Raw genomic sequence first — 72,089 nt, forward strand, 5'->3', positions numbered from 1 at the left:
ATGTAGGAGCCAATCAATTTGAAATAAAGGCCAGTATCATTCAAATGCTACCATCCTTTCATGGCCTTAGCAACGAAGACCCATATAGTCATATTGATGATTTTTTGGAAATCTGCTCGACAGTGCGGATCAACAATTTTGGAGATGACGCATTGAGGTTGACGTTGTTTCCATTCTCTCTCAAAGATAAAGCTAAACATTGGCTAAAGGCTCTCGATACGGTTCAAATTACCACTTGGGAAGGAATGCAGCGCGAGTTCCTTAAAAAATACTTTCCAATTGGTAAGACGAAGCAGTTTCGTAAAGCCATAATCAGTTTCTCGCAGATTGAGGGAGAACAATTTCACGAGTCTTGGGAGAGATTGAAAGATCTTCTCCACAAGTGTCCCCATCACCAGGTGCCTCGTTGGCAGTTGGTGCAGTATTTTTATGACGGGCTTACTGAAAAGCACCGTCAAATGGTTGATTTGTCTTGTGGGGGCACTTTTATGCTCAAGAGTGAGGATGAGGCGTGGTCTCTATTCGAGACCTTGAGTGAAAACACGATGCATCATGCTTTGTCTTCACGACTCGATAGGACTACATCTCTGTCTAGTGGTCCTAAGAAAGTTGGGATTTTCGAAGTTGGGTCTGAGTTAGATTTGCATAACAAGATTGACCAGTTGACTAGGAAGTTAGATCAATTCCTAGCAAATTATTCGAGAAGTCAAATAGGAAGAGTGTGCGAGCTATGTGCTAGCCCTGCACACTGTGTTTCAGATTGTCCGGCAGCGCCATTATATCTTGAATTCGTTCAGGAGCAGGTGAATGCTGCCCAAGGTTTCGCTAGACCCATGCCTGATTCATTTACACCATCATATAACCCAGGCTGGCGAAACTATTCCATTTCTCCATCCCATCAGCCCTCTCAGACACAGTATAGACCCAGTAACCCTTCACAAGGTTACTCGCATCCCATTTTTCCACAGGTTCATCCCCAGTCTAGTCTACCTTCTCTTCAGCAGCCCATTCCAAGTTCATCATTTCAGGAGAAGATGTTAGAGGCCTTTTCTGATATCAAGGCCACTTTTTGCTCCCATACGCAGTCGATAGCCAAGCTAGAGACTCAAATGGGACAGTTAGCTCAGACGTTGAGTAGACAAAGCCAGGGGAACCTTCATAGTGAGTCTGTTGTCACATCCAAGGGAGAGGAGTCCATGTCATTTGACTTGCAACCCACTGCTTCATATCCTGTGCAAGTCGAATCTGTTACATCCCTTCAGAGGGGGAAGGTGTGTCTCCCCACTCGAGAATCGACTCATGAACCCCATATCATTTCTACTGACGAGTCGATCTCTATGATACCTCAACAGAAGAGGCCTTACTCACAGCATACATTTTCATCATATAAAGCCCCATTTTCTCAGCCTTTAGGATCACCAATCGTTTTGAGTAAGCAAGAGGTGCAGATGCAGAAGGTGCTTGACCAAGTCAAGTCTGATCATATTCATCACTTGTCTGAAGTAGCATTCATTGATACTCGGTCGGTCCTAGACTCTCGATTCTTGACCAGTCTCTCAGATGAGACTAATCTTTGTTCTTCATGTCGAGAGAGTTATGATCCTACAGTTAGAGGTAGACGGGATGAAAACACAGTGCGTAGTGTCACAGATGACACTCTTTTCTATATAGAGCCTGGTTGAGTCTGACTTCATGTCCATTGATCTCATGGACGATGAAGGATTTTTCCAGGGATCCGTCTGGCTGGGGACGTGAAACTTAGCGCTTTATGGGAGGCAACCCATATCTTGTATATTATTAGATTTGCTTAGAATTTATAGGTTTTATTTTGTTTTTACTTTTTCATGAGTTTTTCATGTTCTTTTTGTTTCATTCTTGAGTTTTGTGTTTTGTCATGTATACATTGCATGTATTACATTCATAGAACGTGTATTTTTTTCATGTCAGGTCATTCTACTCTTTTCCCTCATTTATTTCCTCTCATGTGCATTCACTTAGTTTCATATAAGCATGGGGGAGTGTCACTGGGACAGTGTCATTCAAGCATGGGGGAGGGTGTAGTTTGCACACCTGAATATTTTTGTCTACGTTCTTGCACATGTTTACACATTTCTCATGAAAAGTAGATTTTTAAAGAAAGAGTTTGAACTTATATGAATGTTATTTCAAATCTGATGTTTTTAGAGGATTTTTAAGCCCCACGAAAACGAAAAATTTTTCTGACATAGATCTAAAAATTATGGTTGTTTATGTGGATTTCGAGGAAATGATGATAGATACATGTTAGAGTTTATTTTGAATCATAAATATGAATATGCACAGTTTTATTTTTAAAAAACTAAGCAAATGAACAAAAGCATAAAAATGAGCTCAAAAGAAAAAATAGCATGCGTTAGGTTGTTTGGATAATTTCACAATCCTTAGTAGATGGAACTTAGATGTAAGTTGAAACTTTTAATTCCATTTTCAAAAAGGAGAGTGGAAAACTTTGTGATCCTAAGTAACTGAGAACAGATACAAGTTGAAATATTTGACTCTCATGTTATAAAGGTGAATGAAGGAAGTCACTTTTATGTCTTAGTTGATATCTTTTGGTATGTATTGAAAAAGTATAGAAGATATTGACATTGCACAAGGCATAAAAGCAGACCACACGCAAGCTATAGGAAAAAAAAGCGTGAAAAAAATGAAAAAAAGAAAGAGAAAAGAGCTTAAAAAGAAAGAAAAGTTCAGTGCTTAGAAGTGATTGAGAAAACCTGTGCAGAAAACATATGAGTGAGGATAAGTAAATGATAACTTGTTTTTATTGGATTTTCTAAGAATAAAACATAAATAATTGTGATATTTAGAAAAGTGAAAGAAATTCTTTTCCTGTGGTGGTATATAAAAGACTCTAATTATGTCTTGATTTTTTTTGTAACATGAAATATTTGTGAAAACAAAGTCTTTAATTACCTACTGCTTATGAGGATTTGTAATATTATGCATACATGACAGAGATGTTTGTGGGTAGCATCACTGCAAACCCTCACGAGACCTTACTCGTCCACTGGGGTAACCCAGGGGTTGAAAGGGCTTGTTGCATGAGCTAAATGCAACCGTGATTCCTACGAAAGTGAGTTAGGTGATAGTTTGATTTCTTGCAGTTTTCTAATTTGCTCGAGGACTAGCAAAACATAAGCATGGGGGTATTTGATCATGCATATATTTTAGGGATTTTTCATATAAAAATATGCATGATTTCATGAGAAAATGATTTAAAAACCCAATTTTATGTTAGTTTCGAGTAAATGTGCTAAAATGATTTAAAAATAGAAAATGCATGAAAAATAGTTTTATTTTACATTTTAATGCCTATTTTAGTGTTTGACATAATTGTAGTAGTTTAGTTTTTGAAAATCATAAAAAAATTAGAGTTAAAATAGACTTAGTTTTGTATTTTCTAAAACATAGTCATTTTGAGTTGTTTTGTAAATAACTTTTTGAAGAGAGGTTTTTGAAATGCAATTTTACAAAGAAGAGGGACTTATGGAGAAAAGTTCAAAATTATAAATATCATACGTAGGGGGAAGAGAGGCTTGTCTTCTCTCTTTTGCCCAAGCCCTCTCTTCTTCCCCTTCCTCTCCACCTCTTCTTACCTCTTCTTCTTCTTCTCCCTATTTTCCCTTCTTTTTCTCATCTTCTTTCCGGTGGAGAATTCCAACAAAGGCTGAAGCAAGAGAGAGAATTCCACCTCTCTTCTAACCCTTCCAGGTTACGTATTAATATCTTCTTCTTATCCTCTTCTTCTTCTTCTTCTTCTTCTTCTTCTTCTTCTTCTTCTTCTTTTCTTCTTCTTTCAATCTTTTCTCTGATTGTTTGATTTACATCTAATTTCTTTAATCTGCTTATAGATAGGCATTTTGATTTCATGTGATTAATTTTTGTTAAAACATCAATGCATTGTTTGAATAAGTATTCGATCAGATGCTGATTTCTAACTCAAATTTTGATCGGATTGTGTTTTGTCCTCTGTTTGTTTCATTACATTAACAAATTTTTCTGTAGCATTAGCGGTTTAATTTTTTTAGTTTTTGTTGTTCATCATAATATCAGTACTCTGCATAGCATCTATCCGATCCAATCTAAACAGGAATTCAGATCATGCTCAAATCCACTGGTGTTCTCCTGCCGTAAATCAATTGCACTTGCTGGCATCAATACAGTCGCCGGAATCACCTTCAGCTGAAAAAAAAATCGCACTTCAATCCCTTTTCATCTGAAGGATCTTGAAAATCACCGTGAAGATGTTCATAAGACTAGTATTTGGGCCAACATCATAGCATCTATTGGAATAGAGTGGATCAGATCTGAATCAATAGAGATCAGATCTATTCAATCATTCTCTTCTTCTTGCCGGAATCCACTCTGCTTTGCCGGAAATTTTTCTTCTTCACTGTGGAAATCTGTTTCACAGTGGAATGGTTTAATTGTTTAGATTTCTGGATTGAATATTTGAGTTCAATCGATCGATTATCATTAATAACATCTGGCTATTCATTTCTGTGAAAGCCAATGTCTGAGTTGGTTCACGGAAGATACATTTTCATCCGCCGGAATTTTTGTGCTTAAGGTCGGAATCTGCTCCAATTTGCCGGATTAGTACATCAAAGTGGATCAGTACCTCATAGTCACCGTGAAATGGCATTCTGGTGTGTTCTACAACAGAAGTTGGTTGTGTGAAGGATTATCATTGCATTCGATTGATTTTCATCAGTTTTTGGAAAGAATTTGATCATTCGGTTATCGGTTATGTTGTGGATCAGTTAAACCGGATACATGGATCCAGTTAAGTGCTGAGCTAATATTTCTATCAATGTTACTATTTTCTGGAATAAATTGGATTTCTGGTGTGATTTTCAGTTGATTGAGTCAATGAACTTCATTGATTGTTGATCTTTAACTACTGCGGTTACTGATTTTTACTGATTTGTATTGTTTTAAGTAGTAATTTTAGATGTTAGTTAGGTAACTAGTTAAGCTGTTAGTTAATTGAAATAATTACCATCAACTTAGTGAGTTGTAAATAGTTAGCATATAGTTACTTAGGTGTTTAGTATTAGATCATTATATTAGTTTTGGCAATTTAGTTGAGTAGCATTTGATTTGTTAGCATGTGCTTGATTTAACATCTTGCAAATAGACTACTTAATTGACTTGAAATAATTCAAAATTAATAGAGCTTTACTTGTCATTTAGAATTCTTTCATAATTTTTAGCATTTAATCAGTATGTTCTGTTTAGTATATTTTGCATTTCCTTCTCTTGTACTGCTCGTGTCTTTTTGACTTGTGCAGGATCGCATAGGAGTGGAGCGGAAGCGATTACGTGACACGAAGTACGAAGAATAAAGTCTTTTTACTTTTTAGTTTAGATTTAGGAATTTAATTGGGTTTGTAAATATTGCACTTTACGCCCTCTGCGAAGGGTATTCATTTGTTGTAATAGTTAGTTGTTTTTACCTTTTCTGAACATTTTTACATTTCAATAATTTGGCAATAAAGAATAGTTTAGAATTGTGTACTTGAATACGATATATTCCCGTTCCCTGAGTTCGACCCGGTCTCATCCACTAGTGAGAACCGGTTTTTATTATTTGATGTCTGGTTTTCACATGTTTTACATTTAAAAATCTTTTCAAAATTACAACGATTTAAAAGAAGACATCAACCACGCAAACCACAAAGCAAGTAAGCAAAAGCAAATACTAAAAACTAGAAATAAACATGCACCACGCAGTTTCACACAATAGGGATTATGCAGAAAAATAAAATCTATGTGCACAGTACCAATTCATACACAGTCACCTCTAAGGGTATCCTAATGGGTGGGCTATGCAGAAAAAGTAAATTGTTTTCTACGTTATGTAATCACATGGTTCTAATCCTAAATGCGAAAAATAAACTAAACAATCCTAAGTAATCAACTGAAATATAAACTAAGCAACCTAAAATACGTAAACAAACACTAGGCAATAAAGTGATTACTCGTATTTCGCCGTTCCCTGGCAACAACACCAAAATTTGATGTTTGTTTTATGAGAAAATGATTTTTGAAAAGATATTTATGTAAAAGTACGTGAAAACTAGACACCAAATATAAAAACTGGTTCTCACTAGTGGTAGAGACTGGGTCGAACTCAAGGAATGGGGAATACTTTATATTCAAACAAGCAATTAACTATTCCTTATTGCCAAAATTAGAAAAATATATGAAAAGAACTACTTATTACAACAAATGATAACCCTACACAGAGGGTTTAAAATCGTTTTATTACAACCCGATATTTAATTGAAATTCAAATCCTAATCTAAAGAAAAGTAAACTAGTCTTCTATGCTTGTGCCTTGCGTAGTGTATTTGAAATTGTGCAACAAGATATCAATCATTTGCTCCCGCTCTACGCTTTCCTACAAAATACAAATACACGAGCAACACAAGAGATGAAATGCACTATACTATGAAAATGAATGCGAAAATGATGCTAAGCATAAGGTACAAAGTACATGCAAGAATAGAACATAAGATACAAAGTTATGAATGTGAATTCACGAAAAAAAATAACTAAAAGCAATATGTGTGAAATGGAAAATGTAAAACTAGAATGTGAAATGAAAGGCACAATGCAATTATCAAATGCATGAACTAATGAAATGCCAGAGTGGAAATATGCTGAAGTGAAAAAGTAAAAAAAATTGCAAAATATGAAGGCTTAAATGCAAACCTAAAAATATTGCAAATGAATGCAAAATATGAAGGAAAGTGAGAAAGAAGCATGTGTCTGTAATGAAAATGAATTTAAGACCAATAACATGCAGGAAATGCAGATGAGCTAAAACAATACACAAGAGCTAAAAAGCTTTCATTTGAATCTGCTGATGACACTAAATGCTAGAACGATGAGGAACAAGATAAAAAAAAAACTAAATGAACAGGATTATGAGAATCTAAATGAACAAAATTATGGGAATCTAAATGAATAGGATTGCATCTAAATGAACAGGATTGCAGGTGATACCACTTGCAGATATTAGATAAAAAAAATAGTGCACAGAATATCAGTAAGCTACATTTTGGATGCATCAATTGTGAAAGGCCTTGCGCTGGAACAATGTGCAAAAACAGGGCACAAACATTCAAGGTTGCAAAGATCATGCAGATGCAAGAGAGTCGAAAAGTGCATAAAATGAGATGCTGATGCACACATGAAAATTGTAATTATTGCAGTGGATACAGATGGAGTTGTGAGCCCGCATTAACAAATGAATTAGATGACCTTAGATAATCCAGATACACGTATGCACAGACTGTTGATTCTAGATTGAATCTAGTGGATTTGCAAAGGGAATGGGGTGCATATGCTGTGCAGCAGATCAGATCCAATACTGGACCGAATCTAAATCCATTGCATATACAACGCTAAGGATTAGTGCCTTGCAAATGCAATGTTATGCAATGTTTAGGAAAATCCGATGCTCATGTATGCAATACACACTACTACAACAATCAATGATGAAGATGATGAACCGATGATACTAACATGAAGCTGTGAAACAAAGCAATACAAACAGATAGAAAATCACATACACGATGCAATACATGATGCAAAGTGTATGATATGTAGAACAGGATTGACATTGCTCTGATGCAATTGATGCAGTCAATCATGTGTATCGAATACACAAATTGATGTTTGTTGATGATAAAGACATATGCACGATGCTGAATTCAAATGTTAACAACACACAGTGAAATGAAATTAAACACACACAATGTATAGATGCAATCACAATGCTGAAGAGATATGTAGTATAAAGCTAGAAATCGCAGTAAAGGAAAAAAAACACAAACAGAGGCTGAATCAAACTTTGACAGAAAAGAAACATAACAACAATTCATCTATCTAATTTTTTTCATTTTTTCATTTTAGAACAATCCAACTACCCTATAATACAAAACGAAGAGGAGAGAGAAATAAAGGAAGGGAAGGAAAATAAGTAGAGAAGAGGGAAGAAGATGAGGAATAGAGAAGGAGAAGAAAGACTCACTGTTACAGTCTGGGTTAGGAAAATAGGGTGGACTCCACCGTTTGCGCCACCGTCGGATTGCAACATTCCATCGGAGAAGAAGGAAAAGGGGAAAGGAAAGAAGAGAGGAAGAGAAAAGAGAGGGAAGGAAGAGGAAGGAGAGAGAGAGCCGGTTAGAGAGGAAGGGGAAGGAAAGAGAGGCATTGCAAGGGGGAAGACAACCCCTCTCAACCCATACGTGGGTTATTTAAAGAGAGGGGATTTTCAAAAATGCTCTACTTATTTTCTAAACTTCCTAAAAAGAGGTTAAAAACAAAATGTTTTCTAAAAACTCTAAAAAATTATGCTAACTCCTAAAAACTTCATAAAAACTAATTTGCCGGTTTATTTTTTGAATTAAAAATCTAAATCCTAAAGAAAATATGACTAACTAATTCTTAAACGACCTGAATTGCCAAATTAACTCGCAATTCATGCTTTTTTGTGTTCTCGAGGATCAGAAGGTGGACTTTGCCACCTATCGATTGAAGAAACAAGTCTTGCAGTGGTGGGAGATAGTCCACCAAGTTCGAGAGTGGACCGGTCACTTGGGTGCAGTTCATAGATGTATTTTTCGAGGCCTACTTCCCAAAGCACAAGAAGGCCAAAAAGATGTAGGAATTTTTGGAGCTCCAGTAGGGAGCTATGTCCTTGCCAAATTACGTCTCCAAATTCAGGGAGTTAGAGCACTTTTGCCTTCACGTGTACGTCATTGACAAGGAGAGAGCAACAAAGTTTACGAGAGGTTTGAAGTCTGCACTTCGAAACAAGGTACTTATCAGAGAACCTGAGACCCTCGCTAAGGCCATTGAGGTGGCTACTATGCTTAAGGAGGATTTGGTAGCCAATTTGAAGGTCTAGAACAGAGAAGTGGGGCAACAATTTGGAGGTGGACAGTTCCATGAGAAGAGGGAATTCGATGGTAAGCCGAGATTCACACAACCTGCAAAGAAGCCATTTGAGAGAGCTAGAGGACAACATCAACAGACTCAGAGGCAGCCTATTAGTGACGAGAGTTGTGGTAGGTGCTCTCGTATTCATGTGGGCAAGTCGTGCCCCGCAACTTTAGCTACTTGCCATTATTGTGGCAAGGGTGGATATTTTATTCAAAACTGTTTTAAGAAGCATAACGATGAGAAGAGAGCAGTTGAGCAGGTAGTGAAAGGTAAGCAACCTCAACATCATGGTACCGAGGAGTGCACTTGGAAACCCAAAGCGAGAATGAGAGAGAAGTACCTTCAGTTATTTGTATCCGAGTGAAAAAATTTGAGGACGAAATTTCTTTTAAGGGGGTAGGATGTAAAACCAGAAATTTTTTAAGAGTAAATAAATAAAAGAATTGGGTTATATCGAGTTAAAAATATATTTTATCTTTTATTATAATTTTGTGTTTTATAAGTTTAATTTTATCTTTCTGACAAAGAAGGCTAAAATGGTCAATTCAGTAATTTACATAAATAAAATTCTATTAAGATATGCAATTTAATCATTTTAATAAATCACAAACCCGCTTAAGCATTTTTTTTGAGGTATTTCGAACTTAACATGACATATTTTAATGGTTCTCGAAATGATTTCATAAAAAGGGTATTTTAGTCATAACATAATTTTTGGGAAATATTTTAAGTGAATAGAGTATTATTTTTAAAACCAAAAATTTTGTCTAAAATGGGATATTTAGCCACTAAATAGTTTAATTCTAGTGTTATTTTATATATTTTTTTTATTCATTTCATCATAGAGATTCTTTTGTTTTATTTTACAAATGATTTTTTTTGTTTCTTTTTTTTTCTTTTTATTTTCTTTCCTCGGGTCGAGCCGAACCGGGCCCAAACTGGGTCCGATTCGGACCCGATGTGTAAGACCCACAATTTTTCAGTATCTTTCTGAAGAAATTCGCGAGGCATTTTCAAGTAAAAATAGCATCTGAATCTGAAATACGAATCGACTCGATTTGTACGAACCACTTATACTTATGATATTCATCGCTTCATAAATATATGCTCAAACACTCTGAAAGTCATAACTTCCTACCAGGACAAAATCAAGAGATTTCTACAAGCCAACTTTCTTAGTTACGTCAAGACGAATAGAATGGCGTACTCAAAATTTTTAGGAAAAAAAATTGCCGAAAACCCAAAATTTTTGCGGGATCCACAAAAATGTTGGTGGGACCCACAGAAATATTCCTCAGAAAATATCCGGTGGGATCCACAAAATATTTGATGGGCCCCATAGGATAAAATTAAATATCTCATCTGGATAAGATCAGTGAGTCATCTGGATAAGATCAGTGACTCGTCTAGATAAGATCAAATGAAATTTTTGAAAAAGCTATGGACTAAAAAGAAAATTCTGAAACTTGGGGCTCAAGTTTGAGAATCTATAAATAGAGAAGCCCCCCCTCCTTTAAAAATCGTCTAGCCCTCTCTCTCTGTCCTCCTTTTCCAAACCTCCCCTACCTAGCCTAGCCTACCTGAGCCTGCCTGACCTGGTCCTAGCTCACCTGACCTGGTCTGAACCCACTTGACCTCGTCCAAACCCAGTTGACTTGACTTGAACCTAGTTCAGTTTGAAGTCAAAGTCAAGGTCCTATTTGGTCCTTGATTCTGGTTTGATTTTCTGAACCAGACCCAACCTACTTAGGCTAAGTCTGAACCTACTGAACCCAGATGACTTGGACTGAACTCAGTTTGGTTCAAACCACTTAGGTTGAGCAGTTTGACCTGCTTTACCTCTTTCTCAACTAGGTCGACCTCATCTGACCTCTCGACGAAAGGATCAAACCTCGTTAAAAGTGTTGGAGCATTCAGGAGTCGTTTCTTCCACTATTTGAAGTAAGTTTGCTTTGTTGATCCATCTCTCACAAGTATTTACTTGTTTGTATATAGCATATAGTTTTTGATGTAGTATATGATCCTAGTTCTTGGTTGAGATCTCTAGGACACTTCGGTGTTCACGCGCTCGCCTCGTAACTATCGTTAAATATATATATGTTTGAATACGCAGTATATGAATTCTTAAAATGGTATATCGCCTTAGTTTTTGGTTGATCCCTCTAGGACACTTCGATGTTCACTTGATCGCCTCATAACTATCGTTGAATACGAATTTTGGTGTATATCATCTGGAAATGGGCCATCGCATCTTATATTGCCAAGGCTGTGTAATTTACCATTCGCCATCGCGTTGTATGATGCCAAGGTTCCCTGCTTTATGCAACTTTCGATTAATGCACTTCCGATTATGCATTTACTTATGTCGTTGCATTGAATGACGCAAAGGCTCTTGCTTTCTATATATAGAGAGAGAATAATTCATTCAGTTACACACTCTGAACACTAATTATATGCATTTTCTTTACACCGCCGTTGTATAAAGCACAATTTTCTGCTTATACTAAATATATGACGCGTAAGTGAGCATTCAAATGGAGATCAACTCCAAATCGCCAATGTGATTCTCTTACCGCTCCTCATTTAAGATTCTGCTTGACGAATGAAGCCCCTATTGGAAAAGCTTTCCTTTTTTGGCAAAACTACTCTTTACATAAAGGCTAAGTCATTTATGTATGGCCTGGCTATGACCCAGAGTTTCAAATAACCTTGATAGATGCAAGGTACGCATAACGTTGCGCATCCATTTCCTGAGTTAAGCATAGTGATTTTCTGCCAAAGAGGGGGGATGCCGCTGAAATGGATAAAAGAAACACACACTTTCTCCGTCAAAAAGAGGAAGTGCTGCAGAAATTTCTGAAGAAGCTAAAATAGCTCAGAAAAGAACATAGCAGGATACTCTGTCATATAGCGGAGTGCTACCCAATTCATGAAATGCTTTCTACAACGTAGAAAGGATCGTCGCACAACTGTCGATAGAGCAGAGGAGGTGCTGACGAAATGGTTGGCGGAAGAGCTGTCGAAACTGGTTGAACAACATAATGATGTCCGTTGTTGAAATGATGCCAGACTGGCTTGTCTCCCAGATACCTGTAAGGGCACCTTACTCGTAAGGGTCGTTGCGTCAGAGTAGAGGTTGTGCCTTGATAAGGTTTGGACTTGTTGCATAAAAATATGCCGAGCAGTCGATCTATTGAGATCGAGTCATATGCATGCTCATTAAGAACGGTTATACAACCAGACTCGTATGGATCGCAGAGCGAGACTGTGTTGTTTCCACCTGAAAGAGGTGAGATACTCGTGATGGCCGCAGTGTCGGGAGCAGAGTTAAGCATGCATATGAATAAGACTTAAGGTCGCATATACCCTGCGGTTGATGATCGTGTTAGGGTATCCCCCTCGGTTGATGACCGTGCTTGGGGCATATTGAATGGGGTCGGGTATATACTCCTGTAGTGCTGAGGCACGGGCTGCCTAAATGGCATGCAATATCTGATCAAGTAATCGTAAGACTGATAGACCTCTTTAGGAATTATGCTCACTGTGGAATGACAGTGATGGTACAACCTTCAGTGACATGTATTAACTTTGGACCTGATAGAGTCCACGATGGCTTCAGTTACTCAGGTTTTTGGGTCGTGGTTATCCTTAAGATCTAAGGATTGAACTCAACTACTACAAGTAGAGGATGCATCTGAATATGGGCCTAGTAGGGTTCTCCCAGTTGAAACACACTGCCCTACTATGGATAGAGTCAACAGGCCTCTGAGGTATCTAAAATACATGGAATAATCAACCCCCAAAACGTCGAGTTGATGTCTGGACAATTGCTTCACCTGCGTACCAAGGGTGAAAGAGGTTAAATATCGAAACAATGCATTAGCTCTAGGTTCAGCGATGCTTGAATATATGAGTAGATGGACGTTGTTGAGTCAGTCCTGCATAACCTTTGTGAATGTGTCATGATAGGTATACGATTGGGCAAAGGCCCGTGTTGTATCTGCATGACTAAGCGAAGCTCGAGGAGCTGCCCTTAGATATGTGGGATACAGATGCGCCAAGTATAAAGACTTGAGCTAGACATCCTTTTGAGACCCAAAAGAGGTCAAGGCTAAGTCATTGAGACTTGAGCAGATATTCAACTCATAGCCTTAAGGAGGCTCTTTCGATATACGCTAGGTCGTGGAGGCTTGAAAGTCGTTATTGCGAACGGCGACCCTGAGTGGTCAACATATTTACTTGAGTTGAATGGATGCATGATTGCTTGCTTACCAGACCATCAGTGGTTATGACCCCGTTTAATGGGGATTTCAGGTGTTGGACCTGCATTGCGATATGCGAAGCAAGGCAGCATCGAGTTTCAGGGTTTCTCTAGAAAGAGTTGTACTGCTTCCTTGTATTGAACCAGTTCGCGCTAATCTTTGAAGTTGCCGCCACAACATCTTGGAATGTCTGAGTGTTATCGTCGCGAAATTTTTCCCCTGTCATCCCTTCCTTGCGGAAGAGAGAAAGAGGAAACGCTTTCGCGCTTCAAACTTGACCGGATTTTGGAAATGTTTTGAAATACTCGCCTCCGTTTTGAAAATTGCGGGAAAATCCATGGGATGGGGCTCGACCTGTCGGTACGAGGTTCGACCGTTCCTGCCGCCTTTAACAGGGGTAATCGAACCAAGGACCAAAATCGTGCTTGACTTAGTTAAATTATCAAAGTTATGTTCTATCCTAAATGCACAGAGAATTCAGGCATGTGCTATGAGATTTTGGAAAATGCAGCTTGGGAAAAACATGATGTATGCTTGGAAAATATTTGGAGTTGAAAGATATTTCTCAGGAAAAAGAGGAAAGTCAATTTCTCAGGAAACTCAGATGAAAAAGGGTTTTTGAAATCACGGGAAAGTTCATAAAGGTGCGGGAAAATCAGGAATAGTTGAAAATCCTGGGAAAATAGAAGTGATTCTTGAGAAAAGGATGAACCTTTAAAAAGGGAAACACTTCTTAGGAAAACCTGGACTTTGAGAGTTTTCTTAGGAAAATGATGGAAATTCGTTGGAAAGCCCTTGTGGAAAAGGAAAATTGAAACTTGGGAAGTTGAAAACCTGAGAATCTTAACCTTGAAATACTTGGAAATTGATTTTGATCTTGGAGAAAGATTGGAAAACTCCTTTTGAAAGTCTTAAGAAAATAACATTTTCCAGGGAAAACTGTGGAAAAACTTGTCTTTGGAAAACCGATTTTGAAAAATCCTTAGAGTTTCTTGAGAAATCGATTTCTCGAGAATGAAGTTTTCTTGAGAAAATCTTGAGAAAATCAATGATTTCATGATGCAAATGACATGAGTGAATGAATGCACTTTGAAAAGATTTTCTAAGAGATTTGTTGGAAAAATGTGCATTAAGTCAAGATAAATCCTTCACATATTCTGACTGTGGCCATGAATATGTTCAGAATTTAGTTGATTTGATGCACATGATTTTGAAAACTTTGGAAATATGATGTGCATTTTAAGATAGCCTAAGAGTGTAGGCTCAATGTGACTAGTAGAAAGATGACGGATCTGGGTCTCGTCCATATTCCGACTAGGGCCGTAAATATGGATCCCACCGAGTCCATCAACTCCCTAAGAGTTGGTGCACATGCCATTCGTGAACATCCATAGTGCTTTTGAAATAAAATGCGTGAATCACATAAGCAGGATATTACATAAATTCAAACTATATGATATGCATCCTAGTCTAAGCAGGAAATTAACTCTCTTATTCCAAAATTTACATTATTACATCACTAAATAAAGGAAATAAAAGAAATTTGCAGACTTCATCTCCTTCTTTTGAATGTCCCTGCCAAACTTGAAATAAGGTTAGCTCAAATATGTGGGGTTTTCCAAAATTTTCCAATAATATTATGAAATTATTGGATTTAATTGGATATAAACCCTATGATCATGCTTCCTTGATATTTGAAATGATGTAAATGCAAGGAATTCAGTGGAAAACAGTTTGAAATTCGGAATTGGGGTCAAAATGACCAAAATACCCCTAAAATTAAAGTTACACCTTTAAAATCAGGGTTTTTTTTTAAAGGAAAACTTAGTAAAATTGGGATTTCAAAATTCAAATTGAATTTAATGATGATGAAATGCAGTATGACATGCTGCTAAACACAGTAGGACTGTAAAATCAGAATTTGACATTTTGCAATTTATCCAAAATAACGAATTTCGCTTGGATCCGGGTCCCGCGGGGCCCTATTTTGATATTATAGCCAAACCGAACCTCAAATGGATTCCAAATTACACCAAATTCGGCATGAAGTATTTACTTACTCTGATAAACATCCTAGAATGCTAAAAATCACAAAATGATATGATTTAAATGCTAAAATTCAAAGAAAGTCCTAAAATGGTGGATTTTGCCTATGGATCCGAACCAAATGCAATGCCTAATATGATACTGCAAGATTTACACCATGGAAACTTCTGATATTTTGCAGACTGCTAAAAGACCCTAAATGGAACATTTTTGGTTTTTACAGCCTCGGGATTTGAGCCATGGTGAGTTTGGCAACAGGGATTTAGTTCTGACAGAGGTAAAAATCACCCTAATCTGATGTAAAATGCCAAAACAATATACAACAGCCATGGAAATTTATGAAATTAATCAGAGCTACGCACGACACCTACATGAACAACTTTCATGTTTATGACTTCGGCATTTGATCAACGTAAACACATATAAAAATATAACTATTCCTGCCTAAACTAACAGAGCAGACAAATGTAGCAAAACAGGGGACTGACAAAAAAATCCGAAGCAGGTATCAACACTGTTCTAAAACTCACAGGCTTTCAGATGCAAACAGAGGACATCTTGGACACAACTTTCATTTTTTACAGTTTTGGATTTGGAGCAACACACAAAGAGAAACCCTAGCCCTAAGTCGATCCAAGATCTCAGAGGCCCAAATTAAGCTCTGACACGTGTCCCTAACTCTCGGATTTTTGTCGGACATTAAAAAAAATCATAAAAATCTGACAAAATCATATTAACACTAGACATTTTCCCGCGTTCATAACATCTTTTGGATCGAAAATCGGATCTTCCGTGAGGGATATCTCGATTTTACAAGTCGGCAAATGATTTTCAAAACGCATCCCGGGTAACAAAACCCGACTTGCCATTTTGAATGTTTACCGCAGTAAACAAATTCAAATGCCTTCTAATTTTTGGCAAAATTTCAGGGACACCTCAGGGCGCATTCGGTGATTTTTTTGGGATTTTTAATAAAAAATAAATGCATGAAATGACGTGTGGACTGACTGACAAAAACAGAGACCTACTAAAAATGAGCAGAATTGAAATAAATGCTAAATTAATCCTAGTTAATTCATGAAATGTGCTAAATGAATGAAATAAAATGCAGATTAAACCTAGCTAAATGAATGAATGCTAAAAATCATCAAGGAAGCATAATTGAATATTTTTATGTATGTCGTTTTATGAGAATAGCTCAATCCATCTCTCGGATGAGCTCTTTCTTCAAACGACTCCCAAATCGAATTATGGAATCAAATCAAGGAGAAAAGAGGTGCACCTTGCTTCGTTACGTAGCGTAGAAGCTCTTGAAAGGGGCGGCTATCACGAGCTTCCTTCGTCCTTTGCGCCGGGCTTCGGATGGTTCACCAAAATCGACCCACTACACCTTCTTCACTGAGCCAAAGGGGCATGAATTCCAAAGTGCCAAAAAATTGGATTTTCAGGAAGGCTAGGTCGAATTTTCAAGTTCACAAAAATGGTCTCCCTATGTTGGGCGTGGAGCCTTGTTTTTATAGATTTTCTGAAAAAATTTTGAATTTCAAACAGGCTCAATCTGAGCCCTCCATGTGGCGCCATCTCAGGGGGGCTATTTTGATTTTTGAGAAAATAAAAAAATGAGAATTTTGTGGGTGAGACACCTCAGCAGGATTTGAAATTTTTCAAAATTTGGTTTGCTTGATTTTCTCTGCAGGAAGCTCCCAGATGGCGCCACCTCAGAGGGTGCTCTCTTGGAGTTTGAAATTCAAAATTGCTTTTTGTAGGGAGTCCTCAGGTGGCGCCACCTCATGGTGGGCTACTTTTATTAAAAATAAAATAAAAATAAAATTTGACGCCAAGTGGGACTCTGGATTGGCGCCACCTCAAAAGGTGTTCTAAGGTGTAAAGTTGGAAGCAGTAGGAGCATGCCATGTGGCGCCATCTCTGGAGGTGCTTGACATGTGTCAGAGGGATAGGAGTGGAGGAAGCAGACTGTGCCACCTCAGAAGAATTTAAATTCTACTTTTCTGCAAGAAAGAAGAGGCTGACATGTGGCATTTTCTCAGAGTGGCTCCTACGATGCCATGTGGCAGGAGAACATGAAGGGAGGAAGCAAAATGCGCCACCTCATAGGGGGGGGGTTCTACTTTTTCTAATGCAGGGAGGTCTGGACATGTGGCAGACAAGTGTCAGCTGTCTGGAGAGGCCTTCTCAAATGGCGCCACCTCAGAGGAGAATTTGAATTTCAAATGGAGGTTGGCCCTGGAGGAATGGAGGATGGACATGTGGCGCCACCTCAGGGTGGCTCTTACAATGTCATGTTGCAAGAGGGAGGAAAATGAGGGAAAGGGACACGTGGCACCATCTTACACAAAATAGAAAAGGTGAAGTTCAGGATTTGCGCCACCTCAGCCTGGAGTTTGAATATTTGAATTCTAGCTTTCTCTGAAGGAGGCAGAAAGTGACATGTGTCACTTGCTTTTTCTGAAGAAAGCAGAGAGAGACACATGTCCCTTGCTTTTTCTGAGAAGAGCAGAGGGTGACATGTGTCACTTGCTTTTTCTGAGAAAAGCAGGGAGTGACATGTGTCTTCTACTTTTTCTAAAGGAAGCTGGAGATGACATGTGTCATCTACTTTTCTGAGAAAAATAGGAGGGAGACTTGTGTCCTCTGCTTTTTCTGAAAGGAGCAGAGATTGACACGTGTCGCTTGCTTTTCCTGAGGAAAGGAGAGAGTGACATGTGTCACTTGCAGGAGACATAATTCAAATGGTGCCACCTTAGGGGAGACAAGTTCTACTTTTTCTGAACAGGACAACACATGACACATGGCATCTCATGGTGACCTTGGAATGACACATGGCACAGGGTGAAGATGGTAGACATTGACACGTGGCATAAAATGAAGAGGATGACTAATGACATGTGGCGGCATCTTAAGGTGGCCCCACACTGACACGTGTCAAAGGATGGCAGAAGAGAGAAGGTGACATGTGGTGCCAACTCTAGGTGAACCCTATGCTGACACATGGCAGGTAAATGGGAGGAGAGAGAAAGGACAAGTGGTGCCAATCCAAAGGACAAGGCTCCTATTTTTTTGGGTTTTTCAAAATTCAAATTTTCAAAAGAAAAGCCTATGTGACACCACCTCAATGTGGGTCCCACATTGCTTCTTTATTGAAATAAGGACAAAACAACAACCTCTTTTTGGAATTTTCATAAAAATTGGACTAATTGGCAAAACAGAAATTTTGAAAAGAGTTGGCCCCTGTAGGGCGATTTTGTAAAAGGAAGATATTTGAAATTGTTTGACAAAAGGGCAAAGTCTGAGTTGAAATTTATCCAGATTGTTTTCCTGAGGAAATATTTTGAAATTCAGAGCCCTGGGAGTAAAATGGGAAGAATTGATAATTTTGAAGACCCAGGGTTTTGAAATCAATTTTGAAAATAGTTAAAATTCGAATCTGGATTGAAAATTTTGAAATCAAGAGTTCTGGACCTCAAAATGACATGCTGTGCAGTGCAGTGATATGAGATGCTCATGCAATGATATGCAATGTCATGTCTTATGCAATATAATCTTGAACCAAGACTTGGAGATGCCTGTCTCCTGTCAGGAATAAAATTTTGAACATCTGAGCTAAAATAGGGAGACTTGGAGAGTTCCAGATGAAATTTGGACTTTTGCAAGGTCCGGGCTCAGAAAATGACCGTTTTGCCCTCCAGTGATTTCAGAGGCTGGATGTTGATGCTTGGTGAAAATGTCGGGGAGGTGAGTGAAAATTTGGGGTGTTTACAGATGCCTCTCTTTGCTGCTAAGCCGGCTCATGGCCGAGCTTAGTAGCAAAGAAAAACACACCAAATTTGGGCTATACAAAAAAATGCCCCAGTTAGAAGGATCTGACTGGGTGTGAAGAAATTAGCCCGAGGAAGATGGTAGATATGAAGCGAAGAATAAAGAGAAAAGATTTGTTCTATGAGAGCGAAGTTCAGGTTTTTGCCCTTAACCTGGATGGGACAGAAATACCTCGCATGGAACGAAGCTCAGGTTTTGACCCTTGACGTGATTGGGGAATGGAATATCTCATCGAAATGAGACTCAGGTTTGTACCCTTAACCTGATTGGGCGGAAGATGAAATACCTCTTTGATTGAGGCTGAGGTTTATACCCTTATCCTGATCGAGCGGAAAATGAAATACCTCTTTGATTGAGGCTCAGGTTTGTACCCTTATCCTGATCGGGCGGAAAATGAAATACCTCTTTGATTGAGGCTCAGGTTTGTACCCTTATCCTAATCGGGTGGAAAATGGAATACCTCATCAAAGGAGGCTTAGGTTTATACCCTTATCCTGATTGGGTGGAAAATGAAATACCACTTTGATTGAGGCTCAGGTTTGTACCCTTATCCTGATCGGGCGGAAAATGGAAATACCTCATTGGTTGAGGCTCAGGTTTGTACCCTTATCCTGATCGGGCGGAAAATGAAATGGAATCCTCGAAGGAAGAGACCATGATGGAACCTTCGGATTTTGCACAATAAATCCGACACGGTTTTTGCAAAAGGAAGGAAAATGGGGTCCCTAAAGCTTGAAAAGGGATTGATTTTGGGCGTCTCATTGCTGAGACTAAATAGCTTTTGAAATTGCCTTTTGCGAGAAAATGATTGGTGGTTCGACCTCGAACCGAAATGGGACTGTCTATGGTTGGACAGTGGGGACACAGGGAAGTGTGCAAATCTGAGAGTTCATGCTCTCAAAGAAGGGAAGGAATCAAGTCCTTAGGAGGGATTTAAAATTGGTGTCAGGATGCATCGAAAGCGGACATCAAGCTCTCACTTCACGTCAGGATAGCTAGAAAATATTGTCAAAATGTTGGAAATTTTGCTGTTGATTCAAAGTTTTTGAAAATGTTGCACATGGTTGCAAAGATGTTCTTTCTTTTCTACCCAAAGCATTACCTCCAAATAAGGTTCACTTCGTAGAATCGAGACTTGAAATCCAAATTGCTCGCAATTGACCTTCTTCAAGGAAGCTATCAATTTCCTTGATATGGGCAGGAAAGAGAATTTGATATTATGAAAGTAATTGATGAAAGAGTATTGATAATAGAATTTCACAAGATTAAAGAGGATTCTTGATAGATTTGGCAGTTTGATATCCTGAGAGCTTCTCTCTTGATAATCTTTCTGCACTCTTTTTGGCTCTCTTTGAGTTTTTTGGCTATATTCTCCTTCATTTTGGAGATGCTCTTACTTTTTCTCTCTTTCTTTTTCCTCTCTTTCTCTCTTTTGGGAAGGGTACGTCACAAACTCCTTCATCTTGGAGATGTTTCGATCCTTCTTGGGCGATGGGTTTGGGGATGATATTGGCTAATTGGTTGGGGATTCTTTGGATGATAGCTGAAATTAAATACCTTTTAGGGATTGTCGAGAGGTTCATCGCATCTGCCTTCATCTCGACAGTGCTTTGGACTTTCTCTGGAAGGATCCGTCACAAACTCCGTCATCTTGGAGATGTTTCGAATCTTCTTTGGCCCCGGGGGTCTACTCGCCTAATTCGCCTTCATCTTGACGACAGGTGAGAGATCCCTTTTGCGGATACTTAATTGCAGCTTAGGTGATTTTAAGGAGACAGGGCTTGGATGAATTCTCTCTTTTTCCAGCGCTCAGGATATTTCCACTGCTTCATTTTACAAGAATAGTCTTTAAAGATGCGCCATTGACTGCGATCAATATTGATCATCTACGAATTTTCAATAACATTGAATCTTCTTTTTTTTTTTTGGCCATATCGAGGATTTATCCTTCATCCTTTTGGTTAGCCAATTGAAAGAATTTAAAGTTTGAATCTCTTTTCGCAGAAGCTTCACTCTTTTGGAAGTAATGCTGAAGGTAAACTGAAATAAAGATTTGTGCAATAAAGACTCTGAAATCAACAATTGATTGACAAATTGACAAAATTTTCTTGAAATCCTTGATGGAAGAGAGCACATGAGGTCCAGCTTAACGCATCCGTGACGAAAATTCTCCTCTCTTTTCCTCAAAGGAGGTGACTATCAGTTCACTGGGAACAATATCAGTTCAATTAAGAACGACCATCGGTTCGCTGGAAACAATATCAGTTCAATTAAGAACGTCCATCGGTTTGCTGGGAACAATATCAGTTCAATTAAGAACAACCATCGGTGGGAATAATATCAGTTCAATTAAGAACGACTATCAGTTCGCTTGGAACACTATCAATTCAATGAAGAACGACTATCAGTTTGCTTGGAATACTATCAGTTCAATGAAGAACGACTATCAGTTCATTGGGAACAATATCAGTTCAATGAAGAACGACTATCAGTTCACTTAGAACACTATCAGTTTGGTTGGAACACTATCAGTTCGATGAAGAACAACTATCAGTTCGATGAAGAACAACTATCAGTTCATTTGAAACACTATCAGTTCGATGAAGAACGACTATCAGTTCACTTGGAACACTATCAGTTCAATGAAGAACGACTATCAGTTCGTTTGGAACACTATCAGTTCAATGAAGAACGACTATCAGTTCGTTTGGAACGACTATCAGTTCGCTTGGAACGACTATCAGTTCGCTTGGAACATTATCAGTTCAGTGAAGAACGACTATCAGTTCGTTTGGAACACTATCAGTTCGATGAAGAACGACTATCAGTTCACATAGGAACACTATCAGTTCAATGAAGAACAAGGACCATTATAGAGAGTTGGATTGCTTCTATGAATGGTTTCAGGATTATCCCCTTATCCTGAACGGGGAATGAAAATTGGATGACCTGGCGATCGAAATTGAGAATTTTGGTGATTTTAAAATTGGGAATTGGGTGACCCGGAGGTCGAAATTGAAGAATTGGATGACCCGAGGTTCGAAATTGAAGAATTATGGAAAATGATTCAGGTTTATCCCTTAACCTGAAGGGGAAATGGAATTGGGTGCATAGTCAATGCAAATGCAATGCACATGCACATGAAATGCAAATGAAGTGCAAATGAATGCAAATGAGTGCATATATATGCAAAATGAGAGAATGGTTTATCCTGCCTGCATACAGGATGTTTTGAGGTAAAGATAAATTTTCTAAAAAAAATGCCCTAGTGTAACTAGGGAGAAAATTTTGAATAAAAGAAGGATGATTGATGAATAAGGCGACAAGCTTCTTGACTGATAGATGTCCTCAAGATCATTCCTCACAAGAGAGACATTATGAAAAGGAAGACGAAGTAAATAAGATGGCGCCAAGCTATTGAAAAAAAAAAATTGGTGACTTTATTGATGCTTTAAAATCAAGGAAAGAGAATGGGATTACATTATTCTTTTGAAAAAGCAAGATGGGAAATGGAAAATTGTTGGCATTGTCATCTTCTTGAATGATTGTGAGAAAATCTTAGTCAAGATGACTAGTCCTCCTTTTCATCTTCAACGAGGAGCTTCTTGTCAATGCAGACTTGAACAATGTTTTTAAGGACGAAGCAGTTTTCTGTATCGTGCCCTACTGCTCGATGAAACTTGCAAAACTGTTCTTTGAATCTGCCCATAATTGTTGGAGGATCAGCGGCTTTAGGCAACCGGACAAGGTCTTTCTCAAGCATATACTCGAGGATACTCTCGAGTGTCTGATCCAGAGGGGTGAATTCTCGATCAGTTCTTCAGTCTTTGCGCTTTGATTTTTCCTGATCTTTCTTTTGATGCTGAGGGCTGGATTGAAGAGGTTTATCACTGTTGATGTCCTTTCCTTTTTGCTTTTTGATTTTCTCCAAACTATGATCATTCTTGTTGCCTTTGCTATTATTGAAAGATTTAGCCGCAAAAGTGAAGTGAGCCTTCTTCTTTTGTTCACCTTGAGGGTTGTTCTTGGAAAATGTGAAGCCTTCATAGACTCCATTCTCCACGCTCAGCTCGAGTCATTCTGCTCGCTCAATGAGTTCAATGAAAGATTTGGAGGGTGATGTAGAGATTAATCCTCTTAATGGTTGCGAAAAATTATTGAGGATCAATGATAAAGCATGTCTTTCTGATATAGGATCCCTCATTTTGTTGCAGGTCTCTCTCCATCTGCGAATGAAGTCCCTTGCCTTTTCATTTTCATTCTGCCTTAGATTGCAGAGATGGCTCAATGTTGGGAGCGCTTCAGTATTGAACAAGAATCGTTCAATGAACAAATTCACGACTTTGTCGAACTCTTTCAGTTCTATAGGATTGACATGTTTCGAGTACCATTTGGCCGCGACTCCTTCCAGGTTGCGGGGAAAGCATAAGAACAATGCTCTGTTGCCTCTCTTGAACCTAGAGCATTCAGCAAAGAACATGGCGAGATGGGCTTTTGGGTCGCCAGAACCATCGAACTTGATGAATTTTCGGGGAAGATTCTCCAGATCATCATCCCCTTCTAAACCATCGTAGAAGTCCTCGCTGGTGAAGACTTTCTTGCCCTTGTCGCGGGCTTGCAGATCCTTGACCACTCTAGCCATTTCCCTGAATTGTGCTTGCAGGGGCTCTTCTGCGACCTGACTTTTTGATTTGTGACCCCTCCTTTGGCCACGTTTCTGAAATGTTGGAGGCACCTCATATTCTTCATCGGTATCATCTTCGTCTGAAATATCTTGAACATTCTCCTCAGAGGACTTGGTTGACCTCTTGGCCACACGATCTCTAATTCTCTGACTGAATGGATTTTTGTCTGAGCTGGTGCCAGCCTGCTCACTCATCATCCTCTTCATCATCTTCTGAAACATTGCGTACATCTGAGGGTCGATACCATCATCTTTTGGCTGCTCTTGGTCTTTGTCTGACCTTGGCGAATTCATCTCTCCTTCTGATGTTGACGAGTAACTGATACGCTGAATTGGTGCGGTCTTCTTCCCTGACCTTGTCTGAACCATCAAATGTTGCGAAGGCTCTCTGCAGGATAAGGTCTTGATTAGACTCTGAGGAAATTTTTGGATTGGAAAGAAAATTATATGGTGGACAATTGGAAGAATATCCCATTACTAGGGATGGAGTCGTCGTTGGAGTCACGACAATTATGTTGTCATTCTTTGTAAGAGAAATGAACAACGGAAAATGTGCCTTGTTACCTAGGCGAGGTCGTCAACCACGAGGAAAATACCATTTTGAAGGAAAGAGATACCTCTTGGAAAAACAATCCGGAAACAGATTTAAAGTAAGAAGAAGGCAAGTGGGTAAACAATTTCCACCACAATAATCAAGGTATGCATGAGGAAAATAAGATGAAGAATTTTGCAAATAGATAAAAGGATTGAAATCCAATGAGAGAAAACATATGATTTTGGAAAATCGCAGGCAGGATAAAAATGCAGCTGGAAATTCGAGATCCAGTAGAACGGGAGAATGAAAAATCACCTGGAGTTTTGAAGAAATGGGGTATTTTGAGAAAATCATCCAGGGTTTGAGAAAATGAAGGAAAGGGTGAGAAATATGGGTATTTGAAAATATTTTGGGAAAATGTAAGAAAATAGAGGTAGCGTACAAACAGTCACATCCTGCACAAACGTTTATGCACACACAGCACTCCCTAAAAGGCTGACTCTAAATGCATCATTTTGAAAACAGCTGTAGGACCCTAATCCTAACTCTAGGTTGAGATCATCTTTGTCCAATCCAGTTATGCCGATATACCCGAATCGAAATCTGAGGTACGTGGCATATAATTTCAACTCCGGTTCTAAGGTAAGGTTTTCCAACATCCTTGAGCGCCTACCGATATACTTCGGACTGTGGCCCGCGGTACGTGGTAGGGGAGTGTTAACCCAAATAGTTGGCCCAGTTGTGAGGCTCTGTCCCGAACTAGGGTTATGGAAGAGAGCCCAGCAACGTGAAGACCGGGTAATGATAGGTAATGGAGATTTTGAAAAATGATCACATGCAAGAAATAGAGGGCTCTAAATCCTAGAGAGATAGATTTTTGAAAAACTTTGAAGAAGCATACATTGTTTGCATTCCGATCCTAAATTGAGGAGAGTTGTATTTAGACCTAAGTCTATGTGAGCATGAAAATTTCTCCTCAATATGATCTTACCAAACCATGCCTAAGCTATATGCAATCAATGTTAGCTAGGTCAGAATCTAGGCTCCTAGGTTTGCACGATATCAGAAGTAAAAAGCTGACATTTTGTGAACATAATTTTGATGATTAAACTAAGTCAAGCATAATTTAGGTCAGACAAGGACAGGTCCCATCACGATCGCCAAAGCTGTTATCGTCGCGAAATTTTTCCCCCGTCATCCCTTCCTTGTGGAAGAGAGAAAGAGGAAACGCTTTCGCGCTTCAAACTTGACCGGATTTTGGAAATGTTTTGAAATACTCGCCTCCGTTTTGAAAATTGCGGGAAAATCCATGGGATGGGGCTCGACCTGTCGGTACGAGGTTCGACCGTTCCTGCCGCCTTTAACAGGGGTAATCGAACCAAGGACCAAAATCGTGCTTGACTTAGTTAAATTATCAAAGTTATGTTCTATCCTAAATGCACAGAGAATTCAGGCATGTGCTATGAGATTTTGGAAAATGCAGCTTGGGAAAAACATGATGTATGCTTGGAAAATATTTGGAGTTGAAAGATATTTCTCAGGAAAAAGAGGAAAGTCAATTTCTCAGGAAACTCAGATGAAAAAGGGTTTTTGAAATCACGGGAAAGTTCATAAAGGTGCGGGAAAATCAGGAATAGTTGAAAATCCTGGGAAAATAGAAGTGATTCTTGAGAAAAGGATGAACCTTTGAAAAGGGAAACACTTCTTAGGAAAACCTGGACTTTGAGAGTTTTCTTAGGAAAATGATGGAAATTCGTTGGAAAGCCCTTGTGGAAAAGGAAAATTGAAACTTGGGAAGTTGAAAACCTGAGAATCTTAACCTTGAAATACTTGGAAATTGATTTTGATCTTGGAGAAAGATTGGAAAACTCCTTTTGAAAGTCTTAAGAAAATAACATTTTCCAGGGAAAACTGTGGAAAAACTTGTCTTTGGAAAACCGATTTTGAAAAATCCTTAGAGTTTCTTGAGAAATCGATTTCTCGAGAATGAAGTTTTCTTGAGAAAATCTTGAGAAAATCAATGATTTCATGATGCAAATGACATGAGTGAATGAATGCACTTTGAAAAGATTTTCTAAGAGATTTGTTGGAAAAATGTGCATTAAGTCAAGATAAATCCTTCACATATTCTGACTGTGGCCATGAATATGTTCAGAATTTAGTTGATTTGATGCACATGATTTTGAAAACTTTGGAAATATGATGTGCATTTTAAGATAGCCTAAGAGTGTAGGCTCAATGTGACTAGTAGAAAGATGACGGATCTGGGTCTCGTCCATATTCCGACTAGGGCCGTAAATATGGATCCCACCGAGTCCATCAACTCCCTAAGAGTTGGTACACATGCCATTCGTGAACATCCATAGTGCTTTTGAAATAAAATGCGTGAATCACATAAGCAGGATATTACATAAATTCAAACTATATGATATGCATCCTAGTCTAAGCAGGAAATTAACTCTCTTATTCCAAAATTTACATTATTACATCACTAAATAAAGGAAATAAAAGAAATTTGCAGACTTCATCTCCTTCTTTTGAATGTCCCTGCCAAACTTGAAATAAGGTTAGCTCAAATATGTGGGGTTTTCCAAAATTTTCCAATAATATTATGAAATTATTGGATTTAATTGGATATAAACCCTATGATCATGCTTCCTTGATATTTGAAATGATGTAAATGCAGGGAATTCAGTGGAAAACAGTTTGAAATTCGGAATTGGGGTCAAAATGACCAAAATACCCCTAAAATTAAAGTTACACCTTTAAAATCAGGGTTTTTTTTTAAAGGAAAACTTAGTAAAATTGGGATTTCGAAATTCAAATTGAATTTAATGATGATGAAATGTAGTATGACATGCTGCTAAACACAGTAGGACTGTAAAATCAGAATTTAACATTTTGCAATTTATCCAAAATAACGAATTTCGCTTGGATCCGGGTCCCGCGGGGCCCTATTTTGATATTATAGCCAAACCGAACCTCAAATGGATTCCAAATTACACCAAATTCGGCATGAAGTATTTACTTACTCTGATAAACATCCTAGAATGCTAAAAATCACAAAATGATATGATTTAAATGCTAAAATTCAAAGAAAGTCCTAAAATGGTGGATTTTGCCTATGGATCCGAACCAAATGCAATGCCTAATATGATACTGCAAGATTTACACCATGGAAACTTCTGATATTTTGCAGACTGCTAAAAGACCCTAAATGGAACATTTTTGGTTTTTACAGCCTCGGGATTTGAGCCATGGTGAGCTTGGCAACAGGGATTTAGTTCTGACAGAGGTAAAAATCACCCTAATCTGATGTAAAATGCCAAAACAATATACAACAGCCATGGAAATTTATGAAATTAATAAGAGCTACGCACGACACCAACATGAACAACTTTCATGTTTATGACTTCGGCATTTGATCAACGGAAACACATATAAAAATATAACTATTCCTGCCTAAACTAACAGAGCAGACAAATGTAGCAAAAAGGGGACTGACAAAAAAATCCGAAGCAGGTATCAACACTGTTCTAAAAATCACAGGCTTTCAGATGCAAACAGAGGACATCTTGGACACAACTTTCATTTTTTACAGTTTTGGATTTGGAGCAACACACAAAGAGAAATTCTAGCCCTAAGTCGATCCAAGATCTCAGAGGCCCAAATTAAGCTTTGACATGTGTCCCTAACTCTCGGATTTTTGTCGGACATTAAAAAAAATCAGAAAACTCTGACAAAATCATATTAACAACTAGACATTTTCTCGCGTTCATAACATCTTTCGGATCGAAAATCGGATCTCCCGTGAGGGATATCTCGATTTTACAAGTCGGCAAATGATTTTCAAAACGCATCCCGGGTAACAAAACCCGACTTGCCATTTTGAATGTTTACCAAAGTAAACAAATTCAAATGCCTTTGAATTTTTGGCAAAATTTCAGGGACACCTCAGGGCACATTCCGTGATTTTTTTGGGATTTTTAATAAAAAATAAATGCATGAAATGACGTGTGGACTGACTGACAAAAACAGAGACCTACTGAAAATGAGCAGAATTGAAATAAATGCTAAATTAATCCTAGTTAATTCATGAAATGTGCTAAATGAATGAAATAAAATGCAAATTAAACCTAGCTAAATGCATGAATGCTAAAAATCATCAAGGAAGCATAATTGAATATTTTTATGTATGTCGTTTTATGAGAATAGCTCAATCCATCTCTCGGATGAGCTCTTTCTTCAAACGACTCCCAAATCGGATTATTGAATCAAATCAAGGGGAAAAGAGGTGCACCTTGCTTCGTTACGTAGCGTAGAAGCTCTTGAAAGGGGCGGCTATCACGAGCTTCCTTCGTCCTTTGCGTCGGGCTTCCGATGGTTCACCAAAATCGACCCACTACACCTTCTTCACTGAGCCAAAGGGGCATGAATTCCAAAGTGCAAAAAAATCGGATTTTCAGGAAGGCTAGGTCGAATTTTCAAGTTCACAAAAATGGTCTCCCTATGTTGGGCGTGGAGCCTTGTTTTTATAGATTTTCTGAAAAAATTTGAATTTCAAACAGGCTCAATCTGAGCCCTTCATGTGGCGCCATCTCAGGGGTGTTATTTTTATTTTTGAGAAAATAAAAAAATGAGAATTTTGTGGGTGAGACACCTCAGCAGGATTTGAAATTTTTCAAAATTTGGTTTGCTTGATTTTCTCTGCAGGAAGCTCCCAGATGGTGCCACCTCAGAGGGTGCTCTCTTGGAGTTTGAAATTCAAAATTGCTTTTTGTAGGGAGTCCTCAGGTGGCGCCACCTCATGGTGGGCTACTTTTATTAAAAATAAAATAAAAATAAAATTTGAAGCCAAGTGGGACTTTGGATTGGCGCCACCTCAAAAGGTGTTCTGAGGTGTAAAGTTAGAAGCAGTAGGAGCATGCCATGTGGCGCCATCTCTGGAGGTGCTTGACATGTGTCAGAGGGATAGGAGTGGAGGAAGCAGACTGTGCCACCTCAGAAGAATTCAAATTCTACTTTTCTGCAGGAAAGGAGAGGCTGACATGTGGCATTTTCTCAGAGTGGCTCCTACGATGCCATGTGGCAGGAGAACATGAAGGGAGGAAGCAAAATGCGCCACCTCATAGGGGGGGTTTCTACTTTTTCTTATGTAGGGAGGTCTGGACATGTGGCGGACAAGTGTCAGCTGTCTGGAGAGGCCTTCTCAAATGGCGCCACCTCAGAGGAGAATTTGAATTTCAAATGGAGGTTGGCCCTGGAGGAATGGAGGATGGACATGTGGCGCCACCTCAGGGTGGCTCCTACAATGCCATGTGGCAAGAGGGAGGAAAATGAGGGAAAGGGACACGTGGCACCATCTCACACAAAATAGAAAAGGTGAAGTTCAGGATTTGCGCCACCTCAGCCTGGAGTTTGAATATTTGAATTCTAGCTTTCTCTGAAGGAGGCAGAAAGTGACATGTGTCACTTGCTTTTTCTGAAGAAAGCAGAGAGAGACACATGTCCCTTGCTTTTTCTGAGAAGAGCAGAGGGTGACATGTGTCACTTGCTTTTTCTGAGAAAAGCAGGGAGTGACATGTGTCTTCTACTTTTTCTAAAGGAAGCTGGAGATGACATGTGTCATCTACTTTTCTGAGAAAAATAGGAGGGAGACATGTGTCCTCTGCTTTTTCTGAAAGGAGCAGAGATTGACACGTGTCGCTTGCTTTTCCTGAGGAAAGGAGAGAGTGACATGTGTCACTTGCAGGAGACATAATTCAAATGGTGCCACCTCAGGGGAGACAAGTTCTACTTTTTCTGAACAAGACAACACATGACACATGGCATCTCATGGTGACCTTGGAATGACACATGGCACAGGGTGAAGATGGTAGACATTGACACGTGGCATAAAATGAAGAGGATGACTAATGACATGTGGCGGCATCTTAAGGTGGCCCCACACTGACACGTGTGAAAGGATGGCAGAAGAGAGAAGGTGACATGTGGTGCCAACTCTAGGTGAACCCTATGCTGACACATGGCAGGTAAATGGGAGGAGAGAGAAAGGACAAGTGGCGCCAATCCAAAGGACAAGGCTCCTATTTTTTTGGGTTTTTCAAAATTCAAATTTTCAAAAGAAAAGCCTATGTGACACCACCTCAATGTGGGTCCCACATTGCTTCTTTATTGAAATAAGGACAAAACAACAACCTCTTTTTGGAATTTTCATAAAAATTGGACTAATTGGCAAAACAGAAATTTTGAAAAGAGTTGGCCCCTGTAGGGCGATTTTGTAAAAGGAAGATATTTGAAATTGTTTGACAAAAGGGCAAAGTCTGAGTTGAAATTTATCCAGATTGTTTTCCTGAGGAAATATTTTGAAATTCAGAGCCCTGGGGGTAAAATGGGAAGAATTGATAATTTTGAAGACCCAAGGTTTTGAAATCAATTTTGAAAATAGTTAAAATTCGAATCTGGATTGAAAATTTTGAAATCAAGAGTTCTGGACCTCAAAATGACATGTTGTGCAGTGCAGTGATATGAGATGCTCATGCAATGATATGCAATGTCATGTCTTATGCAATATAATCTTGAACCAAGACTTGGAGATGCCTGTCTCCTGTCAGGAATAAAATTTTGAACATCTGAGCTAAAATAGGGAGACTTGGAGAGTTCCAGATGAAATTTGGACTTTTGCAAGGTCCGGGCTCAGAAAATGACCGTTTTGCCCTCCAGCGATTTCAGAGGCTGGATGTTGATGCTTGGTGAAAATGTCGGGGAGGTGAGTAAAAATTTGGGGTGTTTACACTGAGGCATACTAGTTATCACACGAGACCGTAACTCTTTCTAAAATCCATTGATATATTTATCGACTCTTTTCTGGTCAGTGTCGAATAACCTGGAGCAATATCGCTCAAGGTTCTGAAACTTGGTAGTATAGTCAATGAGACTCGTACCACCCTGCTCTAGTTTCAGAAACTCTATCTTCTTTTTATTTCCAAAGGGGTCATAGTAAAGAGACCGGTAACAAGTAATGGAAACATTAAGAGGACGTTCCCCGGTGTCCAGGAATCACGACCACCTTTTTGTAAGAGGGATTTTCAAGAGCAAAACTTTACTCCACAGGCCGAGCGACCATTGCAGATGGTGGAAGCCAATCAGTCCTACCAACGATCTAATATTCGATGCCTGAGGTGTAGCTCAGATCACCCCGGAGGGGTTTGTCCTCGCGATACTGGAGGTTGCCTATATTGCGGCAAACCAGGGCATCGTATAAGATAATGTCGCAAGAAGGCCTTAGATATTCAACGGAGAAATATGGGATCTGGAGGACTCTCTTAACAAACACAACAACAACGGCTGTCACTACCCATGGCAGAGCAGAAACCTGTGGTTGGTCGTGTCTATATAGTGACAGCCGAATAACTCACGGATAATGATCATATCAAGGAATCTGAATACCTTGATAGATAGAGTTGTAATGGGTAAAAAGTGATCGAAAGACAAGATCCAATGAATGCTTGAGACAAGAGGCTTATGACCTTGTGTACGGTCATCTAGATCGATATGTATCATTGCTCTCTAAAGTAATTTTGGATTTGTCAAATTAAATCTTAAGTGTTTATGCCCAAAATTGATGGCTATAGACCCTATGATTGAGAAAGTAAGCTTGTGTAATTAGAACGCTAAAAGTCACTGAATAAAATAAACCATCGAGGAATTGTTCCCAAGAAGAGAGTTCTGTGAGGTTTTACATATTTAAGATCAGATAGTCTATCCAGGGTGAGCCTGTGAGGATATACAGCTTTGTGCGAGTGTATATGTTTCAAAACCAGTAGCTTGGCTAGTATGATTTTGTGAGGGTGTACTGATCCAATATCAGGTAAGTTCTATGAGGGCGAACCTGTGAGGAGGTACATTTCCAATACCATGTAGTCTGATGGAGGACTTGTTCCAAAATGGTTATATCTTAATAAGAATGATCTGTGTGTATGAAATAGTTACACAAGATGGCTATGTTGATAGTTGGTTGAAAGAACATTGATTCAATAAAACTGCCATGGTTGTAGCGTAATTTGAACTCAGATATGAGAAGCATATCTCATCGATCATGAATCATGATATGAGGTTATAATTGGAATAAATACGATGTTGAACTAAGTGAATAACATTATGAATCTAACATGTGGGAGAAATATCCTGAATTATGCACTTAGTACTCTTAACGGAATTTCGCGAACGAAATTCTTTTAAGGGGGTAATGATGTAAGACCCGTAAATTTTCAGTATCTTTTTGAAGAAATTCGTGAGGCATTTTCAAGTAAAAATAACATCTGAATCTGAAATATGAATCAACTCAATTTGTACGAACCAGTTATACTTAGGATATTCGTCGCTTCACGAATATATGCTCAAACACTCTGAAAGTCATAACTTCTTACCTAGATGAAATCAAGAGATTTCTACGAGCCAACTTTCTCAGTTACGTCAATACGAAGAGAATGACGTACTCAGAATTTTTCAGAAAAAAATCGCTGAAAACCCAAAATTTTTGTGGGACCTACAAAAATGTTGGTGGGACCCACATAAATATTCTTAAAAAAATATCTGGTGAGACCCACAAAATATATCATGGAAATATCTGGTGGGCCCCATAGGATACAATTAAATATCTCATCTGGATAAAATTAGTGACTCATCTGAATAAGATCAAATAGAATTTTTGAAAAAGCTATGGACTAAAAAAGAAATTCTAAAACTTGGAGCTCAAGTTTCAGAATCTATAAATAGAGAAGCTCCCCCTCCTTTGAAAAATCGTCTAGCCCTCTCTCTCTCCTCCTTTTTCAAACCTTCCCTACCTAGCCTAGCCTACCTGAGCTTGCCTGGCCTGGTCCTAGCTCACCCGACCTGTTCTTAGCTCACCTGACCTGGTCCAAACCCAATTGACTTGACTTGAACCTAGTTAGGTTTGAAGCCAAAGTCAAGGTCCTTTTTGGTCCCAGATTCTGGTTTGATTTTCTAAACCAGACCCAGCCTACTTGGGCTAAGTCTGAACCTAGTTGACTTGAACCGAACCCAGTTTGGTTCAAACCACTTAGGTTGAGCAGCTTGATTTGCTTTACCTCTTTCTCAACTAGGTCGACCTCATCTGACCTAGTCTGACCTCTCGACGGAAGGATCGAACCTCGTTCGAAGCGTTGGAGAGTTCAGGAGTCGTTTCTTCTATGATTTGAAGTAAGTTCTCTTCGTTGATCCATCTCTTTTAAGTATTTGCTTGTTTTTATATAGCATATACTTTCTGAAGTAGTATATGGTCCTAGTTCTTGGTCGATCCGTCTAGGACACTTCGGTATTCACGCGCTCGCCTCATAACTATCGTTAGATATATATGTTTGAATACACAGTATATGCGTTCTTAAAATGGTATATCGCCTTAGTTTCTAGTTGAGCCCTCTAGGACACTTCGGTGTTCACTCGCTCGCCTCATAACTATCGTTGGATACAGATTTTGGTGTATATCGTCTAGAAATGGGTCGTCGCATCTTATATCGCCAAGGTTGTGTAATTTATCATTTGTCGTCGTGTCATATGATGCCAAGGCTCCTTGCTTTTTACAACTTTCGATTAATGCACTTCTGATTATGTCTTTACTTACGTCATCACGTTGAATGACGCCAAGACTCCTGCTTTCTATAAATATACATGTAGAATATTTCGTTCAGTTACACACCCTGAACACTAATTATATGCATTTCCTTTATGTTGCCGTTGTATAAAGCACAAACTTCTGCTTATACTAAATATATGGCGCGTAAGTGAGCATTTAAATGGAGATCAACTCCAAATCGCCAATGTGATTCCCTTACCGCTTTTCATTCAAGATTATGCTTGACGAATGAAGCCCCTATTGGAAAGGCTTCACTTTTTGGCAAAACTGCTCTTTAAGTAAAGGCTAAGTCATTTACGTATGGCCTGGCTATGGCCCAGGGTTCTCAATAACCTTGATGGATGCAAGGTACGCACAACGGTGCTCATCCATTTCCCGAGTTAAGCATAGCGATTTTCCGCTAAAGAGGAGAGATGTCGTTGAAATGGATAAAAGAAACACACGCTTTCTCCGTCAAAGAGAGGAAGTGCTACAAAAATTTCTGAAGAAGCTAAAAATAGCTCAGAAAAGAACGTAGAAGGATACTCCGTCATATAGCGGAGTGCTACCCAGTTCATGGAATGCTTTCTGCAACGTAGAAATGATTGTCGCACCACTGCCGATAGAGCAAGGGAGGTGCTGACGAAATGGTTGGCAGAAGACCTGCCGGAACCGGTTGAACGACATAATGATGTCTGTTGTTGGAATGATGTCAGACTGACTCATCTCTCAGATACCTGTAAGGGCACCTTACTCGTAAGGGCCGCTGCGCCAGATTAGAGGTTGTGCGTTGATAAGGTTTGGACTCGTTGGGTAAAAATACGTCGAGCAGCCGATCTATTGAGATCGAGTCATATGCATGCTCATTGAGAACGGTTATACAACCAGACTCGTAAGGGCCGCAGAGCCAGAGTGTGTTATTTCCACCCGGAAGAGATGAGATGCTTGTGATGGCCGCAGTGCCGAGAGCAGAGTTAAGCATGCATATGAATAAGACTTAAGGTCGCATATACCTCACCGTGGTTGATGATCGTGTTAGGGGTATCCCCCTCAGTTGATGACCGTGCTTGGGGCATACTAAATGGGGTCGGGTACATACTTCTGTAGTGCTGAGGCATGAGTTGCCTAAATGGCATGCAATATATGACCAAGTAATTATAAGATTGGCAGACCCCTTCAGAAATTATGCTCACTGTGGAATGACAGTGATGGTACAAGCTTGAGTGACATGTATTAACTTTGAACCTGATAGAGTCCATGATGGCTTCAGTTACTCGGGTTTTGGGGTCGTGGTTATCCTTAAGATCTAAGGATTGAACTGAACTACTACAAGTAGAGAATGCATCCGAATATGGGCCTAGTAGAGTTCTCCCAGTTGAAACACATTGCCCTACTATGGATAGAGTCAATAGGCCTCTGAGGAATCTAAAATACATGGAATAATCAACCTCCAGAACATCGAGTTGATGCCCGGACAATTGCTTCACCTGCGTACCAAGGCTGGAAGAGATTAAATATTGAAACGATGCATTAGCTCTAGGTTCAACGATGCTTGAATGCATGAGTGGATGAACGTTGTTGAGTCAGTCATGCATAACCTTTGTGAAGGTGTCATGATCGGTATACGACTGGACCGACTAGGCAAAGACCCATGTTGTATCCGCACGACTAAGTGAAGCTCGAGAAACTATCCTTAGATGTGTAGGATACGGATGCGCCAAGTATAAAGACTTAAGCTAGACATCCTTTTGAGACCCGGAAGAGGTCAAGGCTAAGTCGTGGAGACTTGAGCAAATGTTCAACTCATAGCTCTGAGGAGGCTCTTGTGATATACACTAAGTCGTGGAGGCTTGAGCGTTATTATTACGAACTGCGACCCTGAGTGGTCAACGTATTTACTTGAGTTGAATGGATGTATGATTGCTTGGTTACCAGACCATCAGTGGTTCTGACCCCATTTAATGGGGATTTCAGATGTTGGACCTGCGTTGCAATATACGAAGCAAGACGACATCGAGTTCTAGGGTTTCTCTAGACAGAGTTGTACTGCTTCCTTTTATTGAACTTGTGTTTCTTTTTCAAGCAGTGATGTTGTAATAAATATGTGGCTTTCAATAAAATAGAACACTTTGGTGGTCAATGAGTTGCTTGGCCACATACCTGTAATGTGCTCAAAGTTTTCTAAAACTGACGACTCATTATCGTCTGATTCCGCTGCTAAAAGTTTTTCTAAGTTCCACTGCAAAGAAAAAAAAAGAGAAATTTATGAAAATTTTAACTTAGCTTTGTTTTGGAAATCTGGGGCATTACACGGTGAGATCCACGCCCGTAAAACCCTAAACCCCTGCTTATTTCTTTTCTCCCGCTTTCACTATTTGCAGCCGCCCCCGAGTCTTCTTCTTCTCCTTTTCTCTTTCTCGTCCACAGACCGGCCAGAGCCACACCGTCGCTGACCCCCGCTGGCCGACTCTCTTCTTCCCCTCCTTCTTTCTCTTTTCCCCTTTCTTATTTTCCTCTCCTTCGTCTTTCCCCAATTCGTGCAGGACCAGTGGCGGGCGACCGTATTACCAGCTGAGCCATCATCCTTCATGTTGGGCCTTTGACCTGTACGTTGCCTGTATCCGTCGGCCATGAAAGTCCCATTGCCTTCCCGAGCACCTCTTCCCTTTCCCGTTCGCAGACCCGCTGGAGCAATGTCGTCTCCGACCCCTACCTTGCCGACATTCCCTCTTCTTCCTTCCCTTTTTTCCCTCTCTTCCCTTTCTCTCCTGCATTCCCCTCTGTCTGAGCTTCGACCGAAGGCCGCCACCACCCATTGTTGTTGATCACTGTGTTGGCCACCCCTGTTGTTGAGTTTCTCTGCGTATCCACCACCGATGCCAAAATTTTTGGTAAGCCGCTACTTTTATTTGAATGTCCCTATTCTTTTTCTCTCCTTTGTTTAGCAATAAGCACCCATTTACAATCATTTTTGTTTCTGGGGTTCGATTTCCCCAATCTAGACAGAATTTGAGCCACTGTAGGTGGTTGAATCCTTGTTCTTGCCAAAAAAATGGACCCAACCGAGGGGGTTTCACTGCTTCGTAGGATTGCATTTAGATTTCTTTTCTTTCTTGTGTTTCTTGCTACATGCCTCTAATTAGGGCTTTCCCAAAATTTTTGCATAAAACCCCTATTTAGAACCCGAGCCCCAACCGATTAGAACCCTTTTCCTTTTTTGCTGAATCACAGATGTGCGTGAGATTTGATCTTTCACTTGTTGTTTCTTTTTCTTTTCTTTTCTTTTCTTTTCTTTTTTTTCTGTTAATGGGCTAAATTACACATATGTTGTTGAATTGATCTTTTGTTCTCTAATTCTTCTTTTTCTTTTATGTTGGCTGATTCTTACTATTTTTGCAGCATAGCCTACGCACTCGATTGCCAACATTGGGAATCGTGTAAGGTTGTTGCACATAACAATAGAGATACCTTGGCAGCATCAATTTCTTTCCAGTTTGGTTTTCGTATTTTGGATTGGATTTTTAATAAGTATACATATATATTTTTGTCGAATTTGAGTACCTCGATGTGTGTGCCATCACTGGGGTGATGCATGAGCAGTGTACGACCATAGGGCGTTGTCCAAACTTACTTTGGGACGTGTTAGGGTATCACTTCGAGGTTTTCGCCAATCGAGTTACCGAATGTCATGTGGATTTTTTATCGCTCGTGAGCAAAAGCGTATTTAAAATTTATCATTTGTGTGTGCAGCGGTAGCACTCCCTCTTTGTGAGAGGGACGAGTAGATCGCGTCGTGTGACATTGCACTGGACTTTTTGGATCCTAAGTCATTTTACCTTTCGTCGCATTGAAAAGGTAGGATTCCTAAACTAAAATTTTAGAATGTTATTCATGTTGTATGATAGAAATCTAAAAGTTAGCTTGCACATACATTGAATTCGTAGCACAGTCACATTGCTAGAAATAGTCTAGAATTATATTATAATGTATATATAATTGTGTGTTACAGGTGCGTAGCTGAGCATATTGCGCGATGCTTAATGCTAAGCATTGCATGCGGTAAGTGGTGCAAGCGCACCACAGTTAATTACTTCCTTGAATGCAACAATCTCCTGCTCATACACTCACTTAATTATGGATATCTAGGACTGTTGACAATTGTAGTTCAGAGACCATGCTAGACATGGTTGTAGTTAGCGGGATATTGGAGTGTGTTTGCTACAGGTACATGTTTGACATTGTTGTGAAATGAATGGTTGATTGTATTGTTGTACTTGAATTGATTGTATCAAATGCTTGCATGACAATAATTTTTATTGAGCTTGCTATGCATGTGAAATTTGTATCATGAAGACATGCCTAAAATGAATGTATCATATTTGTGATGATGATTATATTTTCTGTATATCCTGTTAATGTGTGCAAGTATGATGTGATGTGTTTTGCGCATGGAATAGTAAAATTATCTATGCATGCATAATAGCTCATGTGAGTGCATTTTGTGTTAAGCATGTTGAGATTAAATCGTGCATGAAGTCATGTTAGAATTGAATCATGTATGTGAGCATGTATAGTTGAATCATGACATGTTAGGGTCATGCATGGAAGTGAATACAATTTTTTTATGAACATGCATGAGAGCATGTAAATTTGAATTATATAAGTGGCATTAACTTTGATATCATGCATGAGAGCATGTAAATTTGAATTATGCAAGTGGTATAAATTTTTTTATCATGCATGAGAGCATGTAAATTTGAATTATGCAAGAGGCATAAACCTGGATATCCTGCATGAGAGCATGTAAGTTTAAGTTATTCAAGTGGCATAGACTTTTGAATTCATATATAAGGGCATAGAAGGGTTATCCTGTGAGAATATAATATTTGGCTTTGACTTATGACTTAATAATAAAGATAACCCCGGACCATGGTCCATTTAAGGTGCTAGCAAAGTTGGGCTCTCTGAGATAGCTGAATCCATTCCGATCTCGTGTCCTCCCGGGAGAGGGAAGGGCGATACACGTCTCATGGGATATGTGTTTCGAGGGCTGAAGGTGCCTCTTGTCTCCGTCCCACGGAGGTTAGGGGACAGGTCTACCAATGAGTTCTAGGTGGTAGGACCACATCTCTGCAGAGTTAGGGATGTATGCCTGATTTTTCGTCGGCGATTTTGGTTTGACGTAGGGAAAGACTTGGGACCATGGGTCCGTTCTCCTAACCGCTGAACTGCAGGGTTGAATCGCTCATAAAAGAATCAATTAAGCCATAGGAGAGAAATAAAAGAAATACATAGAATAATGAATACTCCTATGGTTGTTTCTGAATGTTTGTACTCTCTTTTGTACCAGATAGGTTTGTATAACAAGAGAAACAATTTATTAAATTTTTAGGATAACTGCTTCTATATGCATAATCATATATTATGAACATGTAAAGACTTTTAAGTTTGCATGATTATTGCATATAAATGTTTGTTACATGTGGATGAAAAAAACATGTTTATGCTTGGTCACATGATTTGACTTGTTGTTACAAGCCAACAGCTTAGTTGATGCACGTGAGGTGTTTGTGTGTGCAAAGCACATAGGAAGGGTCGAGATAGGACATGTTCCATTATTATATTTGAATGCATAGTGCATAAACATTATGATAAATGATAAGTGAATTTGTAATTGAAATAACGCATGCCTTAGTCATAAGTTGGACATGAGCATGTTTCTTTTGAGTATAGAGAAAGTGAATATTGGTATTGCATGATAGATTGCATTTTTACTTCACTTTAGAGTATGCTATAAATTGTTAGTTTCATTCATTTATGCAAATGATTATCATGTATATGAATAGTTATGAAATTGAATACCATGAATTAAAATGAGAATGATTTTGAGTTTTCATGCATACAAGTGATATAATTATGAATGTCATAAAATGAATGATGGTTTATGTGATTGAATATCATGTTCTTATTATGATGTGGATTCTCTTGACTCTCATTTTTAAAATGCTGGGAATACACTTGATTGCATCATTTCAACTTGAATTGCATTCTTCATGTTTAGTTTTGGTTTCTTACGGGCATGTGGTTGATGCTCTATAATATTTACAGATAACCTCATGGAGGATTGAAGCGAAGCGCGGGTTGCTGCGTGGCTGAAGGCTCTACTCTTACCTAGTACAATTCCTGGAGGGATCAAGCAAAAATTTTGAGACAGTTAAAAACTTGTGTAAATTTTACTTTTTATCTGAATCCTTATATTTAAATAAGTGTAGTATTTTAGAATGAGAACATTTTTAAATTATGTCATTTCATTTCTGTTATGTTCTTGCATATGGTCTAGAACTTTAATTCTTTATGTAACTCTTCAATTATCTTAAATCTTGATACATTTTGTCTACTGCATTTCTTTTTTCACATGTGAGAAGTCTTTAGAGTAATAGTCACAATCAAGTTGTGTCTATGTATGATTATGTACTGGATCTGATACTGGGAGGCTAATATACACTCGCGCTTGTGCTCAGGTAGGCCGTCTAGTATTTGGAGCAGTTGAAATGTGGTCATAGATGAACTTGTTGGTATATTATTTTTAGGAACCATGTGAATTGTTTATATAAATAAAAAAATTTAAATTTTTCTCAAAATTTGGGAAAGTTTAAAAAGGTTGAATTTTTTACAAACGTTACATGTGGGGAGATTGATGTTAATTGTAGTATATATATATACTCTCAAGAACCTTATCACTTAAAAAGTTAGGTTCTCGTTGTTTTATGTTTTGGTTATACTATCTCCTATACTATACATGTGCATGTGTCTGTGAGGGCAAGTGCATGCTATTCTTCTCAAGCTACCTATATTTTTTTTTCTTTCTTGGATATCCCAAGAGAAAAATCCCCCGTCACCAACTCCAGTTGGTAAAACACTTGAGGTCTCCCTGCACACTAGAGAGTACACCCAGCTTCCACCTTACAGCAAAGGATGCCACCCATGGGTTCAAGTTGGTGACATTCACAAGTCACCCCTAAGCGTGAATTCCATTTTTGCCTATAAGCTATTACTATAATCTTATAGCTGTGATCTTATTTAGCTATGGGAGTGATTTGTTTATGCATCATACTTTTTTACTGAAAATATTAGATACAATTGGTTGCACGTACAATCATCTTGAAATCTTATGATGGAAGTTATTTCGACTTAATCTCACATCAATGTGTTCAACATTGTCGATTTTCTATGGATAGACCTTTGGATTGTATTTTTTTGACGAAAAAATCTGTTTTTTAAGTTGAGAAATTTTGATCCATTTATAACCATTGGTTTTTTCAATTGCCAGAAAAATCAACTTCAGTGTTAGGATTCAGAGATTCAAATGCCAATTCCCACTAAACGGGGCATGGAAATCACATACAAGGTTAGATTTGTTAAAAAAATAAAAATAACATATAAAAGATTTGCTAGGTCGATTGCACATGCAAATATAACAGTAGCAAATATATTCCTTTTTTTTTTTACCTGTGCTACATTTGGTAGCAGTCTCACTCTAAACACAAACAGAATTGCCTCTGAAACTCATCTCCTAGAGGGCTTTACAACTCAATTGTTCCTAATATGGGCCTTTGTAGTTTCATATGCCTTGTCAGACTCTATCTATATCTAATGTGAGCTTCTCAGACACGGAGTTCCTTGCTAGCATCCTCTAGTTCACATCACCACTTTGCACTATAGAATCCACTAATGACCAGGGTCCAATCTCAGACATCCCAAACATGGACATCTACCAACAGAAATGACAAACAGAAAAATCACCTATAAGAACTCTTGCCATATATGTCACACAGATACTCCATTTTTACTCATGTTCAGCATCCTCTTATATACAAGTCATATTGAAAACTTCATAAAAAACGGTCGTATCCCAATATCCTCAGCCGTACTCATGTGAATAGCTTGCCCTGTTTGGAAACTAGTAGTTGGGATAGGAAGTGCCATTTGAGGAAGTGGGAACTGCCAAATCCTGGATTTGGCAGATACCACCACTTGGAGGTGGCAGCTGTAGATTCCATTCTTTAGTGTAAATACAAAGGTGAGAGAACCTCACTTCCCATCTCAAATGCATAAACATCCGTCCCAGCTACCAGTTTCCAAACTACCACCATTGACCAAGTTTTTGTCAAATGCATTAACTCATATCCCAGCTCCCAGTTTCCAAACAGAGCTTAAAGTTTGTTTTACCAGTTACTTGCCCTACACTAAAAAAGACATGGCAAATCTACCTATTTGAGGGAACCAGTGAAAATGGCAGCCTTATTCTACTTCCTCGGATAATTTGTTGAATTATTAATAGAATTTCTAATGGATCAGGTTTGTCCTAGACACAATGACAAATATTGGCTTTTTTTTTCAAAAAACGTGAAAATAAAGTGAGAAACTGCCTAGCCAATGAAAACAAAAATATTGCAAGTTTTTTAAATTTTTTATGTTTTAAAACTTTTTAATTTAAAAAAAATCCTTTATAAATATTAGTTTTTTATTGTTTAGATTAATTTTTTTGTTGATATTTTGCTAAAAATGCAAGAAATTTAAAATTTCTAATTTCTCATGAAATTTTGGCAGCTGATATTTACCGTTTTAAATGTTTTGTCACTATGGTCCCAGGTAGGGGTGTCAATGGGTCAGGTTTGGTTCGGACCCAGATGTAACTAGACCCAGGCCTGATTTGAGATGATGGTACCGGGTCTATATCTGGGTCTAATCTGACTCACCATAAGAGAAACCATACTTTGGTCTTATAAGGATTACATGAACCATACTCAAACCATACCCGATAAAATAATAATTTTTATGTTTTACATTGAAAATTTGCAGATCTTAGTTGGAACTCAAGTCGGGCCTGAGTCTGGTATGAAACTTCACAAACCAAACCCGGATCCATATATTAATTGGACACTTCAGGCCCAACCACGTTTCTAATAGGACCCTCTCATTTATTACCAAACCTTGACCTTATAGGTTGGTACATGTCCAGGTCAAACCCAACCCATTGACAACCCTAGTCTCAGGTACCTGACTCAAACGAGTTGAGATAAGGTACACTGTGATTGCGCTGCTGCACCTGATCACCCATCTACTGCTGGGCCTCACAAGGCTGTATCCCAAAAATGGTGGCTGATCAGGTGCCCACAAAAGGTTGTTTGATGGCGCATCTCGCTCGTGCATGGGACAAAGCGCCTCAAAAGTACATGTTTTTAACAAATGTGGGGCATGGTGGATGCGTGGAATGCCATCCCCGCGTCTCATTTACACGGGAGGGTGGTGTGTGTTCTCCCCGAAACACAAATTCGTGTGTTCTTGTGTGTACGAAGGAATATCTTGGGACCCGCGATAATTCATATGCCAATGTTGCCCATGATGACTTTATAATAAAATAACATATAAAAAAGGTAGATATGCTTTTGACAAAAATGTTCTCTCGTAAGATACATATTGTTGGATGAAAATGTCCTCCCACTCCACGTAAATAGATTTGCACGTTTCGCCTTTGTATTTACCTTGTGTTACAACAAATGGTCACCTTCTCGTTCCTACCTGATGAGTTGTGGAGCCTGATACATAGTGTTTTTGCCCTTGCAGGAAGGGGGGTCCCGGCAGCGCCCCCCGAAAGAAATTTTTTTTGGGCTTATGTTTGAGACTCGGTTTCTTATGGATCAGACCCAACTTGTTTAGGTTTAAGGTTGTCGCCCTTGCCTTGTATAAATTCTTTCTTTTCTTTCTCTCTTGTAATTGTTGAAAAGAACAATAAGATTTCTCTCTAAGCGGTCATGATTTTTTTTATTTTCTCTCTGTTGCAAAGAGCGATTTATAGTAGAAATAAGATAAGAGAGTAGCGATTTACAGTAAAAATCAAATCAGAGAGTAGCGATTTACAGTAGAAATCAGATAAGAGAGTAGCGATTTATAGTAGAAATCAAATCAGAGAGTAGCGATTTACAGTAGAAATCAAATCAAAGAATAGCAATTTACAGTACAAATTAGATTTCTATTGTAAATCGCTACTCTCTTATTTGATTTCTACTGTAAATCGCTACTCTCTTATCTGATTTGTAATGTAAATCGCTATTCTATGATTTGATTTCTATTGTAAATCACTACTCTCTTATTTGATTTCTACTGTAAATCGCTACTCTCTGATTTGATTTCTACTGTAAGTCGTTACTCTCTTATCTGATTTGTACTGTAAATCGTTATTCTCTGATTTGATTTATACTGTAAATCGCTACTCTCTTATCTGATTTGTACTGTAAATCGCTATTCTCTGATTTGATTTCTATTGTAAATCGCTACTCTTTTATCTGATTTCTATTATAAATCGTTACTCTCAGATTTGATATCTATTGTAAATCGCTACTCTCTTATTTGATTTCTACTGTAAATCGCTACTCTCTTATCTGATTTGTACTGTAAATTGTTATTCTCTGATTTGATTTTTACTGTAAATTGCTACTCTCTTATCTGATTTCTACTGTAAATCGCTATTCTCTGATTTGATTTCTACTGTAAATCGCTATTCTCTTATCTGATTTGTACTGTAAATCGCTATTCTCTGATTTGATTTCTATTATAAATCGCTACTCTCTTATCTGATTTGTACTGTAAATCGCTATTCTTTTATCTGATTTGTACTGTAAATCGCTATTCTCTGATTTGATTTCTATTATAAATCGCTACTCTCTTATCTGATTTGTACTGTAAATCGCTATTCTCTGATTTGATTTCTACTGTAAATCACTACTCTTTTATCTGATTTCTACTGTAAATCATTACTCTCAGATTTGATTTCTACTGTAAATCACTACTCTCTTATTTGATTTATACTGTAAATCGCTACTCTTTTATTTGATTTGTACTGTAAATCGCTATTCTCTGATTTGATTTCTAATGTAAATCACTACTTTTTTATCTAATTTGTACTATAAATCTTTATTCTCTGATTTGATTTCTACTGTAAATCGCTACTCTTTTATCTGATTTTTACTGTAAATCGTTACTCTCTGGTTTGATTTCTACTGTAAATCGCTACTCTTTTATCTGATTTCTACTATAAATTGTTACTCTCTGATTTGATTTCTATTGTAAATCGCTACTCTCTTATTTGATTTCTACTGTAAATCGCTACTCTCTTATCTGATTTTTATTGTAAATCGCTACTCTCTGATTTGATTACTACTATAAATCACAACTCTCTTATCTGATTTGTATTGTAAATCGTTATTCTTTGATTTGATTTATACTATAAATCACTACTCTCTTATCTGATTTCTACTGTAAATCGCTACTCTCTTATTTGATTTCTATTGTAAATCACTACTCTTTGATCTGATTTCTACTGTAAATCGCTGTTCTCTGATTTGATTTTCACTGTAAATCGCTACTCTTTTATCTGATTTTTACTGTAAATCGCTACTCTTTGATTTGATTTCTATTATAAATCGTTACTCTCTGATTTGATTTCTACTGTAAATTGTTGCTCTCTTATCTGATTTCTATTGTAAATCGCTACTCTCTTATTTGATTTCTATTGTAAATCACTACTCTCTTATCTGATTTCTATTGTAAATCATCATTCTACTCAGTTTGACATTGTCATCATTATCTCTGTTGTAAATTGTTATTCTCTGTCTACTTAGTTCGACGTTCGCACCCTCTTATCATGATGAATAATAGACAAAATGTTGTTTTTTCTGGTAGTTTAACTATTTCTCACGAACAGACGACGACAAAGGGTGCTTCGACGATAATAGACGATGGTGATGGTAAAGGGTACTCTGGCGGCAGCAGACAACGATAAAAGGTGCTCCGACGACAGCAGACGACAACAAAGGGTGCTCCGGCGACAATAGACGACGACAAAAGGTGTATCGTCAATCGAAGCTCTTGTTACAACAGATGGTGCATCACCAATGGGTGATCTAGAATGTTTAGGGTGGCATATTGCGAGGAGCTCCTGTTAAAGCAGAGGAGTTTACTCCTTAGGGTGAAAACAATGATGATTTTAACCCTTTCTGGCGAGAGGATATTTTTGTCCTTTACTCGAAACATCGTTTTATGGTGCTAATGGGGGAAAAGAGTACTTAAGTTGTTGCAAACGCACCAAACTCTGATGCTAAGTGATGCTGACACACGCGGGGAAATGAGCCCCACGTACGTGGTGCTCATTCAGACCCGAGAACACGCACCTATGTGTTCCAGGGGGAACATATAACCTGCTTCGCATTTACATTGTTATTTACGTTCCACCAACGATTTAAAAAAAAATGTCGACAGGCGTGCCCGTCTCTCTCTCGCCCATGTTTCCCTTCTCGCTCTTTCTCCTCCTCCTTCCTCCCCTTCTCTTCCCTCTCCGCCATCTCCCTGCCCACCCCATCCCCCTCCTCCACCACCCCAGCCGATCCATCCACCGTCGTCTGCCAGAGTTGCTAGATTCTAGAAAGAAAATGCTTTATCGATGCAAACTATTCATGTCTCAAAAATTGCTTACCAGATAACCAACAATCATGACAACCAAACCAATTTGGGTGATGAAAGGAAGATGATATTTTGGTCTCCTGATGCGAATTTGGATGTTCTCAAGGGTCGTCTCAAAGATTTGGGTTTTGGGGCGATTGATGAAGAGCTATCATGTATTTCTGTGGTATGCCATTCATCATAGTAACCAATGAAAGACATGGAGGTTGATCATTTCTTATGGCCGTATTTGCTACAGATCATGACAATGCTTGTCTGGTATATCCAACCGTGTCTTTGCAAAGTGAGATTGCCTCATGGAGATTGATGGATACATCCCCAGGTCTTCTCCATAGCTATAGCTGATTAATCCAATTGGGGTAATCGTGCAGAATGAGAAAATTACTGCAGTTGCTGGCAAAATATGGGCAAGCTGCGGTTAGCAATATTGAGAAAAACTCTTCCGCATATACGGCCATTCAATGTCTGTATTTATTTTCTTGCATTCTTTTGAAGAAAATTATGATGAGCAGGTTTCAGATAAAAAAAAACAGACGCAGTCCTCAGATTATGTTAATTGTGATACGTTCATAAGCTTCATGATTGTCTAGGAAACCTGTAACTTTCTTTGTGCTTCATGAATGATTTTGAGGCGGGCGATCTTTGTTGGATTTTTGTCTCTCTTGAGAGTTGTAAAATGGTGGACGAATCTGGTCATACGATCCAAAACAAAGTAATCCAACCCAGTATCCATGACTGTTCAATGGACATTTGGAACACAGCATCTGAGTACAGTCCAAACAAACATTGGACTTGGTGCAGTTGTTACGGAACGATCAGAACAAATGTTTTGTTTCCTCTTTTTTGGTTCATTTTGTCCAAGCCTGGTCAAACCATCAAACATACCCTAAAAGTGTGCAATCACAACAAACAATAGAAACAAATTCTCTGAATCAGTTCATCTACATCCCCAACCGAATCAACAAGTAGAACAGATTCAATAGAATGTTCAACTCTTAAGAACATCAAACATACAAATACATATTTTGATTTTCAAAGAATTGATAAGTTTAACAAGCTTCAGATATGAAGGCGTAGTCACATTTTACAGACCCATGCATAGACCATTTTTAGTTACTGAACAAAATGAGGAGAAAGCCAGAAAGAAGGCGTTCCTGTGCTGGACTTTATGTTATTAGATGTGTAAATCAGGGTAGTCTTCAACATGTGAATTGGTAGTTGATCCCTCCTGCACCTGAGACGAGTATTGCAAATGCCAGATGATATCTTCTACGGAAGGGCGTAAACTAGGTTCTTCTGACAGGCATTTCAGGGTGATGTCGATGGTTGTTCTTATTGACGCATAAGAACATGAATAACGAATTGATGGGTCAATAGCCTCCCTCAGTCGTTCCGCATCCATGATTGAGCTTGTCTGAATCTATGGACACAAAAGTGGAAAACTCAAACACCAAAAACTGTCGCACAATGTGCGTGTAGAGAGAGAGAGAGAGAGAGAGAGAGAGAGAGATTTCAACTGTTCAATAATAATTGGGCTAATCTTGGTTGATTTGATTCAATAATGTATGCGTCTGTGAGAGAAACACAGATCAGGACTTGCCAAATTCAAGCAAAAACATAATAATGAACTTAGGTGAACCAACCCATTATTAAAATATTTGGATCCAGGTAATAGTCTGATCTATTGTCGACTTTAATCATTGTTCAGAAAAAATACTAAGATCAAATTGAGTACTGGAGATTTAAAAAGAAACAAACACTACGCAGAGTAAATGATTTTCACTCCCCACAGTCAATGGAAAGCACATTCAAATGTCAACTGTTGAAAACTTGAAATATAGAGTTGTAAAGTATACCTGATTTTTCAGCATGTCTAGCTCATTTCGAGAGCTGATATGCCTACCAACAATGAGCTCTAGAAGAATAATGCCCAACCTATAGACATCTGATTTCTCTCCATTCTCAACCCTGCGATTTCAACCATAGAAAGCAAACAAGCCAAATGTGAGGTAAGTGGTTCATGGAAAAACAAAAATTCACATAAGTAGTTTCATCAAGGGTACGTGGTTGCTATTTGCAACTCATAAATTTTCCTTTTTTTGGGGGAGGTGGGGATGGGGGGTAAGGGGAACATAGTGACGGACAGAAATCTTCTGCTAGAAGTACAATGATGAAAATGGAAAAGAGGAACATGAGAGGGATCTGAGTCCCAGCCATGTGATGTTGAACCAAAAGAATCTTCTTTTGCATTTTATCATGCAATGACAGAAAAATGGCATGCAAATCAAATCCCTTAAAAATTAGAAAGCTCAGGTCCCATCATTGCCAAGCCACATGCACGATGCAACTCCTTTCCTTTTTCCCGCATTCATCTTACTTAGGGGTCCCACGATTATACTTTTGTACCAACAGTTCCTCATCTTTCAACTCAAGATGTTTGCCATCTGAGGACATGTAGCACTGGATTGAGTTCACTTTAAATCCTTTGTTCTCATTATACCTACCATCTCAATATATAATATGATGATCTCATCTTTCTTTATGTTTCCGATAATTTTATTATATACACCACAGAGCAAGTTTAACTAAAACATGGTGTTGCTTTCCTGTTATAAAATTGACAATATCATTTCTTATGCATTCTCCTGTTGATTTCTTTTCATGCAAGCACTTCTGATTTTTTGTCTCTTCAATAAATCATGATGGGGCTTCAAATCCAATTTTATATTAATAATCACACCAAGGATGTTACAATAAAGATTACTTTGCATCAGGGCCAGCCCAATCAGTCTTAAAAATATAAAGATCAGCTAGACTATCAAAATAACATTGTTCAGCAAAGAAGTAAACCTGGTTCTCAAATAAACATCAGATCTTCACAGACCAGATAATACCTCTTCTGATTTAGCCATATAAATTTGACCATTTTCAGCATTTGACAATTTTTACATTCTGCTGCTGATAATGTTCTGCGTGCAATATAGATTAGTATGTACACTTCCACCTTTATCATCACGAGTAACTCTATTCTTAGTTCTTGTCCTCCTCTTCTCACCATCATTATAGACTAGGTTCACTTACAAGTGCAGAAAACGTGAATCAGACTATGTCATAAACACACGGGAACACGAGGACATGTGATGCAGGTCCGACTTGCAAGTTTGAATTTTTTTTTTTTTGAAAAATAAGACATGAGGACCCGAAATTTTAAAAAATTTTAATCAGTAAAAAACTAATTTTATGATATTTCAATGTTAAAAGATGCATTTTTATAGGAATAAACTTTAAAACATTATAAAATATTAAAATATTGTCCATGTGTGGATGTCCTAGTGTGTCTGCTCGTGTCACCAGAGACGCCACCAAAATGGCGTGTCCTTGTGACATAGGAATTAGAATGTACATGACACTCCAAATTCAGTAGAAGAGTGTTTATAGAGGAGCCAAGGTGCTCCTGATATGTTTCATATTCATCTGGTATGGAAGACTTAGCATCAAATAAACAAACAACTGATTGGCACAAACACTACGTCTTTCCAAACATGGTGAAGCTGTCAGCTTACTAAACCATGGATCAGGATCTTACCAAGTTACTGTGGTTTCCGTCAGCCACAAATTCCTAAAGGCCGCCTTTATATCTAATCACTATCTAAACATCAACTTGCACCAGCTAAATCTAAGTTCTCATATCAAAACAAAATCATCACATTTTTATAACATTATGAGAGCTCCAAGTTTTGATATTAAAAGAAGGCACACAATCATTCCATGATCTAGAAGACATAAAGAGCAGTTCCCTTGTTATTGCCTTGCTTCTGAAACAGAGGCTTTCTATGTTCAGCTAAAATTGAATTTTTCCCTACACAGCATTGTTTTTCATGATCTAGAATTCATTGTCATTTGTCAATAAGCATTTTAATTCAAAGGGAACTTCTTGTATAACTTATTCTAAATGCATATTTATTGATGAATGAGAATATACCTGGCTGGTAGAACCTCTTCTGATCCATCGAAAGGACTCTCTGAACCTACCTGACAGACCCATAATGAAGTTAGCAACAATTTCTGAAGATTATCCTATCAAAAGTCTAACAGTACTAGAATCTAGCATTGGATAGTGCTAGTCAAGAGAGAGAGAGAGAGAGTAACAGAACTTGCTAAATAACATCAAATATTACCTTATGGCCACTTTTTGATGGCATGGGAAGGTTATATTTACTAATTTTTGCTGTGAGATTTTGGTCCAAAAGAATATGTTCAGCCTTCATGTCATTACCAAAAATTCCAGGTACAACTCCTTTGTGCAAGAATTTGACACCCCTTGCTATGCCCATTGCAGTGGATACTCTTTGTGGCCAATTTAAATTATTTCCCTTTCTCCCAGCTACAAAGTGAATGATAAGAAGGAAACCATTTATTTTTAAAATGAAAAAAGAAAATTAGCAAAAAATTGTTATCATTCGTTTCTGTTCTTACCATAGAGATGGCTACTTAGTGATCCATTTGATAAAAATTCAAAGACTAGATATATCATTTCCACATTTGGGCTATCCCCATAACACACAATGCAGTGTCCAAGGGTGCTGACCAAGTGACGATATCTGAGCCTTGAGAGAGGTTCTATGTATTGCATTAAGCTTTGCAATGTCTGCTTCTGCTTTATTCTGAAACTTTTCACAGCAACCAGAGATCCATCGGTAAGTCTACCTCTGTAAACCTAGAATAGCACAAAGTGGTATCTTGAGTCAGAGGAAATGAATCAAATATCTGATCACAAGCATAGTATCATAGGAATGCAGTTCTATGTTTCACTCTAAACTATGGAATAAGAGAAAACACAAGCCAAGGAAATAAAATAAAACAACCAAAACAACTCAAATACAAGCTTTTTGCAACATAATGGCCTTACATGCACACTTTCAAATGAAACCATTGCAGTACTTGTTCCATGATATTTTCCTTTAAAACATTCTTTGCCTGTTTTATTAAACCTCAAGATTTTTTTTATTAGTGGAATCTATCTCAAGAAAATCCTGGGGATTTAACACAAAAGAAAAAAAAAGCAAAGAAAGATTTTTAAGGAAACATCATGCAATAGATACTGCAATACTTTCATTTAAAAGCTTTTTGCAATGACAAAAAAATTCCTTTGAAAAAAACAATAAATTGAAAATATCATGATATTTGGTATTGTGTGTAATGCATACATGCACACTTTTTTTTGGTGTGTGTGTGTAGCACATCTTTGAGACATCATTGATCCCTTGTGCATTTCTGCATTGAAATTTTCATAAGACTGCCCAGAAAAAGATGAAATATGCAAGTAACTGAAGAAACATGAGAAAGTAAGAGACATGAAATACGCAAGTAACTGAAGAAAAATGAGAAAGTATACCTGACCCTGAGATCCTTCCCCTAGAAGATTTGACTTGTCAAAGTTATCTGTTGCTTCCTCAAGCTCATCTATGGTGAAACTGCGATAGGGTGGCAGACCAAGAGCACCCAAGCTTATAGTTCGAGACATGTACTCTAGAAAACAAAGTTAATGGTTAGTGTATTCAAAAGAATTGAAATACAAACGCACAAATGCTTCACTGAATGGCATGCAAAGAAAATTCAGAGCTTATGCACCATTAATTTCATGGATGCTTGAGGGGCGACTTGTCAATGATACACAAAACATTTAAAAACCCTTGATCATAAGGAGTTATGGAGATTCATATCTTACTAGCATTTGTTAGAAACTTTGGAGGGAATCCTGCTGAAGTAGTTACAGCTGACAATCTATTGTGTCTGTTGTTTCCAGTCCTACATCGTCTAAACACCACAAGTATCAGAAAAGCTAATGTGACTGCACCCACCACAATGCCTCCTGCCACACCCAGTAAAAGTATCAACTTGTTAGATGATGCTTTCTTTTCATTGATAGGAGGTGGGATTGCAGCCAAAGCTTCATTGCGGCAAAAAGAATATTGGTGCTGGTATTGTGAAGTGGTGTTCAAACAGTTGCCTGAATATGAGACAGTCTTGTTTGAAGACTTGGTCCCAAGGCATGGAGGCAAGCTCCCTGTCAGAAGGTTATTTGATATATCCACAAACTGAACTCCTGCATTGCATGTCATATTCATGGAAAGCATTCCAGTCAACTTGTTCCCACTCAAGTTCAAATACTGAATAGATGGCAAAGAAAACAATGGTAGCAGAATTGGCCCAACAAATCTATTCAATGAAACATCAAATGACTGCAGTTTATCAAATGACGCAAGTTGAGGGGGAATATTGTAGGTAAACATGTTCTTCTGCAATGCAAGTTTCACCACCTTGTTTCCTAAAGCAGGGAACTTAGGACCAAGAAGATTCTCTCCCAAATCCAGTACTTCCAGATCAACCAGGCCACTGAGATCAGCTACAGCACCAGACAGATGATTCTTTGATAGAATCAACACTCTCAGGCTCCTTAAAGTCCCCAAGGATGATGGAAGCGAACCGTTCAGCACATTGTTTCTCAGATTTAAAACAGAAAGCTTTAGAAGCAAGTTAATCCAACTAGGAATGGGCCCTGAAAGCATATTGTCATCTAGAGCAAGAGTCTGAAGGTTCTTCAGCAAAGAAACTCTCATTGGAATGTATCCATAAATGAAGTTTGAGCTTAAATTCAGCGTTTGAAGGGATGACAATTGGCTGATCCTTGTGGGCAAGGTGCCCCATATTCCCAGCGAAACAAGCGAAAGTGCCTTTAGACTTGGAAGCTCAGAAAGGGTGGTAAAAACAGAATCAATCAAGAACTGCGAAGATAAAGTCTGGTTTGAAACAGAGAAGTTCTGCACTAACTTTGAGCTAAGAGAAGGTGACCCTCTGTTTCCAACAATACTCAGTTCAGTCACTGAATCCCCGGAGCAGACAATCCTTAAAAATGAATTTGGGGGGATGCCGCAAAAATATGTCCAGTTGTTCCAACCGTTTAACACTGGTGGGAATTCCAAAAGGCTCTGAATTGTTAAGAGGACTTGAATCTCAGAGGACTGTAATTGGCCATTAGAAGACGGAAAAATAAACAAGGCAAGGAAAGCAGAGATCAGACAAAACTCTAAGAGTGACAAGTAAGTATTCTTTCCTCCCATTTCTGTGCAGTGAAGCTACTGTTGGCAGAGCCTTGTTTATCTAGACCATAGTATCTTGGTCATCATAGTATAACAAGCTCCCTCATCTCTGCTGCACTGGCATTTTCTTGGTGCTTTCCTTTTGTAATTGCTACCTTTTTGACAAACCTGATCCTCACTGCCACAATTCAAGCTACTGCAAAAAAACAAGACAACATATGTAGATGCAGAAAGAGCTTTGTGAAGCACACACAATTGAAGTAAAAGCATCAGCTCAAGGTGAGGACATGCGAAGCTGGAATTGGGTGTCAAGTGCCAGGTGCTTGGTGGCGTTAGCAAAAAGAGGTCTTAGCTTGACATCTCATCAGCTCCCTATTAAAAAAAAAAGAAAAATCGGCTCCACTTCAGAGAAATTAAAAAGTAAAAAGATAACATGATTAAAGGAATCTAATTCCCTGGTTATGTTTGGATTCAGAAAATTTAGTGGAAGAGGAATCGAATTTCAGTACTGTTTTCACCACACAAGGACTTTAGTGTAACCGGATTCCAATTCCAGTTGATTCCTCAAATCCAAACACTGCCTTAAAATACAAATCACGACGCGAGAAAAAAATTGAAAAGAGTATTTTCACCAGCACACATCAGAAATTAAGTACCCAATTTTTTAACTGATTCTTTGTCAAAGTTGTGAAATTTGTTGACAGGCCAATGCCCAAAACTGTCAATACAAAAGTGTACCAGAAAATTTTATTTATGCAAGAAAAAATGCATAGAAATTAGAAACAAAAGAACACTAATTTCTAGACTGGAAATTAAAGCAAAAGGATCTCACATTTATTTGGTATTTATTTTTGGACAAGTGGGGAAAAATCTCCTCGCTTTTTGGTAAAGGGGATGTGTAAAAAGCTTTAACTAAACTATTTCTGAAAAGTTATGCATATGATTGTACGATCTACAGGAAAAAAATGAACAGATATTGACTACTAAAATTGGAATGATGTGTAGAAGATCAATGGATCACAAGTATGCATCAAATTGTTTTTCGCTTCATCTTCTTTTGTTTTCTTAAAATCTGGGCCTTTGCACTTATTTTGAATAGTTTGGTTGTTTCACAATGAAACAGCCCAGCATATCAAGATTATTTGGATATGAAGTGTGTATCCAGAAAAGTAAACTTTTGGGGGAAACCGGAAATTAAGACGAACAAGGGAAAGAAAAAACAAAGAAAAACCTTGAAAACCAGAGAAGTTCGAAAACGTCCAACTGATAAGAAATAATTACAGATTTATAAAGAAAGAAGAAAATTGAAACACCAATAATCACGACGACAGAATGAATTATGCTTAAGATCATGAATACATAAATTCTGTGATGCTAATTAAAGAAATTCATAAGCAAAAGAAAATAAAATTTAATGCAAGAAATTAGTCAAAAGCAAAGATCTTAAAACAAACGCAATTGTTTTCAGAATCCAAAAAAACACAACTTATAAACGCAAAATGAAACTAAGACAAACTAAAACTCTATGCGAAAAACAGACGGTGAGAACTTCCAAGAACCGGACACAAGTTAGTGAGAAAATCACTGAGCTGCCCAAAAAGACTTTTGAAAACGTAAAAAAATAAATAAATAAATAAACTTTTTTTATAACGAATTATCAAAAATCAAGCTAAAGTAAGCATGAATATCTCGAAAAAAACGAGATCTCCTAAAATCTCCAGAAAGCTAGAAAAAAGATGGAAAAAAATCTGAAAACACAGCAAAAAAAAAAGACAGGAGACGAAAGACTGAAAGAAAAAAAAAATCTGCAACGAAGGCTTAGAACGTGAAACCACAAACATCGAATTAAAACGAAGTCTAGAAAGTCCAGATAAGTACAGATCTTCGTAAGAAAAATCGGGGAAAAAAAAAGTTAAAAAGCAAAAGAAGAACAATAAATGAGCTGCAAGATCCGATTTTCTACACAACGAAACACTCAAAACCGAAAAAGGAAAAAAATGCTCGTGATTCCGAGAATTCCTTTGCTGAAAAGAACACTTTTATCACTCAGAATCGCAAAGAACGAACCACGTAACCCCGAAAATCCTCAGATAAATCAAGAAACGCGAGCGAGAACTTCTTCCAACGAAAGAAGAGAGTAACAGCTAAAGCATGAGAGGAAGCATTCACCTGAAGTAGGATCGAAGACGAAAGAAACTCAACTTCACCAGAGAGAGAGATTATGCAGGAGCGGACGCGGCATCCGCTTCCATCATCATTAAAGCGAGAAGCTTCTGAAAGAAGGAAGGCCTCCCGCTGAAGAGAGAGAGCATAATCAAGACGAATCCTTAACAAAAAATGGTGAAATTACACAAATAGGCTCGTGATAAGTTGGCCGTACTTGAAAAAAAAAAAGATAAATTAGTTGGCCATATTTGACCAATGGAGGCTCCACGTGGTTGTTAAGAGCTGTCAGTGAACGTCTCCTTGTGGTGAGACGTTGCAGGTTCAAACCCGGTGGTACTTTGAATAGTAACTGATGGGTCGGACTAACCCCAGCTTGTCTTTAAAAACAAAAACAAAAATGCCCGTGTCTAAATCAGATGCAACGTAGCTGCACGCTTTTAATGTAACCTGATCGCCCTTCGTCAGGTTCTACAGCTGATAGGTTGTATGTATGCAAAAAAAAAAAAAATATGAAAAGAATGTGGCCTTGGATGATGCGGGTTATCGGCGTTCTCCTCAGCCAACATGCCAGAATGTAATGTAGAAAGGTGAGCAAAACCCTTGAGACTCACCAATCCTCGTCAAGCTATTGTGGATCTCCTATTTATAGGGAGATTTGGGAGACACAGGTCCATAATATATTTATAATGAGCACTACTAAAGGTCCCTAAAGAACATAATGTTGTATGAACAACTTGTCCAGTAACCTTCAAAACCCAAGAGCCGTGCCCATGTGAATATGGTTCACATCTAGATTTAAATTCAACATTTCTTTTATAATAAAAAGATTGTATTTAACATTATTATAAAATAATAATCAATTCTTGATCATATTTTATACATTTTTCGTATAGGCCAATTTCTATAATGGCATAAATAAAAACGTGAACAAATCAATTGTTTTAATTTGAAAAATATATATTTTATATTTTTATCCTTGTGTGTGAGTCGTGACATCGACGGATACACAAGTACAAAACACAACAGCGACGTACTTGGCGCACCAGTAGTGACAAAATTCACAACAGGAAAATGACGATACATATTTTATTCTCAAGAAATTGGAATTTTTATTTTGTCGTGTTTTTATCAGCCAACTATCAATAAAAAAATTGTTTGTAAATAAAAGTAAAGATTAACTTAGAACGAGATTACTGCTTTAAAGATCTGGCAAAACATGGTGCTTGTTTTCATTATATTTTATTTTTCCTAAAAAACGCCAAACTTTGTCACTATATATGCTAAGTGGTAATTGGAGCTGTCCGGTGGGGCTCAGTCTGACTCGGATCCATCCAATTTGGTCATATTCCATTGGATCAGTTCAGTGGGCTACCTGCCACAAAGATGTGAGTCCATTGGACCAGTCCAGTGGACTACGCCTTTGTTTAGGCTCACTGACACCACTTTTTTTTTCTCGAAAACTTTATGAAAATTTGACTTTCATAAAAGAAACTCGATCTGAATATGGACTTTCTTGATATTGACAATTTAAAATTTTATGTTTAAAGCATGATATTTTCAAATAACTTTTTTTAATTTTTGGAACTTGCATAGTATGCATTTTCTTTAGCAAAAAACCTTGAGAAATACATTTTGAGTGAAATTCAAACTTTATTTTTCTTTTTTTATGTTGCACGGTGTCGTCCCTTGCTGCGAGGTCGAAGCTGAGTGTACTCTCCGGTAAGCATGAGGGACCTTCACAGTTTTTTTCATCAACTTAGAGGTCAACCAATGTGCGGTCGGTGATGAGAAGAATTTTTCCTTTGAATTATCTTAAAAAAAAAATTTAAAAATAAGTTAAGCTTTAAAATGACTTTGTGCCAAAAGATACCCTCTTGGGAATATTTTGAGGTTTGTGGTCAGTTTTCACGTGAAACCAACATGTCCTCGGGCATGTGTGGTTAATAGGGGTGTCAACGGGTCGGGTTTGGTTAGGATTCAAGTGAAACCAGATTTTTGGGTATGGTATCGGGTTCTGGGTCTAAGCGGGTATACTATAAGAAAAACCATACTTGAACCTGAGAACCTGATAAGAACTACATGAACCAAACTCCAATCATACCCAGAAAAACCATATTTTTTTTATCATTTTTACATTGAAAAGTTGTGGGTCTTAATAGGAACTCAGGTTGGGTCTGGACCCGAGTCTTCTTATTTATCACCCGGACTCTATAAGGTTTGGTTGGGATTGGGTCGGGTAAACCAAGCCCGTTGACACCCTAATGGTTAATACTCCCTCAAGGTATGTCAGAAATATGAATGTCCTGATTTTGCATGTAGCCGTTGGATGCAATCGTTAATTGAATCATAACCGTGGGATTTCAGCGAACAGCATGGCCTACTGTTGCGCAGTACAATATGAGAATGTGTTGATCTGACGGGCTGGGCCCCATATTTATCATAATATGATAACCCTGAGAGCAAAGGTACAAAACCGTCATTTTCTACAATCACCGTTGCTGCGTCATCATGTGGCCAAGCGTGCTTGTATTTCTACTTAGATTTTCAGTTTAATCCAGCAGTCTTTTGGATTTTCAGCATTGCAAGCAGCCGTTATTAATTTTCTTTTTTGATATTTACATGAAAAAAACTGCCCCTAGGATCAGAGACCTAGCCGCTCAATATTGCTTGGGTCGACCCAAACAGTATTCGGGTCTGAACTTTTCATGCCCATACCCGGAATTCAGGTTTGGGTCAGGTCGGGTACATGATACAAACCCGACCTATCAACAACCAGAGATGTCGGACCCTTATTGCCAAACTGGATAGTTACACAACGATGTTTCAAAATTCTGTATTTGGGATTTTCTCATCCAAGGAAAACTTGATATAAATTCATTATTTAAGTAAATTTCTTGACAAGATATTTACCTATGTAACTATTAAAAAACATAAAAATATAACATGAAAAAGGAAAACTTGTTATAATATTATTATTTAAGAAAATTTCTTGACAAAATATTCACCTATATAACAATTAAAAAACGTAAAAAGATAACAACATGAAACTATAAAGTGTTTAACTAGTATCGTGACAACATGAAAAAATCGTAATATTTTAAAATAAATTGCATTTGAAAATTACTGCAATTCTATTGAAAATCAGTTTTCTTTATTTCTTTTTAATATTTTCTGATCCAAAGGTCGTCGAAAATCACTGATCCAAAGGACTATTCTCACTATTTTGACCGTGCTGAATACATCAATGAGTTAAGATGTGGTCCTATCTATATGAAGTCCGGATGAGTCTGGATTAGGTGCAATATGATTGCACAAAAAATTATGCATTAAGCACACTATCCCCCTCCATCAGATCTTGGGTCCCACACCTGACAGACCATGTCCTCAAGATGGAAGGTGATCAGGTGCTTAATGCACAAATATTTTTCCAATCACAGATCTTTTCACATTCTGGATCGGGTGCAACCATATGACACAAAATTTGTGCATTAATCACCTGATCGCCCTCCCTGAGGCTTTGGGCCCCACAACAGACAGCCTTGTGCTCAAGATAGAGGGTGATCAGGTGCTTAATTCACAAATATTTGTGCAATCATATTGCACCTGATCTTTTCACATCTATATGAGTTCCAACTGGTGGGATCCTTATCTATGTGGGTAGCAAAAATGCAAATGGCAACTCCAGAGCTCATGGGGATCAAAAAGTACCCCCCAAGGTAGGGGTGTCAATGGGTCGGGTTTGACCCGAACTTGACCCAGTATCAAACCCCATAGGGTCAGGGTTTGGTGATAAAGAGGTCTGATTACAAACCCAGTCGAACCCAAAGGATAAGATTAGTATATGGAGGCAAGTATGATCTGTAAATTTTATACCAGATCTGCGTTCGACCTGAATTCTGATTAAAACCGGTGTTTTTTGCATATAAAAAGATAAAAATATATTATTTTTCCAGGTATGGACTGAGTCTGGTTCATGTAACCGTTCTAGGGTCTGGGTATGATTTTTCTTATAGCAGACCCAATAAAAGCTGAATCCAAACCCAGTACCCGTACTTCAAAATAGATCCAAGTTCTTCTAAAATAATAAATCAAAGTTCAAAGTCACCTGAATTCGAACCGGATCCAACCCGTTGATACCCTACATCAAGGAGATGAACAACAAAAAGTAATCCAAAGAAGAACAAACAAAAACCAACTTCTTTTTCTATCTCCTCAAAAGCTTATAAAGCTGGTGCCACATGCTGCATCTTCAAAGCACCAACAAAGAAGTGCGTTTGAGACTGGAAAAGCAACTTGTCATGCATTATTGTAATGTTTTTGAGTGAATACTGGTTCTTTCTTTGTTTCTTTCTTGCTTTCTTCTTGTGCTAGACCAACCACTTTTGCATAGCTTTTTTTATTTTTTGTCTATTAATAACATTTCCTCCAAAAAGAAATTCCACAGTAAAGAAGTAGATTGGGTGTCCAAATAAATTCTAAATGTAAATCCAATGTTATCAAAATCGAATCGAATCTGCCCAATAAATATAATATTACTAGCTATTTGATTGTTTATGCATTAATTGCATATTTTAAAATTTGATTGGACCCCACAAGTAATCATTTACTTTATTTTTATATTTTCATAAGTTCTGTTTTATTTTTACAATTTTTGTTTGTTAAAAAAAACAAAAGTTTGAAAAGGCCAATTCAAAAGATTTCAATTCGACTCTGAATTGGCCGATTCCCTGAATTGTTTGGAAAAACTATTTGGTTCAAAAGCTGATTATGCCAACATGGTATAAATCATAAAAGAGGTCAGCTAAATGTAATAATTAAAACACGAGGCTGCTTTTTTTAGATAGCTGATAAAATAGGCAGCTTGTGTTTTGACTGTTCATGGATACATGATTGTGTGTTAATTACTTTTTTAGTCAACCAAGGGAGCAAACCAATCCGTAAGAAAGCAATATTGAAGTTGGGGATTAGCAGAAAATCAATTTAAAAAAAAGGTGCCTGATTAATTAAAAGGAGTTGCTGGTGAGGGCCCCTAATAAAGTTGATTCCATAAAGTTTTTTTTTTTTTTTGAGGGAAAGAAAAAGTTGAAGAAATTATTTTTGATGAAAACACCAATATAAGTCCTTATCTTTAAAAAACCTACAAGCTATCTAAGAAATGAGCATGAATAGTCCATCGCTTTCCTATAATTGATTGATAGCTACATCATGGTCCATTAATTATTTACACTTTTTTAACCACATCTAAACAAACAGCAAAACACAGCTTCTATGATTTTATTTGTTAGAAACTAAGGAATTTTATAGTTTTCTTTTGTTAAAAAAAAAAAGAAAAAGGATGTGATGAAGTTTTATGGGAAACTAATAAAATCTCGTTCGAATTAAAAAAATTGAACTCTTTAGGGCATGTTTGAAAGTGAAAAAAATCCTAAAAAAAGTGAAAGTAGGAAAGAAAAAATTATAACTTCTCTAACCATTCTAAATGAGAGATTTTTTTTTTAAAAATATGATTGTCTATAAGAAAATTTTCTCCACCTAGCGGAGGAGGGATATGAAGGAATTTTTTCTATCAAAAATTCTTTTGGTATTAGGGTAACCATTCACGCACAACACATCTCATTTCATGTGCTGCCACAAAAAAAGCTTCATTCTTCTCCATGTTTCTCTCACCCACCACCATTTGTAGGTTTCTCTCTCATGTTTTTTAATATTTTTTCACTCTTCTTTTCTCATACTACATAAACAAGTGAAAATTATTCATTTAAAAAAGTTATTATATCAAAACTTTCTCATAAGATTTTTTTTTTCTATGAGAATTTTTCTTGCTTTTAAACTTGCCAAAGTAAGTTGCTAACAACGTGATATGACGAAAGAAATTGAAACCGCATGAACACTACGGAGAGAATAAACATTATGAACTAAAAAGTGAAAACCCCAAGCTTAGCATAAAGAGAATCCTTAGGAACACCGTACTTAAGAAGCAAACCTAGCTTTGAAAATTGAGATGCATAAAATATTTAGACCTTGAGATCTACAATTCAAGGTCAATATTGACCAATTTTTTGGGATGTGGCTAAGGTCAACAAAACAATGAGAGAGAGAGAGAGAGAGAGAGAGAGATTAAACTGCACTTAATTAAACTTTCTAGCTTAAGCAAAAAGGCAGATATATGCTGAATGTGTCGTGTGGGTACCATGATGTTAAATATTGCAAAATATATTTAAATGTCATTAAAAAGTGATAATTTGAGAAAATTAAAAGCGTATATAGATATTATGCAATCTTTTGAAATTTTAGCATTTTATGGATGAAATGAAATATCCTGACTTTGTAAAACTTCTATCTGTAAAATCTATAAAAATTGTTATTTTATTTCTAGTGTTAGGCAAGATGAAGATTTTCAGGAAACTTTCGAGGATTTTGTGGTGAATTGTCATTTTCAATTTTTCATTGAAAAAAAAAACAATCATTTTGAACTTTTTTTTCATAACACCACGTGTCATCATGCATGGCTTGAAACTCTGACCACTGAGGACATCCCCTGCCGCAATGCCCAAGTTGGTTATAGTCTTTGGTGGGCCGGAGGAGTCCTTAAGCGTTTTACCAACTGGAGTAATCAAGTCAATGATGAGAGGATTTTCCCTTGGCTTAGGGAAAGGAAAGAAAACCAAGGTTGTTAAATGCGATGAGGCCAAGCGAGGCGTTGAGCATATTATAAAGCGAGGCGTAAGTCTCGAGGCCTGAAGCCTAAGCTTCATGATCAAAATAATAAAATATATAATATTAATAAAATAATAAAAATTTTAAATAAAAACCATTAATTTGCTTTTAGTTATTTTAATACAAAATCATAAAAAAATAAAATAAAGATGTTTAAAGAAAGGCAAGGTAAGCCGTAAGAGGACACTGATTTTTCATTTTTAATTAATAAAACTTATTTTTGATATTTGATAAATAAACTTACATTTTTAGCGAAACACTAATAAAAAGCATTAAAATCATATTAAATATTGAAGTAATGTTTTAAATTTTGAGCTTATGAACCCGAGTTGTTGATCTAACTGGACCCGTTTGCATCAAGACGAAACTCGAGTCCATATCAAATCTTGCCATCATTAGATTCATCACCGATCTCTGCATCCGCCATTAACTGATCGTGGCCGGATAGGGAGGTGATGTCAGAATCGACAAGTTAGGTTAAATTTACAAGCAAACATGTTGAGTTGAGCAGAAACTAGGCTCGACCCATCAGAACCCACCAAGAACCCACCTCCTTCCAAGCTCTAGGATAGCCGACCCCTAGCACCCCCACAAAGTATGAGCCAGTGCAACCTAGCCATCCATCTTACCAACTCTAAGATGAACGGTCGACAGGTTCTCAAACCACAAACCTCTCATTTTTAACACTGCACCACCCTCTCACCTGTACTCACAAGTAGGGGATGGATGTCAATGACATTTTTCTATTTCTCAGGAGCATAATGATCAAATAAGCCTTTGATTGCACAACGGCGCACGTGACCCAACTACAAAAAAAACTTTCATTAAGCCACACTCTAAACTAACCTTACGCTTCAGGTATTGAGGGTGTGTCTCAGTACCTTGAGCATGCGCCTCGCCTCTGAGGCGTACGCTTAAGGTACTGAGGCATACGCCTCTCACAACACTGAAGAAAACAACAATAATTTGTGGTTAGTACTTCCGTGTCATCTTCTTTTTCACCTCACACTGTAAATTTACTTGAGAACTAAAGGAATAAAAAACGCAATCCGAAAGGCAAAGCAAAAACATCTCTCTCTCTCTTCTCTCTGTGTCACACGATTCATGAACTCGAGGACGCGGGCTTCAGATTCAACTCAAAAAGTTTGATTTTTTTTTACAAAAGGACGCGAGCTTACATTTTTAAAAAAAAATTAATCAATAAAAAACTATTTTTAAATATTTTAACATTAAAATAGCTTTTTATTGAAAAATTGAAATGTAATAAAATATTATTTAAAAAACATTAAAATAGTTCTGTGCGTGTCAGTATCCAAGTCAGCATGTCCGCTTGTGTCACCAGCCAAAATGGTCTCTCTCTCTCTCTTCTCTCTCTCTCTCTCTCTCTCTCTCTCTCTACTTTGCAACTCTTGAGAAAGGGTATAAGAGGTCATGACTTCAACTCATCAAGCCTTTATATCAATGCATCTGCATAGAATTATCCAATATGAAAGGCTCGGTGTCAAATCTAAGGACCTCCTGCTATGGCTGCTACATGAGCCAAATGGGTCCAGCTTGAGGAGATCTATAGATTAAACTCGGCTTGTGCTTGTGGTGGCTCGAGCTCATAACAAGCCCAAGCCACATAAGCGAAGCTTGAGTTGGCTCATCTACAAAAGATTACATTGTTCACCTGACCAAGCTTTAACTATCGAGTTCAAACGAGTTCTGGGCCATCAGAGGCTCGTCATCTTGGCAACAACGTTGCCAATGCTTGCACGTGTCGTGCTGGCTGAGCCTGCCATACCTATGGTCATCATCGCCCCCCGAGGCTTTGCTGAGCGTTGACTTACCCAGAGGAGCAACGACCATGAGAATCAAACCTTGACTGCCCATCTAACAGCCAAGGCCCTCCCTCAACTACGCCAACCCTCTTTGGGGTTGTGCTGCCCACGTAGGTTGCCGCACTGCTGACACAAGGGCGGATCAGGTGCAATCTGATAGAGCTTTAAGTGTGTTGCTGCACCTAATCACCTAACATCTGCCTGTCAAAGGCTCAACAGCTGATGGTGGGTGACCAGGTGCAGCAACATACGGAAAGTGTGCAATCACATTGCACCTGATCTGCCCCCCACTACTACGTAGTGTTTTCCGCTAAAAACCCAAGTAAACTTAGGTCAAACACAAAAGTTAGGTGACTTTTTAAAGGAGGTGAGGTATCTTCATCTTCAAGGTGCCTAGGCAAGAGGCTTTGCAATACATGGCCGTGATCTTATAATGGAAGAATTGCATTGATCCATATTGAAATACTTCTTTAAGGCCCATATGACTTGGAAAATCCGATTACTAAAATATCTAGATAGTTTTATCTTATGCCAAAATGTCGCTATTTCAATGCTATATTGACCATTATATAGGCTAATTAATAAAGAGTATGACACTTTCTCTTTTTCTCTTTTTTTTTTACAATTTTTGTTTTTATTCTACTTGCAAATATATTTTTTAACTTTCTTGTTGACAAAATATGAAAAAATGATTTTTTTTATTTATTTTCACAAGACATAGGTTGCCATTTATCATTTAAAACTTTTGTTACTATTAAACGAGCCAAACAAACTGAACATGAGGTAAAACCCTTGAGGTTGCCCTGGCTCACCAGGGAGTACACAGCTTTGACCTTGTGGCAAAGGATATCTACCCATGGGTTTTGAACTTGTACCGTCCTGTCAACATAGTGACATTTACAGGTTTCACCTACTAGATGATCAGAGCCGTTGTTGGCACAAAGAAAACATTGTTTGGAGGCTGGAAGTAAAAGGATTTGAAGTGTAAACATATTGAGCTGAGCTCAAGCCATCATGTTTACATAGAAATACATTGTTTTAAAGCTGGAAGCAATAAATTTTTAACTCTAAACCTGTTACTTGTGAACCAAACACTTTAATTACTTATTCTACACTACACCATATAATATGCAATATATCTCAACTTTATTCGTTACTACTTAATGAGCCTATAGTCAACCCGAACATATGTTGATATTCAGCTTGCTAAGCCTATTTTACCAGTTCGAACTAGCTTTTTTCGAGCCCAACCACAAGTGGCTTGTCTCATTTTCTACCCCTACTTGTGAGGGAGGGAAGAGAAGGCTAAGTGGAATGAAGAATCCCTCTCAAAAGGAACGTGCATAAGGAATAGGAGAAAAGTACAATGTCTTTTGGTAAACAAGCAATGTAATAACTATGCCATGCACTATCCGGATGGCAGTGGACTTGGGCAGGGGACAAGGTCTCCACCCATGCCCGTCTCAAAATCCTACCCTCCATCCCCGCACGAGTTTATATTTTAACCTTCATCCCCGTTTCATGTCCTCCATCCCAGAGGCGGAGCTTGGGGGGGGGCGGGGGGGGGGGGGGGGGCAGGACTGGGCTGTAGCCCAGTCATGCCTCCCGAAACAGTTATTTTTTTTTTAAAAGCCCAGGCCTAGCTAGCCCAGCCCTTATTCCATATGAAATAGATTTTTATCCATTTTTTTAGCCCAGTCCAGTCCAGTCCTAGCCCAGCCCTGACTGCAGCAAATAGTTTGATTTGTCCATATGAAATAGATTTTTATTAATAATTGTAGCTATTTTTTATTTTATCTCAAAAAAAAAAATTTTGGGGGGGCGCTGCCCCCGAACCCCCAACTATCACACCAATTGTTTTTTATTTTTGCTACACCCCTGTTTGCCCCCCCCCCCCCCCCCTTACATGAATCCTAGCTACGCCACTGCTCCATCCCCAGTCCAAACGGGGCGAGATGGGGCAGGGCTGCACTGTCATCCATAAAGAAGGATTGGGGACGGGGCGTGGCGGAGCAAGGCAGGGATCGGAACGGAGACAGGGCGGGGCGAGAGAAAGCGTAAGTCCATCCCCGCATGGGTTTTGCTTTTAACTTCCATCCCCGCCTCCATCCCTGTTTCATGTCCTCTATCCCTGGTCCAAAAGGTGCAAGGCGGGGTGGGGCCCGTTCTCCCCAAGTCCCCTACCATCCCTAATGCACTACCATACTTGGTGAGTCAATTCCCTAATTTTCTAGTGTTCAGGTAGCGTGGAAAGTGAATTATCTTGCAAACAATCGCTGTTAATGAGCTCGCAAAGACCAGCCTGTACCAACTTGTGTTATTTTAAACATAAGCTAGCTGGAGTCTAACCAGAGCTTGAGTGGCCCAAGAACTCAGACTTGTCCAGTTTAGCTTGGCTGATGCTGGGCTCCATTGGACCTAATTATAATGACAATTGATAGGCCCATCAAAAGCAAGCAATATATATTCAATCTCAAATACTAAAAAAACAAAACTGGATCATGGATCTATCTAGGCATCGGATCCCAAACAATACAGGCGTGCGGGTCCAACACTCCAACGCACTTAATTGGTCTTTATTCTGGACCATTCGTCCACTCTGTCTTCCAGATACATATCACTATTAGTGCATTCAGTTGGTATCCAATTACCAAAAGAGAAAAGAGAAAATATTGCTCTGATTGAATTAAGATGAACCTCGTCCCATTCTCAAGAATCCCAATGTGTCTTTTTTTCTCTGATTTTTATAATGAGAAAACAACACCATTACGATTCGGATGTCCCATTATGGGTCAAGAGCTGGCAAGTTGACCATGACCCTGTTTGGCATAAAACAAATTGCCTATTGTGTATAGTTTTTCATTGGCTTCAAGCTTGTGGGAAGGGAAATATATTGTTGGATATTTTATATGGCCATAAATCTATGGATATTCAAATGTGATTGTGATTATGTTCATAAATTATTGTTTGCAATGATGACTTATGCAAGATCTTCTTATAGTTTTATCAATTTTGGTTGTAGGATGAGCTCATCTGAAAACTTATATTGGATATGAAAAAAATCTTTAATTTTAAAATTTTGGATATATTGTCTTTAATGTCTCACAAATTAGGTTAGGTGTATAAGCCTCAGTGAATAAAAGTGATGCAGTGTATATTATTTTTTTCCTTTGATAGGGTTTCTTAAAGATGAGCTCTTCAAGTGATAGACCTATTCACAATGCCAGTACGAAGAAATCACTTGAGAAACTCAGCAGAAACTGTGAAACATATGACACAAATGTTGGGAGTAGACCCGTCATTGTCTCTTTACCAATTAAGCAATTTGATATGTGTAGGGGCAAGTAACCCTACTGAGAGGCAATGATATTTAACGACTATACTTGTTAGAAGTCTTTAAGATATTGTCTACCTGAAGTTTTGTCTTAGACAATCAGTATGGTCTATACTGGTACCATATGTCTATGTATTGGTTGAACATTGAACAAAACTTTTATGATGCTTGTAATGGTAATTAATGTGAGCACATTATATTAAGGTCAACCTTTAATATGTCTTTCAATGTGGTACATGTTAGTATATTAGTAAATATGTATATATTGAGCCAAAGTTTTGATTTGTCAAATAAGTTTTTTTGTAAATTTTGTTTTGTTGATATGTTTATAATTATTGTGTTTCTTAAATTTTGTTTTTTGTATACCTAAAATGTCTGCAACTTTTAGAGTTTAATTTTAATTGAAAATATTATCTAATGAAGAATGACCTTGTCAATTTAAAAAGTATGGTTAGAGGTTGGCATCAATTGAGACACATTTTTAATGAGAGACTGAAGTCCTCAAACTCTATAAATAGAGGGTCTCACCTTAGGGAGAAGCATTAAAAAATTCTTTTAGGTAGTCTTGTGCTATGTAGCCAAGAGACAAGCCCAAGTTCATCTCATTCGGTGTACTAAACCTAAGGTGAACACAAAAGTTTGAACCCGATTATATTTTGATGGTAGATAAAGTTAAAGTAAGTTGATAAAGCATTGTACTTTATTTTCTCTTTCTTTTCTAATCAACATGGATTTGAGAGCTTTGATTAGTGAAATATATATTTTTATTCTATTTATTAATGTCATTATTCATTTATATATATATATTATTTATTCAATTTCATGCTTGAATAATGTACATATACTCGGGTTGGATCGTACTCGAAATCGAATAGCACTTGATATAGTTAGCTTGTGGAAGCCATAAGTTTGCAATTGTATATCAGAATTCAATGATTTTTAATGTGTTGAAAAACTTATTTAATTTTTTAAATTATATCATTTTAAGCCAAAAGCAAAATTCTCTTCTTTTATATCCAAAATTACATGACAATCAATTGATTTTTGTTTTGGTATATTTGGTTGCTTATTTAAATAAACTTCATCTTATTTCTGACCTTAGCTAAAATCATATTTATGATTGATGATTATGATTACATGTTTGTTTCTAATTGTAAGTATTTATTATTAAAATTTGATTCATCTAGATAAGCTTAGATATTTCAATTGATTATTTATGATCATATATTCTAATTTAGATCAATAATTTGGTCATGAAGATTTCATTTGCAAATTTAAATTGACATGTTGCATGAATCATGTATAGAAGTGTATATCGAATCTCATCACCATGATTATTTCAAATAAATAAATAAAAGATGTGTTTGGTTATCATAAAACAAACTAATGAAAATTTATACATAATTGCAAACATATGTGGATATGTTATACTTGATTGGTAATATTTCTTATAGTATTTGAATTTCATAAAGTTTATAGGCTATTTTTTTAGATCATGTCCTACTATGTTTACCAACATATACTTTAGGTATCAAACTCATATGTCCAACTTAAACGCTCAGAGCTGACCCACCTAACAAGGTGTGTGAAGCACTTTGAATAGTCTATTTTATTTGGAATCATTAATAAGAGCTTAGTACGTCCCAAGGGGGTTGGCGTAGTGGGGTGGAGCATTGGCTGCTAGATGAGCAGTCAAGGTTCGATTCTCATGGGTGTCGCCCTTCTACGCAAACCAATGCATAGCATAGGCCCCGAGGGTAGGGGTCCTAGCCTTCGAGTTTTACATTGTTGGCACAACTACCATAGGTATGGCAGGCCAAGTCGGTGCGACCAGGTCTTCGTGTCAGGTTTAGTTTCTTCGGGTTATAAATTAAAAAAAAGTGCTTAGTGCCACATATATACAAGTGATGCCAGAGTTGAGTATTGTGCAGTCCAGCTCCAAGAGATTTATTTGGATCGAGTTTTGGTTTAAGATTTTATTTGGTTTTCTTATTTAGATTTAGATATTTTTGTTATATAATGGATCCAACTTAGATCCAATTTAGAATTAAAGTTTCTTGTGTTTCCTATAAATACTTATTATAGGGATCTTTTAGTGAAGCTTGATTGATTGAGAGTCTAGTTAATGTTTTTTATCTTATGAATTTTTTATTGTTGATTTTTCACTATTCTTGTTTTTTCATAGTTCAATCCCCATAGGAGTAGGGTAATGCAGATTTTGTGCATCATCCAGACCGAGGGTGCATCAAGAGGCCAAGTCAAAATTACACTATATTCGTTTGTTTACAACAAAATGCTCACGTCTATACTTGCATCTACCCGATTTCTACTAGGAGCATGACATGATTGCCGGCAAAAAAGGCATGAAAGTGTAGCATGAGGAGTGTCAATGGGTCAGGTTTGACCCAGACCCGACCCGTACCAAACCCTATAGGGTCAGGGTTTGATGATTAAAAAGGGGTCCAATTAGAAAATAGGTTGGACTCAAAGGATAGGATTAGTATATAGAGCCGGGTATGGTTTGTTAAATTTCAAACCAGACTGGGGTCCTATCCAAGTTCCAATTAAGATCTGAGACTTTTCAATAAAAAAGATGAAAAATATTATTTTACCCGGTATGGACCGAGTCTGGTTCATGTAATTCTTATAAGGTTTGGGTATGCTTTTTCTTATAGTAGACCTGATAAGAACCGGGTCTGAACGTGATACCTGAACTTCAAAACAGATCCGGGTTTGGACTCAACTAGTCTGAACCAGATCCGACCCATTGACATCCCTATGAAGCATTCATGAGTTCATGAAAGTTAGCTTGAAGGAAAAAAAAATTGAAACCAAAAGTTTGGTTTTTATTTTCACATGGGTACTTCACATCCATCCTTGCAATTATGACAAGCTCTATTTGGCACCATCCGAGCTGTTTGGTATTATCCCACAAAAGCTCTCCGGTACTGTCCCCACAATTGTATGCACCAGCATAACCCCATATAAAGGTGTTCATATTGGGATGCTCCATGTGGATATGAGTGCTGCCTCCAGTCTCCACCAACCAACTCAGAGAGAGAGAGAGAAGTTTGGTCCGTCTGTCATTATGGTTTCTATGGTTATGCTTTTTGTGCCTAACATTATTAACATTATTATGAGGCCTTATCATGGTCAAAAAGTAATGGTGATGATAAATGATTCAAGCCTTTCAAAAAAAGATAAAAATGATCACTTTTCTTGGATACTTCAAGTCTTAAAGAAGTTTGGGTTAACATCTTTATCTATGTATATATACAAAGTCTTTGCGGTGTTATATTCAGAGGGGATCTAAGGATCGCTTAACTGACCACTTATATGCCATTAACCAATCACCTGAAAGCATTCAATGGGCCCCACAATGTTAATGTGGGTCGTGTGGATCAGCAGGCCGTGCAATTGGATCCGAGTCTCCTGAATGCTCCAGCATCCAAGAGAACTATCCAGAATTCTTGCAAAGAAAGAAATTTCTAGAAAGAGTTCATGACTTCTAAAGGAAAGAGTTCAACTTGTGAAGAAAGTCTATGTCCAGGATGCTCTAGTTGATTTGTTATTTTGTAAATGACATCCTCTTAAGTTAGGAAAGTTGAGATGTATTGAAGATATAAATATATGATACAAACTCTCTCTCAAGAATCGAGGAGAAAGCGAGAGAGTTTTGAGTTGTAGATGTGGGTCAGGCCAAACCATGTTAGACTTGGTCTTGTATTGGTGTGTGCTTGGCGTGATGCATCTTTTACATGGTATTAGAGCTCTTTGTCTGCAGTAGTGCTAGGCGTGTGTTGCAAAGGTTGCGTGCTTGTTCCTTGTCTCTTCAAGTTTAGGTATGGCATCCGCAGGTTAATCTACATTTTTGGTTCCAAAGTGTGAATCCAGTGGAATGCCTTTTACAGCCGAAATAATTATTTACAGTGAAAATCTCAAATTAAATCAGTTATGTTTAGTCAAAATTTGATAAAATATGTTAATGATTCTTCGCTCACTCTGAACTATTTTATCGTTGAAGATGATAAGTCTTCACCTAATCCCTTGTTCCTTGTTTGGAAAAGAGCCGATCAGCTGGCTCTGAGTTATTAAGACCATGGTAACTGAATTCATTCTTGGCCAAATCATTGAGAGGAATGGCTAGCTCTAGAACGTTCATATGCTTCACAGTCAAATTTTAGAGTGCTTCAGCTAAAGGAGTAGCAAAACATTAAGAAAGCGGACAAAACTATGGTTGAGTATCTCAACCAAGTTAAGTTCTTAGCTGATTCTCTTTATGCAGGTAAGTTGGGAAGTACCTGAAGTGGATCTTGTTCTTTACACCCTCAATGACTTGAGCAGTGAATATGAAAGCTTCGTTACAACATACTCTACATTAAGGAAATTGCCCACTTTTGTTGAACTATATGATATGTTGACACTCGAGAAA

The 72,089-nt window shown here is 37.9% G+C and overlaps 1 protein-coding gene across 4 annotated transcripts; it reads right to left on the reverse strand.

Moving 5' to 3' along the window:
* Positions 1-47,410: 47,410 nt before the first annotated feature.
* Positions 47,411-55,901, reverse strand: LOC149828490 (putative inactive leucine-rich repeat receptor-like protein kinase At3g03770). 4 transcript variants are annotated; one of them, XM_090017612.1, is made up of 8 exons: positions 55,787-55,901; positions 52,246-53,989; positions 51,913-52,046; positions 50,994-51,234; positions 50,696-50,901; positions 50,500-50,549; positions 48,374-48,485; positions 47,411-47,937 (listed from the first exon to the last, which is right to left on the reverse strand). In XM_090017612.1, exons 2-8 carry the CDS (start codon positions 53,636-53,638, stop codon positions 47,692-47,694), a joined length of 2,382 nt encoding a protein of 793 aa, XP_089873738.1. In that variant the 5' UTR covers positions 53,639-53,989; positions 55,787-55,901; the 3' UTR covers positions 47,411-47,691. The 4 variants fall into 4 exon arrangements, 3 of the variants coding, with proteins under 3 accessions (XP_089873738.1, XP_089873739.1, XP_089873740.1); XM_090017613.1 differs by having other exon boundaries at positions 52,246-53,813; positions 55,787-55,888; XR_016434296.1 differs by having other exon boundaries at positions 47,801-47,937; positions 50,500-50,545.
* Between the last annotated feature and the right edge of the window lie 16,188 nt (positions 55,902-72,089).

This window comes from Nuphar pumila, chromosome 9 (genome assembly GCF_984573655.1).
Source record: "Nuphar pumila chromosome 9, dmNupPumi1.hap1.1, whole genome shotgun sequence".
NCBI classification, from domain to species: Eukaryota; Viridiplantae; Streptophyta; class Magnoliopsida; order Nymphaeales; family Nymphaeaceae; genus Nuphar; species Nuphar pumila.

What these genes read in the sequence shown, in the direction of transcription:
- LOC149828490 (XM_090017612.1), bottom strand. Translation starts at nt 53,638, where the DNA reads ATGGGAGGAAAGAATACTTACTTGTCACTCTTAGAGTTTTGTCTGATC. An exon ending in ACTAAGTAGCCATCTCTATG is followed by an intron (nt 50,902 to 50,993) that starts GTAAGAACAGAA and finishes TTCACTTTGTAG; the next exon opens with CTGGGAGAAAGGGAAATAAT. An exon ending in TAGACATGCTGAAAAATCAG is followed by an intron (nt 47,938 to 48,373) that starts GTATACTTTACA and finishes TTGTGTCCATAG; the next exon opens with ATTCAGACAAGCTCAATCAT.